At 43.0% G+C, this 63,040-nt stretch overlaps 1 protein-coding gene and 1 long non-coding RNA gene across 2 annotated transcripts; one reads left to right on the forward strand and one right to left on the reverse strand.

The window, feature by feature from the left end:
- Positions 1-34,363: 34,363 nt before the first annotated feature.
- On the reverse strand, positions 34,364-37,030 carry LOC133928638 (uncharacterized). Its single transcript, XR_009911464.1, has 3 exons — positions 36,664-37,030; positions 34,825-34,925; positions 34,364-34,729 (listed from the first exon to the last, which is right to left on the reverse strand). It is a non-coding gene; the product is annotated as an uncharacterized LOC133928638 (long non-coding RNA).
- A 5,292-nt stretch (positions 37,031-42,322) lies between these two features.
- On the forward strand, positions 42,323-45,972 carry LOC133928639 (auxin-responsive protein IAA17-like). Its single transcript, XM_062375057.1, has 5 exons — positions 42,323-42,799; positions 43,530-43,762; positions 44,380-44,479; positions 44,614-44,675; positions 45,575-45,972. The coding sequence occupies exons 1-5, from the start codon at positions 42,483-42,485 to the stop codon at positions 45,610-45,612; spliced, it is 750 nt and encodes a 249-aa protein (XP_062231041.1). The 5' UTR covers positions 42,323-42,482; the 3' UTR covers positions 45,613-45,972.
- Positions 45,973-63,040: the final 17,068 nt, after the last annotated feature.

Raw genomic sequence — 63,040 nt, forward strand, 5'->3', positions numbered from 1 at the left:
AATATCTCTGATGACGACGAGGAGTTCGAATGGGATCTCCTGTGAAGGGAGAGTGAGCTGGTGTCTGTGGGCCCGGGATGACGTACTTGGTGATGCCATGATATATCCATGTCACGGCTGAACTTAGTCACCTTGTACTCTTTCTCGCCTTGTTTTGCTCCATAGGGATCTATCTTCTTTGTGGCAATTTCTATACGGTTGTTTTAGTTTGCATCCCCTAGATGTATTGGTTGTTTTTTTAATAATGTAACATGGATCTTCGGGAATGGTTGTGTCTCCTTCCGTATTGCAATGCGAGAGGACCTTCTGAACGGGTGGCCGCGTGCGTGCTTGCCTTCATGCCTGCAAACCGTACTTTCTCATCCCTAGTTACAGCGTACTCCTCGGGCCTGGGGCTGGTAGGGCCTCCTTTCTAATTTGTTCCAGATTTCTGACTCGGCGAAGTCCCTCTGGAACCTTTGGAGATGAACTTCGGAGGTGGTCCTTGACCCTTCGGGTTCTTTAGTGACTGTCCGGATTGACAGCGATGATGTGCCAGAGGCGCAGCCGAAGGTTAGATGAGAGAGGCGGTCCACGACCCCCTCCGCCCTTAGCCGCTGCCTGGCTTTGGAGGTATTCTATCCGGAGCCTAGCGAGGGCACATCGGAGGTGAAGCGAAAGGCTAGGCGGAAGAGAGGGTCCGCGACCCCCTCAGCCCTTAACTGCCGCCCAACTCCAGAGGTATTCCGTTTGGAGCCTGGTGGCGGCGCATCGGAGGTGAAGCCGAAGGCCAGGTAGAAGAGGCGGTCCGTGACCCCCTCGGCCCTTAGCCGCTGGCCGGCTCCGGGGGTATTTCATCCGGAACCTGGCGACGGTGTGTCGGAGGTGAAGCCGAAGGCCAGGCGAAAGAGGTGGTCTACGACCCCCTCAGCCCTTAGCCGCTGCCCAGCTCCAGAGGTATTCCGTCCGGAGCCTGGCAACGGCACATCAAAGGTGAAGTCGAAGGCCAGGCAGAAGAGGTGGTCCGCGACCCCCTCGGCCCTTAGCCGCTGCCCGGCTCTGGGGGTATTACATCTGGAGCCTAGCGACGGCGCACCAGAGGTGAAGCTGAAGGCCAGGCGGAAGAGAGGGTCCGCGACCCCCTCGACCCTTACCCGCTACCCGGCTCCGGAGGTATTTCGTCCGAAGCCTGGAGATGACGCGTCGGAGGTGAAGCCGAAGGCTAGGAGGAAGAGAGGGTATGTGACCCCCTTGGCCCTTAGCCGATGCCCGGCTCCGGAGGTATTCTGTCCGGCGCCTGGCGACTGCGCGTCGTAGGTGAAGCCGAAGGCCAGGCGAAAGAGGCGGTCTGGGACCCCCTCGGCCCTTAGCCGCTGCCCGGCTCTAGGGGTATTCCGTTAGGAGCCTGACGATGGCGCGTCCGAGGTGAGGCCAAAGGCCATGCGGAAGAGAGGGTCTGCGACCCCCTTGGCCCTTAGCCGCTACTTGGCTCTGGAGGTATTCCGTCCGGAGCCTGGTGACGGCGCGTCGGAGGTGAAGCTGAAGGCCAGGTGGGGGAGAGGGTCCGCGACCCCCTTGGCGCTTAGTCGCAACCCTGCTTCGGAGGTACTCCATCCGGAGTCTGGCGATGGTGCGTCAGAGGCAAAGCCAAAGGCCAGGCAGAAGAGAGGGTCCGCGACCCCCTCGGCCCTTAGCCGTTTCCCAGCTCCAAAGGTATTTCGTCCAGAGCCTGGCGACGACGCGTCAGAGGTGAAGTCGAAGGCAAGGCAGGAGAGAGGGTCTGTAACCCCCTCGGCCCTTAGCCACTGCCTGGCTCCGGAGGTATTCCGTTCGGAGCCTCACGATGGCGCGTCGAAGGCGAAACCAAAGGCTAGGCGGGAGAGGCGGTCCACGACACCCTGGGCCCTTAGCCACTGCGCGGCTCAAAAGGTATTTCATCCGGAGCTAGGCAACAGCGCGTCAAAGGTGAAGCCGAAGGCTAGCGGGAGAGAGGGTACGTGACCCCCTTTGCCCTTAGCCGCTACCCGGCTCCGGAGGTATTCCGTCTGGAGCCTGGCGATGGTGCATCGGAGGTGAAGCCAAAGGCTAGGTGGGAGAGAGGATCCGCGACCCCCTCGGCCCTTAGCTGCTGCCTAGCTCCGGAGGTATTTCGTCCGGAGCCTGGCGACGACGCGTCGGAGGCGAAGTTGAAGGCCAAGCGGAAGAGGGGGTCCGCGACCCCCTCGGCCCTTAGCCGCTGCTCGGCTCTGGAGGTATTTTGTCCGGAGCCTGGCGACGGCGCATCGGAGGTGAAGTCGAAGGCCAAGAGGAAGAGGCAGTCCGTGACCCCCTCAGCCCTTAGCCGCTACCCAGCTCTGGGGGTATCCTGTCCGGAGCCTGGCAACGATGCGTCAAAGGTGAAGTCAAAGGCCAGGCGGGAGAGAGAGTTCGCGACCCCCTCTGCCCTTAGCCGCTGCCCGGCTCCAGAGGTATTCCATCCGGAGCCTGACGACTGCGTGTCGGAGGTGAAGCCGAAGGCCAGGAGGAAGAGAGGGTTCGTGACCCCCTCGGCCCTTAACTGCTGCCCGGCTACGGAGGTATTCCGTCCAGAGCTTGGCGTCGGCGCGTCGGAGGTGAAGCCAAAGGCCGGGCAGGAGAGAGGGTCCGCGACCCCCTCGGCTCTTAGCTGCTACCTGGCTCTAGAGGTATTCCGTCCGGAACCTGGCGATGGCGCGTCAGAGGCGAAGCCAAAGGCCAGGCGGAAGAGAGGGTCCGCGACCCTGTTGGTCCTTAGCCGCTGCCCGGCTCCTGAGGTATTCCATCTGGAGCCTGGCGATGGTGCGTCGGAGGTGAAGCTGAAGGCCAAGCAGGAGAGAGGGTCTGCGACCCCTTTGGCCCTTAGCCGCCGCCCAGCTCCGGAGGTATTCCGTTCGGAGCCTCACGACAGCGCGTCGGAGGCGAAACTAAAGGACAGGTGGGAGAGGCGGTCTGCAACCCCCTCAGCCCTTAGCCGCTGCGTGGCTCCGAAGGTATTCCATCCAGAGCCTAGCGACGGTGCGTCAGAGGTGAAGCCAAAGGCTAGGCGGGAGAGAAGGTCCGCGACCCCCTCGGCCCTTAGCCGCTGCTCGACTTCGAAGGTATTCCGTCCAGAGCCTGGCGACGACGCGTCGGAGGCGAAGCTGAAGGCCAGGCAGGAGAGAGGATCCGTGACCCTCGGCCCTTAGTCACTGCCCAGCCCCGGAGGTATTCCGTCTGGAGCCTGGTGACGACGGATCGACGGCGAAACCGAATGCCAGGCGGAAGAGGCAGTCCGCGACCCCCTCGGCCCTTAGCCGCTACTCGTCTTTGCGGTCTTTGCAATGGATAGTCGGGGGTTCCAGCTTTTATTAAATGTTAGTATAACCCTTATAAAATAACATGTAAAAGGTGTTTTCAAAGGAGATGGTACGGTAATGTTGTTACCTTTTACCATACGTGTTTGAGTCACGTGATCATACCTTCCCCTGTAGGGAGGGGGATCTTTGTACCTCTTCATGGTGCGGAGGTTTTGTAAGGCTCTCCATGGTGCGGAGGTTTTGTAAGGCTCTCCGTTGTGCGGAGGTTTGGAAAAGCTCTCCGTTTTTACAAGAGGTTTGTTAAAGCTCTCCATTTTTACCAGAGGTTTGGTGAAGTTCTCCGTTCTTGCTGGAGATTTGGTAAAGCTCTCCGTTTTTACTGGAGGTTTTGGTAAAGTTGTCCGTTCTTACCGAAGGTTTGGTAAAGCTCTCCGTTCTTACCCAGGGGGTGGCTCGAAGGGATCCGCAGCCTCCGGGGGTCAGGCCTCCTGCTGAGAGTCCGAAACCCAAAGGCTCCGGAGGGGCTTGCTGTAGCTTCGAGTTTCGGGAAGGCTACATATGTACCGGAGAGGTGGCCCGAAGGGGCCCACAGCCTCCGGAAGTTGGGCCTCCTGTTCACATCAAAGCTGAGAACATCAAGCAACAGAAGAATGACATCTCAAGCAATAAACATGTTTCTTTTTCTATTTTTAATTCTTTTGATTCTCTTCATTTAGCTAGAGTAGCCAATTCTTACAAAATAAATGTGGGATCTGAGTAGGCTGAGATAGTACATAATATTTCTACTTTACAAGCAGAAGAAGTGGCTAGAGCAACTCTGGAAGTTGCCTGAGTCAGAGTAGAGGAATCTAAAAAATAACTGGTAAATGTTGATGACTCAACTGTTACAAAGAGTGAAGTTGTTTTAGATGACATGTCAAAGGGTTCTGAACCCCATTAGGAAGAAGATGTAGAGGAATTTTCCTCTCCTGATTCAAAATCATGTAGAGTCATGAAGAGTAGAAAGGCTGTGCACAAGAAAATGGTGGGGGTTAGGAAAAATGGTAAATCATAATAGTGGGTTTTTGGAATATTAGAGGCTTGGGGGACAAGGGGAGGAAGAGACAACTGAAAGATTTTTTTTCTCTTTAATAGAGTAGATATTATTTGTCTTAAGAAACCATTAAAGCTAACTTCACTATTAGAGATTTAAGAGTTAGTTAATGATCATCATTTCTCTTGGAGTTTGACTATAGCCCAGGGTCATTCTGTAGAACTCTGGTTGGTGTTAGACAGGGTGAGTTGGATGCCCTTGAAATGGACACTAGAGAATTTTTCTCTAGTGTCATTGTAACCAGTAGAATAAATAAATCACAATGGAAAGTTGTTAATGTTTATGGTCATATGCAATATGAGAGGAAATCTCACTTTTTATAGGAACTATACAATAAAATCATCAATTCTGACCATACTTTGTTGGTGGGTGGAGACTTTAACTTCATTAGATATGCTCATGAGAAATCCTCAGACAATATTACTTTTTCTTGGATGGACATGTTTAACAGCCTTATAGATTATGCTGCTCTTAGAGAAATGTATAGAGGTGGGAGTAGATTTACTTCGACTAATAAACAGAGTAATCCCGTTAGATGTAACATTGACGGAGTTTTTACTACAGATGGATGGGACCAGTTGCACCCTTTAGCTACTTGCAATGCTTTGACTAGAGTGGGATCAGATCATAGCCCTATCTTGGTGGATTCTAGGGACGATAAGAAAGGATAAACATCATATTGTTAGGTTTGAGAGTGCATGGTTGACACAGGAAGGTTTTAAGGAACAAATTATACAGAAGATTCCATATAGAGTGAGTTAAATGTCCGAGATTATTGGAAGTTGGTGAAAAACACTTTGAGAAAATTTTGTAGAGGTAACTTGAGGAAACAAAAAGAAGAGTTGCTCAGACAGATCAAAGATATTGATATGAAAGTTAATGCAAAGGACTTAAGTTCAGATGATTGGAATAAGAGATACCAATTAGAGGAAGAGTTAGATAAGATCTATCAATATGAAGAAATTTTATGGCAAGAAAGATGTGGGGAAAAGTGGGTTCTCAAAGGAGATGCTAATACTGGGTACTTTCATGGGGTGGCTAATGGTGGAAAGAAGAAATGTACAATTTTTTCGCTAGAAGATAGTGACAAAGAACTGACAGATCTTTAGAAGCTGAAGGAACATATAGAGAATTATTTTAAAAGCTTATTTGGCAGAGAAGAGAGGGGTGGCTTAACTTTATGGGAGGACATCTGGAGTGAAACTGGTGCACTGACAGATGAGGAGGAAGCTTCTCTCATACAACCTTTTACAAGTGAGGAAATTAGTAAAGCTTTGAAGGAAATGAAAACGAACACTACTCCTGGCCCTGATGGCTTCTTGGTCTCTTTTTACAAAGAATTATGGGAACCCTTGAGACCTCTATTTCTCGAAATATTTGAGCTCTTTGATGGAGTTGATCTTAACTTGAGCAAGCTTAACTATGGTTTAATCACTCTCATACCAAAACTCAATGAAGCAAATAATATTAATCCGTTTCGATCAATTTGCTTGTTGGGTGTGGATTACAAATTATTCACCAAAGCTATGACAAATAGCCTGACTCCTTTTGCTGATAAGTTGATCAGCATAGCTCAAACAGCTTTCATACATGGGAGACATATTCTATATGGAGTGGTGATTTTACATGAAATTCTACACGAACTTAGAGTGAAGAAACAGACTGAAGTGATCTTAAAATTATACGTTGAAAAGGGTTATGATAAAGTTCAGTGGAGTTTTTTAGAGGAGATCTTGAGAAGAAATTTTTTTCCTAAGAAATAGATTAGTTGGGTTAAACGGGCTATGGAAGGGGGTAGAGTGGGGATAAATATTAATGGCTCTTATGGTGATTTTTTTAGAACTTATAAGGGACTCAGACAGGGTGATCCTTTATCACCACTTTTGTTTAATTTGATTGGGGATACTTTAGATGCTTTACTCTGCAAAGAGAGAAGGATGGATCAAGGGCCTTGTCCCACATCTAATCCCTGGAGGAATCACTCACCTACAATATGCTAATGACACTATCATCTTCTTGGAGCTAGATGATCAATCCATTACATACACAAATTCATCCTTTACTGTTTTGAGAGTATGTCAGGATTGAAGATTAATTACCAAAAAAGTGATGTCATTGTTTTGGGAGCTTCTAAGATGGAACAAAACAGGGTAGCCAACATGTTCAATTGCAAAATGGGGTCTCTCCCATTAAGTATTTGGGGATTCTTGTTAGTGATAGTAAGCTATATACAAGAGATCTAATGTTTGTTGGTCACAAAGTGGAGAAGAAAATGGGTTCATGGCAGTGTACTCACTTATCTATTGCAGGAAAATCAATCTTGATAGAGGCCAGTTTGTTGCGTTCAATCCCTACTTATACATGGGGCTATACCTTTTATCGGAAGTTGTTCATCAAAAAATGGAATATGCAAGGTCTAATTTTTACTGGCATGAACAAGGTAACAAGAAAAAGTATCATATAATCAAATGGGAGACCTTAGCTAGGCCAAAGGAGTTTGATGGTCTAGGTTTCACAGAAACTAGAGTGATAAATGTCTTTTGTTATCCAAGTGGATTATAAAATTAGACAGAGGGGATATTGATCCTTGCTATGATTTACTTCAAAGAAAATACATTGGTGATGGAGGCTTTTATCTTAGTACAAGTGTTGGTGGGTCTCAATTCTGGAATGGTCTCCATTCCATCAAGGACTATGCTACTTTGGGCTTGGTGTATGTGTTGGGAGATGGGGAAAAAATTCGGTTATGGTTATATGTTTGGCTTGATCAATGCCCTCTGAAGATTAGATTTGAGCAAATCTACAAATTCTGCTGTAAATAGCAAGCAGCAGTTCACCAAGTTCTAGGGGGTAAAGATATCAATTTAACTTCTAGAAGATCTTTTGGATCACCAATGTTCCAGACACTGTTAAATGGGCTTTTGTAATAACAGCAATTTTTTCAACCTCTTCTTTGTATAGACACATCAATTTCTCTGGTGTTAGAGATACTAGAATCATGGAAATTTGGGATGCTAAAATACCTCTAAAAATCATAACCTTTTCTTGGTCCTTACATAAAAATAGAATCCCTTATGTTGATCAGTTAATTAAGAAGAAATGGAAAGGGAGTGAATAGTGTAAGTTGTGTGGTTTGAAAGAAATTACTGATCATATCATGTTTCTATGCCCTATAGCTAAATTTTCCTGGTGTGTGATTAGAGATGCTTTTCACTGGTGTCATGTTCCAAATTCTTTGAAAGATTTGTAGAGATGATTCTTATCCCAAATAGAGACAACAATATGATGATCATTTTAATGGGTGCTTTGTGTTGGTCCCTCTAGTTAACTAGAAACGATTACATTTTTCATGAAAATTTTGCTTTTCTCCTTATGCTGTTGTTTACAGGATGATCTCTTTCTTACGGCGATGGAAGCTACTTAGCACAACCAGGATATGAGAGGCAGTGGAGATGATGGCGCACAAGATCAAGGAAGCAATAGATGCTCACCAATCACATTTGTACAAGACTCCCTGCTGGGATTGGTTGATTTTGGGGTTCAAAGATGTTTGTTTATCGATTAGGTACCTATAGAGGCTTGGTGTCTAGAGAACGGTTGGTTTTTAGATAGACATGGTAATGGGGTTTAGATGTAAACACTCTTGTTTTGCCTAGTTGAAACTTTGACATGTTTTTGTAAGCTGGTAACCACAGCAAAATACTTTAGGTTGATTTCTATAAAAAAGCATGGCCAAGCCTTTGGTCTAATATTGGCTAAGTTTCTCTGGAAGTTTAATAGGTCATGAGTTCTATGAAAATATAGTCAAAGGTTTGGTCAAATGGGCTTTAATCTTTTGGAGGAACTGAAGCTTTTTGCCAGTTCTATTAATTCTAAGCTAGAGCTCGAACTAACCTTCTTGTTTAAACATGTGTCCATCGTGAACAATGAATTGAAAGAGATTTCTTATTAATAGATGCCCTCACCGACATTTCGCTGCTGTCTGCTGAATAGGATTAGACATGCTGCAAAGGCAGCTCTTTTCCTTTCAAACAGAGCAAAAGCTATTATTGAGTCCTTGCATTGCTGTGGCTGAGTGCAAATATTTATATTGAATTTTCTGTAAGATCGTTTTCCAGCGATCGTGACTGCACATCATATTATTTCACATTTGTATATTTTAGTAACAGTCAGATGCTATTCCATCATCTTATAATGGTATCGCGGCATTGTCCATTGCTTCTATCAAGCGTTGAATCGAAAAAGAATCCTACGTGTAAGATCAAGGTTAAAAGAGAGATATATAGTGGGTCTTATAATGCTGGGCAAGTTTGTTATCCGCCGGTGAACGAAAGACATAAATAGGAACATGTGATCTATCACTGAGGTTTTTCACTTGGCTGCTTTGTCAATGAACTCTGGTACATATATATACCGCTGAATTAGTGAACATGCCATTTATGCTTGTTCGTGCCTCTATGATTAAGTGGTAATATTTTCCATAATGATTATCCGTGAAAGAAAACCATCCTTATCCCAGTGATGGGTAGAGCATTGTACTTTCTAGCACCCTGTGTTTCATCCTAATTGAGATGTGTTTTCGCTCATGTATGCATATGCAAGTTGAATCATAGCAGGAAAAGCTCGTACCAGTACTTCAGATCTGGACCCCTGTCTTAGTGGGTGACGGCTGGCAATGCCGACTTTGGGACCAGAAGGGCATCGGTAAGCAGCCATCGTCAGGACGATGAAGTAACGTTGTCCATGACGATCCATGATGAGTTTTGGACAACTTTGCTATTTTTACATAATTATGATAGTGATTAGTAGTTAAAATATTATACTGGTGATCATATTGATATTTAAAATGACACTTTTTTAGGGGAGGGAGTATCATATTTGCCCCTAATCTTGCATGTTTTATAAGTGATTTTTTATATTAGTTGCTCAGTTTACTTTTGATTAATTGTCAAGTGCATAAGATTTGAGTTTTATTGTAAAGTCTACAGGATAGCAGGTAACTACGCAAATCCAAGAGCTAAACAGAAATATCTAGTCAAGAGGAAGGAATTCCAACTCGAATTGCCTCAATCCGCATCTCCGCCACAAAGAATGGTGTCTGATTGGTGAGAGCGATGGTATAACCCCTTCATAACACGGAAGAGATAGATTTTCTTCTATACATGACACGCGTCTTCCTCTTTTTTCATCTATGTTATGTCAGACTGTTGGATTGAAAAGAAACAGTACAAAAAAGATCTTTTTTGGATCTTTTTGTGAAGGTCTCACATAATTTCTTTTCTCATAACACTGCCTTATCAGATTGATTGACTCCTATCAAGGGTGTGAGGGGATACGTATTCTATCAACATATCGGATCTACGGAGGGAAGAGAGCTACCACCATAGTTTGCACTCACTGCCACCGCAATTTTGATCCGCAATATATGAGATCCACCGCAATTTTGATCATATTGCACAATCATTCATCCATTTTGGAGTCATAGTTTGCATCCACCCTGCTCGTATTTGTACATAATTTAGTTGAGAACATTGTCAACCTTTTGCAATGAATTTCTTTTTAACTTTAGAAGTTCTATTTATCTTTCTTCCTTATTTTGTGTTGTTAATGTTCATTGTGATGCGCAACTAATCGTTTAACTTCTGTAGGAATCAACTAGCGTTTAATACTAAGTCTGTGTTTGATTCAGTTTCTACTGACTTTTGCTACTTAACAATGGAAAGCTAAATCAAACAATCCACTTCTAGAAATAGCTTCGAGAAGTAAAAGTTAACAAAAGTTGTTATTATTACTAGAAGCCAGAAACTGATCCGGAGGAACTTTTATAGCTTCTGAAAAATATTCTAATTAGTAGCCACAGCCCAATCAAATAAGCTCTAAGGCTTAAATAGCCGCAAGTCAATAGCTTGCTACAAGGCGTAGGCGGCGACAGTGGCCAGTGACAAAACTATATTACAAAAAATATGTCATCACTGTCAATTTTTAACCGACAGTGACTAAGCGTTAATGCTACCGGTTTTAAAACCGATAATAATAGAGTTATCATCGTCGGTTTGTGTTACGATCTGACAGTAATAGTCAGTCCTAAATCTGATATTTTTTGGATCAATTTTTTTAAAAAAATATTTATTTTTGGCCCCAACTAGCCTATCAGATTACATATAGTCGCAACTCGCAAGTCACACAAGTTACAAGTTTTTTCGTACGAATTATGCATGTGTGTGGTTCGTGGTACTCGAACCTAGGATATTTCACCTTGCGCGTATCCTTCTTACAATCTCACATATCACTAATTGCTGAGATCAATGTGATATCTTTTCCTTTTGACCCTTCTTATTAAAATTTGTGATGATTATTTGGACATTAAAATTACTTAAAATAAAAAATTATCAACAGAAAGTTATAGATATTATCGAGAGCTACAACTTTTATATAAAGTTTGTCTCCACTGATGATTATTTGGGCATCAAAATGACTTTGTGTACTGCTTAGTAAAACAACCATAACGTTTGCATACAGAATCCGATTTCGACGTTCGACATCTACTTTTGAATCTATCGAGAAAGTGCATCTGAAAAAATACCTATGTTTACATTGGTACCTTTCTTTACCTAAAAAAAAAGCTCAGAAGATCATCGATAGTACCTCTGAAGTATTTAGTCGAAAGTTTACCTTCTCCAATTTGCCTAACTTTTTTTAGACATAGTGTTATATCTAAAAGTCAGTGCTACGTAGATATTTCATCAATCCGAGTTACCAAACTCAGGATAAAAATCTTTCAAATTGCAGTTTTCATCTTTGTGGCCTATGTGTGGCTTTTTTAATCATGTCTACTAGTGTTATACCAGATAAGTCAGTTTACTTTATGCACTAGTGGTTGTTTTTTCTGACTTTTTCTGTACAAAACTTTTGTCAATTATTTAGGAATTTATATTGTTTTAAATAAAAAAATTATCAACTATAAAGTTGTAGATCTCGTCGAGAGCTACAATTTTTATCTATAGTTTCTCTTCATTCGACTCCGTATGGAAAAGCTATGAATTTCTGAAGATAGACTACATTTTATTATTACTACTGGTTAATATAACGAATATGTGGTTTATAACTAGAACCGACAGTGATAATCAAATATCACTACTGATTTTTGCTAGATGGCTATTGCTACCAGTTTTTTTAATAAAAACTAGTAACTATATTTTATTACTACCAGTTATTTTTAAATTAATAGTAAAAGGAACGGCACCAATGATTTTTTTTTCCTATACTAGTGCTATGATCGAACGTTATCAGTAACACAAGAAGCCGCATCGGCTTGGCGAAGAAATCTCACAGGGGAGTAACGGCATAGCCAAAGTTCCTAAGGTGCTGGCATAGCCTATATCAAATGCAGGTGTATTAGAAGTAGCAAATCCTTATTGAGGGAAATAGCATGTATTGCTCTGTTTGTTACCTGATGTTCTTGACTTCTTGCTTTGGGGTCTTTGAGTCATAACTTTTTTCAATAGAGCATGTTTAAGTCAGAACTTGATCGTTGCTTTTGAAACATATATCAATATATACAGTAAAATTATACTTTTACTAAATAATAATCAGAGAGAAATATAGTGTGTTACAATTTTTATATAGCCAATATCGATAGTTTAATAAAGGCTAAAAGTTTGATGGCCTGGATTTTTTTTCCGAGAACGATGACCCATGGAGAGGTCCATTCACGAGATCCCAGAAATAAGAGTGCATGGTAGAATGGTCTCATATTGTTTGTCTATGTGGGTGTAGTATGGTCTCATATTCGTGTATTTTCCATGTAAACGATCGTGTGGCCAACAAATAAGTCATCGTAATATTTTGGCCGGCTGTGAATTCCTTTTGTTTCCGTTTGAAAGGCCACACTACTACAAAACTTCTCATTACTGCTAATTTAAAAACTACATTATTGTTGGTTTTCTAATCGATAGTGATTAAGCGGCAGTGATAATCATGGATTATCACCGCCGGTTTAAAAACAAGTGCTGATACTCACTATCACTATTGGTTCATGACTCCAACTGATAGTAATAGTTTGTATCGCTGTCAGTTTTTTGCTCCAATCTGTCGATTGATATCCTTTATCACTATTGGTTCTAGCTACGAACCGCAGTGATACACAATCTCAGCAAAAAAAAAACTATAATTAATTAAACTTTCTATACTAAACCAGAATCACTATTTTTCATCACACTACTAACGGAACTCTAATTACTATGAGCAGTCTCCACTGTACAACCCAAACGAACAACACGGTTGTGCACACAAAAGAACCCTAAAACTTTTGGGTCGTTGTCATCACAAAAGAACCACTACAGCCGCCGCGTGCCTATGCCTATCACGGCCAATTGGAATCGAACATGACGAAGAAGTAGTCATCAGTGTTGGTGTTGTCATCATCGTTGATGCTGTCGTCATCGTCATCGTCCTCATCCTCCTCCTCCTCCTCCTCCTCCTCGTCTTCGGTTCATCAATGAAGAAGCCCCAAACTTTGTCGATGGAGGGGGACCCCACCGATCTAGAGTCTGAAGATTGCGCCTCATCTGAGCTCACCAATGGCGTCGGAGTTTTATCGTCAGACGAAGCCGCGGGGATGGGTGGTGTGGTCGGAGATAGTGGTGCCGAATGGGGTGGTGGAGTAGCCAGAGGTGGAGATAGTGGTGCCAAAGGGGTTAGTGGAGTGGCAGAGGTGGAGATGGTGGTGGAGTTTCCATCACGGTGGTGGCGTCGAAGGGGAGAGGGTGGGAGAGAGAGAGAGAGAGAGAGAGAGAGAGAGAGAGAGAGAGAGAGAGAGAGAGAGAGAGAGAGAGAGAGAGAGAGCTAGGCTAGAAGCTGAGTGATCGGAGGTCGTGATTTATAAGGTTTTCGAGAAAAGCTAAATAGGTGAAAGTGCATCTAGGTCCCTAAATGGGTTTTGGTGATAATAACAAATAATTAAAGAGCTAGTGAGGGTTATGAAGTATGGACAGGTGTGATTCCATCAAGTGAAAATTCGACGTATGGTGACCCCTAAAGGAAAAAGGAAAGCGACACATGGATCTTATAGTTTTAAATTCTTTTATCATTTTGAAATTGAGTTTAGGATGTCGTACTATTAAGGGGATACGGAAATTACTTGTTTGCGTAGAAACAATGCACAAGAGAACTAACAAACCCATGAGAGACATCGAACACAAGTCTTGCGCCCTTGTTAGCCCTAATTCTTTTGAACTGAGAAAATATGGAGGGTCCGCATAACTGTGCGGAGGGTCCGCACTTTAGCTATTTTGGGTTAACTGCGGATGGTCCGCGCTTTTTGTGGTCACTTTTCAGGAGTAACGGCTAGTTTTTTAGAGTGGAGTATTTATACTCCACACCTTTTCAATCCAACTGGAACCAGGCATTCATTTTCGACCTAACCTAAGACAAGAAGCTCTAGTTCATTCAAAGCTCCTCTCTCCAATCCCCCTTGTAATTCTTGGTGAAATCTTTGGTAGGATTGAGTGAGAGAAAGGAGTAGTTTTAGTGAGATACAAATCCATCCTTTGAGCACTCATTTTCTTCATCAAGTCGGTGATTTCGTGTTTGTTACTCTTGGTGGTTCGTCCACCTAGATGGCTAGGCATTGTCCATCGAGCTCCCAATCTTATGGTGAGCCCCGGGAAGTTTGTATTACCCCTGCAATTGAATAAGTAACCCTAGCTTGATTTTTGTGGTTGCTTGGATGAGGAAAGGGTTGAAAGAGATCCAGCTCTTTGTAAGCTCCTCAATGGAGACATAGACACTTCTTAGTAGAGTGGCCGAACTTCGGTGTATAAATCCTTGTGTCTCATTTGTCAATTTATTGGGATTTATTCTAGGCCCTAGTTTCCATTGATTTTTAGGGTTTTAATCTGGTCTATCTCTTTGTAAGGTTTGAGCCGCAAGTACTTGGATATATAGGTTGAAAAACAACCTATGGTGCTTGGTAATTTGTGGATTTTATAGTCGTTATCTTTGCATAGGAATCATTTTAAGTTTTCTCCAGAAAGTCCGGAGTGTTGCAAAATTCTGTGGAACCTCCGCATATCTACAGAGGTTCCAGACAAATCTGCTGAGAGTCTATTTTTTTAATCCGTTGCATTTATATTGTTAAATTTTTCAGATTTTACCTATTCACCCCCCCCCCCCTCTAGGCGACATTTCAATTGGGCGGAGCATGGAACCTATACCAGCAGTGGGCTATCACTACTGGTTTGTAACTCCAACTGACAGTGATAGACACTATCACTGCTGGTAATTAATGGTCATTTATGTGCTAGTATCGTTACCGGTTCGTAACAAGCACCGACAGTAATAGCGATTAGCACTGTAATTAACGGTTCTCATTTTTATCTGCTAGTTTATCACGTCCGGTTGTGCTTATGAACTGACAATGATGGTTTATCACATTCGGTTATAATCGAACCGACAGTGACAATAAACAATGAATACTATTATCCCAAGTTAATTGGTAGTGTCATAGGGTTGATTAATACACAATAAATACTATTATCTCAAATTAATTGGTCGGTTATAGAATAACTGTCAATTAGTGGGTGTAATTATAGTGAAAATGGTTCTTGGAGGGCCGCCCTTTCCCCCTATAAAGGTATGGATACATCAAGTTGCAATAAGTGATAAATCCATGAAATACAACTCCATTCCTTTTTCTTTACTTTTCCATATGGTGAGTTGTGTTGTGTTGTTGTGCTGTTGGATCTCATAGCCCTTTCTCCTTGACATGCACTGAGGTGGAGGGTAAGCAGTATCTCCGAGCCATTGTCATCATGAAGCCTTCACGAGAGGCATCAATAAGGTTTGTGAGTAGAGCAAGGATCTACGCAACCGCTGCTTCACTGCTTCATCTTTGATCTGCACTGCTTCTGCAATGATCAACATTGCTGTGAGTCTGCACTGTGTTGAACCTACGTGGCTTCAACCGTCAATGGAGCATTGATCTATAAGTTCGTAGATGGATGATAGAAGCATCTCAGGTACCATTTACATGATGCCTAGATTAATTGGTTAATTACATTCGTGCTAGCTATATGCATGCAATGAATTTGCTACATCCATACATGTCTTAGGTTGCATCGTTGATTGTTAATGAAATATGCCTCATACTGAAATATAGTATTAGAATAATGTGCATATTTCTAACACTTATTAGTGTATAGTAGTACTTGATGATGAGTAGCAGTTGTTCCGTACACCCTGCACATACTCTGCACCACTATATTATTGGAGATAGGTCTTAAAGGTAATCATATAGATAATTATATTACTTTTATGCTTATGCATTTTTAAATAATAGGTTATTCTATTTTATAAATAATTATTATTTATATTGATAAACGAGTATGTGACTCGTTCATAAAGTGATTTGTTTATATTATGATGTTATTCTAAATGATAACTGGTCTTATATCATAGTGATGATTAAAGGACCAATACATGTATTGATTGTTAATTATATTTCACGTATCAAAGATATAAAGATATCAAATCAATAATGTGGACATATATTAGGGAATATAGTGTTGAATTTACCCACCTCAAGATACTACTAGAATGTTATGTGATGTGACATTAGTTGTGGTCTCGGATGGTGTACCTGCAGGATCCTTAGACCCAAAATCGGTATTGATCCCTAGAATTTGTACTAGCATACTTAGCGGCTAACAAATACTACTCCATAACTGAGTAGTTATAAAAGTAGTTTTCAGGTATACCATGAAACATGTTGTGGAGTGTGAACGATTAAGATGGAATTTTTCTCTCCTAAATAATAGGAGAGATATCTCTAGGGCTCCTCGATGCAGTTGGATTAAGAAAGTACACATCCACACCAATGTGATTAAAGAGTTAATTACAAGTTAGTAATCCACTACAAGATCGAATGAATAGTTGAACTATCATAAGGATGTCATACATATTGCCTTGAGCTTGATTGATATCATGAGGTAAAAAGATTGGTGCATGTGTATATCAAGGTTCAGCTGATATGACCTTTGTGTGTTCGGAATTCAATATGTATTGCTAAGTACCGCTATTGACTTGTAGTGTGAAAAGGGTTGCAACCGTTTACACATGAGCTTAACGGGTCACACACTTAACTGGTTAGAACAATAATTTGTATCGGATCCATACATGGGCTATACAGATAATGATTTGTGAGGGACTAAAGTCCTAATAGGCTTCCAACATGGTAGCCTATTAGCAGGCTCTATATAAGTGGAGGTGTAGGGATTTGGGTGAATCGATCATCCCACCTCAAAACCCTGATCGGACCTCTACCCGACCTCCCCACGAAAACCTAGCCGAGCATGCGGTGTTAGCACACCGGCTGTCGACGGTTAATCCCTGACAATGATTTCGGGGTGTATCGGACGACAGATGCATGATCTACGTTCTGGGTGTGCCTACAGAATGTGCGTGTGTGTATGTTGCTCAAAAACACCAGAGATATCCAGGTTCAAGCCCCCTATACGGTAATACCCCTACATCCTATGTATTCTTCTCCAGGAGTCTGTTCTCCTTTTCAAAAGATATCCCCCCTTTATATTTCAGAGGGGTAGGAGTCTTACATGTGGGCCCAACAAAAAGACTCATGTCTGCCAAGATGATCAATATAGGATATCATTACAGGATACGCATGCGTTGTGCCTGGCCTGGAGCACTGTGATGCCCATCCCATCCATCAGCCGCCTCCCCACTTGTTGCGCCCGGGTTGTCCAACTTGTCCTATCCCACCACCGATTTCCCACGCGTGCCTGCCACGCCCCCTGTTGCATCTGTGAGCCTGTCCCGCAACAATTAATGTTGTGAGACGGGACACGGTAACCCTGTGCCGGCCATGCTGCCTCGGTCGCAATGAACTACCTGGGGAAGGAAAAGTGGCATGAGTAGCGGCATTAAATGAGGTTTGACTGGCCAGATGAGTACCTGCCCCACGACCAGCAAGGGCTGGTCATGGGAAATCCCCCGAAGGTCGGGGTTGTGGTCGTGCTAGCGTCAACTGGTCGTGTGGTGGGCTCGGGCCAGAGAAATAAAGCTGATACTGGCAAAACTGGCCGTTGAGGGACATCCCGACAGGGGACCCCTATATTCTTTACATCGACAGTAGCTCCCGAGCTCCATCACGGATATGGTGATCTGAGGTGTTCTTCATAAGGACATAGTCGGACCTGGTCGTACCACTTTGGCCCAGGGTGAACAAGAGTTTTGCCTAGGGAGTGGTCGGCAACACGGTTCACCGTCGTGGCTGGCTCAGGAAACCACATCCCGAGAGGAGGTTAAACGTGCATAGAGAGATATCATGGGATAGAGAGAAAGGAGGGCATGCAAGAGGGAGAGAATCGTTGGAGAGAGAAACCTTGATGTCCATTGGACTTCGAGGGAATTCGGTTCCCCAAATGGCCCTCAGAATTTCAAGGTGGTGGGAATGACTCGATCGGCTTCAATCAAAGGATAGAAGCCCCCAGAAACCCCTTCACACTCCAAGCCCTTGCGCCAAAGCCCATAGCCTCTGACCTCCTCCCATCTCTCTTGCCAAAACCACCATCGTACTCCCATGGCGTTGCGCCCCGAAAAGGAGACTAAGTTCACCAAGTCCAAGTGCACCGCCGTGAAGCTGAAGCAGATCGTGATTTTTGCCTCGTTCTTCCTGGCGGATCTCGTCCCCTCCTTCTCCGAGTTCTTCACCACCGTCACCTCATTCTACGACATCTACCACCTCCATATAACCCCAACTCCATCATCATGTTGAGCATATTCGCTCACATATGCGAAAATTTCATTGGGATCGAGCCATGCCTAGATCTCTTCCAGTTTTTCTACACGGTCGGGCCACCGGGCTGAAACCTGGCCAACCACTAGGATCTATGGCTTTCGTCTTCATGATGGCATCACGAGCTCCTATCTGGAGATGAATCTCAAATCATCATGGTCGGGCTGGAGGGAAGAGTGGTTCTACCTCACAACCGATGACTCCTTGGACAACCTCTGGGTATCGGATGCGCTGGTGCATGTTGCGAAGAGCTAGGGAAACTCTCCCACGTCAACCACAGAACTGTTGTCCCTTGCCGGCCGGGTTAAGATGCTCATGGAAGGTGGCGATTTCATTAAACACCGGTTATGTCCTCTACGGCGGAGAGCACACCCAGCATACCTGTACACCGGGAATGATGATGACACCCAGGAGAGCTCCGCAGGTAACATCACAGTCGTCCCCCTGTCACTAGGTGTTGGTCGAGCGGTATCTTATTCCTTTTAATCAGATCTTCCCGATGAGTTCATCGACTTGTGGGCAGGTTGCTGATGGTGGCAGCCGCTAGGAAGAGTGGCCCTCCGTGTGTCCCCTTATGTGAGCTCCCCCCGTCGAAGAGGGCTCGGGTTAGACTGGTATGTTTAGCGTCTTTCTATATTTTCCTACTCTAAGCCTTTTCCTTGTTCTGGGTCTTATGGTTTGAGCTATTTTCAGCATCTTCTCAAGGTAGATGTCCTGCGATCAAAAGTTGATGAGGTCATTGAGGTCTTCCAGGAGATTGAACGCGGGGGCCGTCAGCCCTCCCCGTCACCCGCTGCTGCCCCGAACACCCACCGACCTAGTCGCGACACCAACCTATTAGGTCAGGGAGGCGGCCAGTCTACTCAGGGTTAATCATTGACAATGATTCCGGAGTGTATCGGACAACGAGTGTGTGATCTGTGTTTTGGGTGTGCCTACGGAATGTGCGTGTGTGTATGTTGCTCAAGAACATCAGAGATATCCAGGTTTAGGCCCCCGTAGGGTAATAGCCCTACATCATGTGTATTCTTCTCTAGGAGTCCATTCTCCTTTTCAAAAGATACCCCCTTTATATTCCAGAGGGATAGTAGTCTTACATGTGGGCCTAACAATAAGACCCATGCCTGTCTAGATGATCAATATAGGCTATCATTACAGGATATAAATGTGTTGTGCCTGTCCTGGAGTACTGTGATGCCCGTCCCATCCATCGGCCGTATCCCCGCTTGTCGCTCCCGGGTAATTCGGCCTATCCTGTCCTACCACCGGTTTCCCATATGCGCCTACCACACCCCCTGTTGCGTCTGGGAGCCCGTTCCGCAATAATTAATGCTGTGGGATGAGACACGGTAACCCTGCGCTGGCCATGCCGCCTCAGCCGTAGTGAACCGCCTAGGGAAAGAAAAACGGTATGAGTAGCGGCATTAAATGAGTTTTTGACTGGCGAGATGAGTACCTGCACCGCGATCAGCAATGGCTCATGCTAGAGAAAGAAAGCTGATACTGCCAAAACTGACCGTTACGGACCATCCCGGCGAGGAACTCCTATATTCTTTACATCGACATTGGTGCATGACGTTCCATCCCTGGACGCGTAGATACCGTAGACGTGTAGATACTCTGATCGCCAATGACGACGAGAGGTTGCTGCTGGGATGATCGTCTCCTTTCATGCTAGTACTTGATCGCACGAGGAGACATTCAGTTCGTGACAAGATCGACCATTTCTTCTACACCGACGCACGTGTCATTGGGTTAGTATGCTCTAACTCTTTTTCTACTGCTTTATGTGTCTAGTGGTAGTAATCCATAGCCCTCTACTAATATGATTTTCTGGTTCCATATGGTAGAAATTTTTTAATTTACATTATCGTAGCCTAGCCGTTCCCAAGACTTTGTACGTACACCGGTACGTGGTAGACACTAGAGACAGCAAGCAGCCAGGCAGGGGCAGGAGTAAAAGCGATGGGCTACTGTAACCGTGGGCTTGGGGGCGTGTCGCCATCCATCGGCGGATCCCAATGTCGGGGCCGTGTCGCTAGGGCGCCCTATACCCCACGCTTTAACGCCCCTCCGATCCTCCAATCGCGCTCGCCCGGTGGTAGACCGGCTGCTGCTACTACGCATCACCATCACCTCAACGCCGGCCGCGTGCGTGCTCACGAGTGGCACGCGTGCACGCTCGCACGCACGTCCTGACTTAGTGACTAGTGAGTGACTCCTGACATGGACTCGATCGAGTACTCTACGTAGGTACTACAGTACATGTGTCCCTGCTTTGTCTGTCTCCTTTTTTTCTCTTCATTGTCTTTTTTTCTCACTGATCAAGCCGACACGTTCAAAGACCGAACACAGGCAGCTCAGTGAAGATGCAAACCGGCCGAATATTCTGCAGTTCTAGACTTCCTCTTTTTTGTTTTCTTTTCCTTTTTGGCACGCACAACTGCAGTTCTTGACTGAACAACCTTCTCTCTTCGTTTCCAGCGAATCCTTCCATGCACGCAACATATTCTGGCCCTGGATCTTATGGCTTGCACCTGATGCACTAGCTGCCGTGCGTAGACCACCTAAAGAAAATATATATTGTGCATGTCGTCCCAAGTAATAGCATGGCATGCGCGCGCAGCAGAGAGATCGTCCCAAGTAATATTATTGTTGTAATTCACAAGTTATTTTACTAGAGAAAATAATAAGATGAGCATTTCTTCCTTTTTGCAACTTAGTAATGTTATTTCTTAGATGATAATGAACCTAATAATGTTATGTGAAACCATTTGCAGAACATGGTGCAACGCTACAAGCTACTAAGTGCAGTTGAGAACGTAGCTACCTAGGGTTTCGTTCTTGGCTTTATATAGTTTACTCGGCAGGCAGACACGCACGCGTGGGTATAGGAACCCAGCCGTGGAGTATATAGCTGGGCAAAAGTACTCGTTTTCATACAGCTAATACTAGTACTTTAACACAAACATTCTTAGGACCTATTTGTTCTAGGTTGTTTTTGGTTTTGCTTCTGTCAGAATTTTAAAAGCTAGAAACTCAAATAAATTGGTTTACTGAAAAGTGATTTCTGAAAAAAATCAGAAACCTGTTTTCGGTGAAATAAACTAGAAACTAAGAAACTAGCTGAGAGTAGTTTTTTTAGAAGTAGTATGCTGAGAAGCTAAAAAATTATTATAAAATCTAAAGGCAGATTTTCAGAAAACCAAAAACACAAATTTTCAGTAAAATCAGAAACAAAAGTGTAAACAAACAGACTCTTGCTCAGTCGCTGACACCTTAATGCTAGCTAGAATCCCGAATCCGTGCAATCAAGCTTACAACATTTGACCAGTACGTACTCGACGGAAGTATCTTGTGGCATGCATGGTCCATTTATCACCAAAACTACTTCTATATAATAACATTGTCAATATATTTTTTACTATATATTTTTAAATATAGTATTGGAAATCGTGTCAACATCCTGAAATAACATGTAAAACAAACCGCACTGAATAGGAAGTAAGTGCATGGCTTGATGGCAAAAGAAAAAAGATTAAACTCTTAAAACATGTCAAAAAGCCAAAAAAAAAATCTGAAAATGTCAGAAACTTCTAAAACAAAATTAAAATGACACACGGCCAAAGTACTAAAGAAATCCACGCTTTAAAGAAAATGAGCACCGAGTGGGAGGACGTCCCCTGGGATTTCACTAAGAGGATGCCAAGCTTCGAACCTGGGTGAGCTCAGTGAAATCGTGCTCGACTGGCCATTAGCACGGTGAGAGGTTTGGCAAAAATTGAACACCGAGGGGGAGGATGTCCCCCTATGATTTCATTAAGAGGATGCCACACCTTGAATCCGGGCCGACTCAGTGAGACCGTACTTGACTGACCGTTAGTACCGTAAGAGACTTGGTAAAAATTCCGCACTTTCATCCCTACAGTGTCCGCTTATATCATTATCCTCTCACTTTTTAGAACTGATGCCTACATTACGAATAAAAGCACTGTATTTTGCATGGAAGCCTGCAGATTGTTAGACTTGGTTTATTCGTTAACAATTTTGTTTCTGTTACATTTGTATCGAGGCAATAAGGCACTACCAGAGAACAACATCAAGATGAGATTATTCATTTCTGTTACATTTGTATCTATCCTAATTTGAACTTTGAAGAAAATAAGGCACTACCAGAGAATAACATCAAGGTGGGATAACTCTCTAAAGAAACAATTGCAGGGTCGAACATGTTACCATGGCCATGTCCACAGCCAAAACGAAGCGTGCAGTCTTAATATATGCGTGCTCGCGAAGAACCCCAAATGTCTTTTCTAATGATTTCAATATGTTTACCGTTGATTAACATGTTGTCTACAGTGACATTGTATTCATTCTTATATTGTTACAGCAGGTCGCTGCAAAACTGAACATTGATCGAACATTGATCTGCCACCTTCCCCCCTCCGCCATGCTCCACCTACTTCCTCACCCGCCTCTAGGCACAAATAAGTTGCGCATCTCGCTGCACAGTGTCGGCCACGAAGAAGCGTGACTCGCCATTCTTCTCTCAAATTGTGAGGTAGCACTTGGGAGATCCTGATTCGGTGGAGCGGACCTTGATCCGAGAAGGGATGAACTCATTTTCTTCCTCCCTCCGCTCAGAGAGCACGACTGATGTTATGGTGCTGAGATCACATAGGCTGTCCGTGCTAAGCACTCCTACCACCACCGAGCTCGACAAGGCCATCCGCTGGTGCTACTGAGGTAGTCAAGGCCCTCCTTGCTGGACACAATGGAGAGCTAGAAGGCAGGATGCATGAAGGCACCGCGAGCGGCAGTGGGGAGGCTCTTCAAGAAAGAAGGAGCTCATCAAGTGACATGACGAGGTTGGCCTCGAACATGAGCTCATCAAGTGACATGACGAGGTTGGCCTCAAACATGCCTAATTATAGTGTGGGAGGCTCGATCACGGTGGCCATGGCAAGTCTGCAGCGTCCAAGATTGTTACCATGCAGAGCACCCATTCAGGCAATGAAGGATGAGAGGAGGAAGAAGTTGGTAACATGGGGCCACAAGGGCAAAATGGTCTTTTTACACATATGTCATCCGAAATCTGGTACAAAAGTGGCCTTGAAGGGATAAGCTAGTTTTCAGTGACATATCCGAGATTAGGTGTAATACCCCCAATAATCATGACAAATAAGGCGTTGACCATGAGAGGAGTGTAAAAAATTGACTTTTAGATCTATTGCTCGGATGGACGATTGGAGATCACATATGTATAGATCTGGTTGAGATAATTTTGTTTGACTATCTAGATGTCCCATTTAGACACCTAGTAAATTTATAGCGAGACCAATAAATCTAGACTGTTGGATGGAAAATAAAATAAAATAAATAAATCGCTATGTATCGGGATGGGATTGGTCACCACCCCAACTCCATCAAGAATCACTCGCATGATGCCACCCCTGCCATGTGCCCCTAACCCCAGCCGCCGCCCCCTGTGCCACCTCCGTTGTCACCAGCCGCCATCACAAGTGCGCCACCAGCCGATGAAAGCCCAAGGGAGCAGATGCAAGGTCTATGCAGGAAGAGAAGAAGAAGAAGAAATGGAGAGAGTAAGGATAAAGAAGAAGAAGGGGAAATATTGGAATTTTGTGTTTTCATCGAATTCCTCATCAATTTGAATTGCTCGCTGCAAAGGTGATCTATAATTAGTCTCTAGATGCTTGTAGATGAGTGAGGATGGTAGACTTCATTGACGGAATGCGTGATTGGTTGATTCGTTTGCGTGCAGTAGCTTAATGTGAAATATGAGATTAATTGTCGCCAAATTTGTCCAAAAGATTAAACGAAAATTTTAGGTATTGTCAATGCCTTTCCAATGGCGTTGGACTCATTCACTTTGGTTAGGCGGTTTAGGAGTAATTGATAAAATGGTGTTGTTGTCCAAAAAGCTTCACTTCATGCAATTTTCTGTTCATCAATCTTCTACCTAGTTCAAGGAAGTTCTTGCCCAATGTCATACAAGTAAAGTGGTAGATAATTTTCCATAACCTTCAATAATGCCTTGTGTTAGGAATTTTTGGGCATAGGAGTGTGTGCCTTTTGCTTTTATGTTTTGGTGCTTATTATGTGCTTATACATGTGGTGCCCATTTGGGACGCAGCTAGTTCCTGCCTTCATCGTCGATGAAGACAAGTGAATGTAGTGATTGTGCTACGCTTTAACTAGTTATTTAGTTAGCTCCTTCCTTTTAATTGCAACACTTTCAAATAATCTAATAGACTGAATGTGAGTATGTTACCTTTCTGAAGATTATATGACGCTTGAATCATGAGTGAAGGAAAAGGGATATGTTATTTTCCAGTTGTTCATATTCTTCGTATGCAATTTCATGATATGTGTTGGAAGTTATGCTTTTCTTTTATGCATGAAGCATGTCACATGCATCTCATGCATTGGAAGTTATCTGTCACACGGCATTTGTGACCGTACCGATACAACACCAAGAAAGAATATGGTGCACACCCTTACGTTATCCAAGAAGGAGTAAGGTTAAGGAAGAGCATGACATGTGCATACATATGTACTCATATGGTCGTATTTAATTTAATTGCATCGATGTTTCTTTTCTTCATATTGCAAGGAAGTATTTAGTGTCGTGTTGGATGACAATTGTTATGATGAATCAAAGCTAGCAGGTGATGATGAGCATACGGAATGGGTAGCAACATGTCTTTTGCACATTCACCTCCATCTTTTGATTAGCTATGATGTGATGTCAGCTTGCCAATCTTTAATCGTTTTTGTTGTACGAGTGTAACATCATGGTGATTATATATGTGGAGGATGGGCATATCCTTCTTAGCTAATATGCTTGATACACTGATAGTATGAAGTTTCTTATTTATATATCTATTTGTGATGATATGCCAGTTAAACCTTAAAATATAGAGAATGTGCTGCTAAAATTTTCTTGTTCAGCAAGCTTATAGGTAAGTTTTGTAGCACTACAGGCTTATGGTGGTCTACAGGGTGTTACAGTGGCAACTTTTCAATGGCATATAAAAAATTGACCCTTCTTTTTAACACAACTATATATAAATAAAAGTTTACAACTGAAAATCATATGAATTATCATGTAATTAGAACAAAATATTTTTTATATAATAGTTCAACATTATAAAAATAAGAATGAAAAACATATAAATTTTAAACAGAAATAGCATTCATGTATTTTTGGAATATTTTAATTTTCGTTGATATAGTAGTTCAACATTATAAAAATAAGAATTTTAAAAACACAAAGTTCAATATTTTGAATCTTATACTTCAAATTTTGATTCTTATTTTCAAGATTTGAGTTTATGTTTCATATTCGAATGTTGAAATTTTATTTTTGAATATATTTTTCATTTTTCTTTGCTAATTCAATGCCACGTCATCGTTCACGTGATTGCCTTGGCAAAACCCACTTAGAGAACTACCAAAAGGATTATTTAGATAATATTGAATAGTTCAAGGGGGTTCAATACCTGATTTTATACTTAAGTGAGTTATCTAGATGAACCCTATGGCTTCAGTAGGTAAGTATAGGTATATAATAAAACAAAAAAGTTGATATTTGACCTGATGAGCAATGTTGGCCTGATCTTCCGATAGGTAGCGATAAGTCGGTGGATGGAGAACTCGACGTTGATGATCCAAAGACTTCGACCCGAACAGATCGTCTCTCTTACAATCACTACACACAGCTCCGATGGTTATCAACCGTGTCGCGCAGTTGACCTCGCCAAGAAGGCTCAATCCCTGCAAGTGTACCGAGAACACAAGCAAGAACGTAGAAGATGCAATCTAAAATATTGCGAATAGAATTCAAGCACTCGAAGTTGGGGTTCCACAAACACTTGCGGCGGCCTAGTCGGTCCGGAACAAGAGCAAAAATCTCACAATCTGTGTGTAGATCAATATCTAAGCAAAACCCAACCATAATTAGGGCGGCGGCTACTGTATATAAAAGACTAGGGTCAGCCAAGGACCCCTGGATGCGTACCTAATGGACTCCAACACGTTACACGGCCCAACGGCCCAAAAGATGGTGGCGCAGCACCCTAACAAATTCTGGGAGTCCACTTGTTTCGACGATTCCTGTTGACTTAGAAAGAATTTGGAATGGGACCAGTCCCGTTGGAAAGCTATCTCCTTAGCTTTCCAACCATGTGTAGAACGTCGAAAACGGAGTCCGTATGCGTCCTGGGCGACGATTTTAGTGCGGGCTGTTCCTGGACTCCGAAACGGACTCGAACTTGATTGGACCTCCACCTTGGCTTGGGCGCCCTTGCTGTTCTTCTCCCGTGTTCCTAAGTAACAATACATCATAATTATTCAGTAGCATCCCATCCTTATCAAAATATAAAGGAACACTAAGGAACGAGCTCACCTCATGATTTAGTTGACGTGCACGAGCTCGTGTCAATGGACCTATTGTTGGAGGAATACTCGGTGTGTGTGTATCCGAAAGAGTGATGTCCTCATCATGACCCCTCAACTATAACTATATTACTAAAGGAAAAATTACAAAACCCCACTTGCATGTCAAGGGGTTTTCGTAAATCCATGTTTTTTATGTTTTTAAAATTCCCTTTAACTATGTTGATCATCTACGTGGTACTTGCATAGATCTCCTATGTGGCACACTAGCTCCACCGTATCTTCCGTGCTTGCACCTTTGCAGATTCCTATTGTCACACATAACCTTGAACCCTTCATATCCATACATACTAACATTTGAAGAGGAAGAATCACATGACATGTTATGGGTTCAATGCACTACCATGGGGACATGGAAGATCCATGCAAGTGCCACATAGATGGTCAATGCAGCTAGTAGGGAATCTAAAAGTAAATAAAACTTGTAAGGTTTGAGATTGTAATAAATGACTTGCATATGGGTTTATGAAACACCATAATTTATAAGTGAGTTTTTTACAATTTTCTACCACCTAAGTTTTCACCAACAATTTGGAGGTGATAAGCCCAATTCATTTCTTCCTACATGCCTCGCCACCCATTTCCCCCTCTGTATCCCTATCTCGGGCCTGCAACATAGCAGCGCTATCGACGTACTCCTACATCACGATGCTGCGCCGGGGGATTTTCTTATTGCAGCGGAAAGATTTGCCTCGGATGCAAATGAATCTTGATACTAGTTAATCATAGCACAACTGCAACAACTACTAAAAAACAACATAAATACTGAATAGTAGCAAAAGAACATGTACATGCTTTGCGTCGATCCGTTTTAGGGATGGGTGTGGAGAAATCCATAAACCTATTTTAATTTAATTTAAAATGACTAATTAATTAAATTATACTAACATGGATCTACAGCTATACATCGATGCTCCACGACTATCCTAGTTCTTAGTTGAGATGCGCGAGGAGGGGTTCAATAGGGGAACTGCGTACAAAAATTAAAAGCAGAGCATTAATTCAGGGTATATAGTTCGAGAGAGTTTTTATTGTGCTTGCAGATAATGTGAACTATTCCTCGGTTAAAATATACCCTCCACGATCAAAGGTACAAACTCTAAAGTACTTAACTACTAGCTAAGTGCTTATACGTTATAACAAAAATATAAATATTGGATATGGTAACTGTTAGGAAAATATCTTAGCCCATAGACATTACTAAAAGATTGCCACCAGAAGCTTCTCTAGGCTCTAGATCCAAAGAAGGAGGCCTGGCTTCCAGAGGCCATAGGCCCCACTGGCTATTGTCCCTTAAGACAGGAGAAGAAGCCATCCTCCGGGGGAGGTTGAAGGTCATCTATGTGGACCCCCGATGCCCCGGTCTCACTGGCCTTCCGAAGCCCTAGTCTCCTGGAGCCACAGCCTTTTGTAGCCCTAGCCTCCCGGAGCCCCGGTCTTCGAGAGCCACAGCCTCCCGTAGCCGCAGCGTCCCAAAGCCTCAGACTCCTGGAGCCTGGGTAGGCTCTCCGGAGCCCACAGGAAGGGGCCACCAGACCTTAGAAAAAGATCAACTAGAGCGGGCCCACCAGTCGTCCTCCACCTGTAAAGAGGTGACATACATTTAATGTGGCGCAAGTGGAGGCCATCCTGACATCTTGGCAGTGCGGTGTCGCAACAGGCGACTCAAATAATATCACTCCTTTAGGGCCACTTGCATTGTATCACCATATAGATAATATCTTTTAAGTTAGGGGCAAAGGTATCCCACCTAGACCCGTGTTGTGTGATTCAACCGGCTCTAGGACCATGACGTATTGCAATATTTGTATCGCTGTAAGGGCATACCCGTATATCTATACCTTGGATAGCCCTATAAATACAGACTCTTGACCATCAGGCCAAGGGACAAATCCTTTTTACCATCAACATATTTGGTGTTCCTCCCTCTCTTCTTCTTCTCCAAGCTTGAGCCATTCTTGTGAGCGAGCACTCGCCACACTTGTTTGTGCAAGATATCTTCTTGCACCAATAGTGCGCCGTCTGTGAGGATCTGAACAAAGAAGTACAATGGGAGGTAGGATGCCACCAAGGACCACCAAGGCACTGGCGCAAGCAATTGCTTCCGACGGTGACATCCCTAGCACCTCCGTCGAGCCAATGTCCTCTGAGAGCTTGGTCCCCGGGCAACCTCCTCGCCCCCTGGGTGGAAGGAAGTTCTGGGGGCCACAAGCTTCGATACATGCAGATCACGCCGACACCGGGGGTGCCGACCACAGGCTCTGACACTACCAGAAGAATATCATTGCATCTTGCACAAGGCCAGACGTGGCCACAGTATCGATCACTGACGGACCCTCATAACCTCCTGGGAGGAATACCTCAGGAGGAGGACGGAACGCCTGGCAGGAGGAAAAGCTGGCAATAGGCAACCAAGTGGTTGTGAGGTTGCAGTGGGCCATCGGGCAAGATGCCAGTTCTTATCAAGCCCCACTCGACCCGCAGGGTCACCTCTGGCTCCACTACCAATGGTGCAATTCCCTAGTGACGGGGACTGAGATGCATAAGCAGCCCCACTAGGGCCTCCAAAGGGGTGGGACCTCCACTGGCCTCCCGAAACGGGTTCGACATTTGAGAGGTTGGCTATACCAAAGGAGTATCAGGCTCCAACAATGGGACTCAAGATACTTCAGACTCTCGTGTAGCCTGGACCTTTTAGCTGACAACCTCGGCCAGGGAAGCCAACCCTTTCAGCGCCTTTAGGCTGCGAAGGCAACCTGGCCCTGGCCTTATGGCAGAGGCTCCATTTTTGCAAAGGTACACCCGTCTACTGCCACCTAGTAATAGCTTATCTAGCTAGTTTATATTTATATAGAAAAGTTGGCATACCTAGGAAATAGCTAGCCTAGCTATTAGGAAGTCTCTGCAACAGATAACTAATAGGCAGCAGCAGGGTACTATAAAACCTAGGTCGTGCCTCTACCCAACAATAGGTAGCTTTACTTAATCTCTATTACTATTCAACGGTAAATTATGAAACTTAGCTTAAAAGTTGTACCCTTTCCCAAAAATACCATCCAGCATGCGGTAGGCAAGACCCCACCGGCAGGTCGATGGTGTACACCTCGATGTCGTAGGTACAAAAAACTTAAGTGTAAGGTTATATCTCGGCCCGGCAGTAGGTAGTAGAACTTAAGCCATGCCTTAGTCCGGCATGTGCTAAAGAATAGTCATTCGACCTAGTCACGACTTATACTGCCAATTAGCTAGTTGCCGACAAACGGTAAAGTATCAGACCTAGTTTAGGTTACACCTCTATTCAAACAGTAGATGGTAGAATTTAAAATATATCTCTAGACCTGAAGGCATTGCTACATGTTGGAGTGGTTTGGATCCCACCAGCATATTTTTATGCCGAGATGACATGGCCCCTCCGCATTGCTACATGCCCGGAGAGGAGCAGAACCCTTACGGCATTGCTACATGCCGAAATGGTGTGGACCCCCTTTGGTATATTTTTATGCTGGGGTGACATGGCCTCTCCGACATTGCTATATGCCCGAAAATAAGCAAACAACTTCCGGTATTGCTACATGCCGGAGTGGTGTGGACCCTCTCAGACATATCTTTATGCCAGGGTGACACAGTCTCTCTAGCATTGCTGCATGCCCAGAGAGGAACGTACCCTTTCCGTCATTGCTATATGCCAGAATGGTGTGGATCCCCTCCAGTGTATTTTTACGTCGGGGTGACACTGTCTCTTCGGCATTGCTGCATGCCCAGAGAAGAGCGGGCCCCTTCTGGCATTTCTACATTCCTGAGTGGTGTGGACCCCCTCCATCATATTTTTATACCAGGGTGACACAGCCTCTCCGGCATTGCTACATGCCCAGCGAGGCGTGGTCCCCTTCTAGCGTTACTACATGCCAGAGTGGTGTGGACCACCTCCAGTATATTTTTATGCCGGGGTGACACGGTCTCTCTAGCATTGCTACATGCCCGAAGAGGAGCGGATCCCTTCCGGCATTGCTACATGCCGGAGTGGTGTGGACCCCCTCTTGTATATTTTTATGTTGGGCTTCGGTAAACTGAAGTGGGACTCTGGATGAACTTTCCTCCGGAGACTCGCCATGGCTAGAGGCCTAGGGGGTCGCAGATCACCTCCCTCTACCCCATTGTCGGCTTCACCTCTGGCAAGCGCCGCGGGACTCTCAGCTGCCTTGCCTCTGGAGCCTCGTCGCGGATAAAGGCCAAGTAGATCACGGACCACCTCCCTCGGCCCCATCATCAGCTCCACCTCCGGCAAACACCATGGGACTCCGAGTGGCTTTGCCTCCGGAGCCTCGCCGTGGCTAGAGGGCCAGAGGGTCGTGAACCGCCTCTCTCGACCAGATTTCGGGTGACCTTACCTCGGAGCCTCACCATGACCAGAGGCCCATGGGGTCACGGACCGTCTCTCTCGGCCCCATCGTTGGATTCACCTCCGACAACCGCTACGGAACTCTGGATAGCCTTGTCTCTAAAGCCTCACCGCGGCTAAAGGCCAAGGGGGTCGTGAACCCCTCCCTCGGCCCCATAGTCGGCTTCACCTTTGGCAACCGCCGCAGGACTCCGGGTGGCCTTGCCTCTGGAGCCTCGCTGTTGCTAAAGGTCAATGGGGTCATGAACTACCTCCCTTAACCCGATCGTTGGCTTCACCTTCGGCAACCGCAATGGGATTTCGGGTGGTCTTGCCTCCGGAGCCCCACCACGGCTAAAGGCCAAGGGGGTCATGAACCGCCTCCCTTGGCCCGATTGTTGACTCTACCTCCGGCAACCGTCGTGGGATTCCCGGTGGCCTTGCCTCCGGAGCCTCGCCATGACTAAAGGCTAAGAGGGTCGCCACGACTAAAGGCTAAGGATTCGGGGTGGCCTTGCCTCCGAAGTCTTACCACGACCAGATGCCCAGCAGGTCGCAGACCACCTCCCTCGGCCCCATCGTCAACTTCACCTCTGACAACCATCGTAGGATTCCAGATGGCCTTGCCTCCGAAGCCTCGTCACGGCTAAAGGTCAAGGGGGTCGCAAACCACATCCCTCGGCCCCATCATTGGGTGCACCGCAGGCTACCACCGTGGGACTTCAGGTGGCCTTGCCTTTGGAGCCCCGTCGCACCGAAAGACCAAGGGGGTCGTGACCGCCTCCCTCGGCCCGATCGTTGACTCCACCTCCGACAACTGCCACAGGATTCTGGGTGACCTTGCCTCTAGAGCATCACCATAGCTAAAGGCCAATGGGGTCGCGGACCGTCTCCCTCGGCTCCATCCTCAGCTGCACCACCGACAGCCAACGTGGAACTCTGGGTGGCCTTGTCTCCAGAGCCTCGCTGCTGCTAAAGGTGGTCGCAATGCTTGCCAGCATTCTTCAATCCTTTGTAAGGTTATGGGGCTCGAGACTAACTTCGCTAAGACATCGGTTACTCCTATCCAATGTGATGACATTGATTTGCCTATGATCCTCTCAGATCGATCGGTGGTCCTCTCCAAGTTTCTGATCACTTACCTCGGGTTGCCGCTTACTACTGGTCAACAAAAAGCATTCATCCTTCAACCGATGGTGGATAAGGTTATTAGAAAGATGTCTTCTTGGAAGGGGAAGAACCTGGCGCCCTTGGGCTGCTTGGCCCTTGTGAAAGCTGTGATGATCTCCCAACCCATTCACTTTGTGTTGGCCATCAAAACCCCTATCTCAATATTGCGGCAAGTCGACAAAGCCAGGAGGTAATTCCTTTGGACGGGTTGCAAACCAATTACGGACAGCAAATGCAAGGTGAGCTAGAGAAGGGTTTGTAGGCCAAAAAGGCTTGGTGGCCTCGGTGTCCTCCATCTCGATTTCTTCAGTCGTGCACTCAGGCAACGATGGCTCTGGCAAGAGTGGGCAGCGACCCAGAAAGCCTAGGTTAGTACGCAGACCTTGTGCGACAACACGGATCCTGTGCCACATCAATCTACATTGGGTGTGGCGAGAAAATCTCCTTCTGGCATCCATCTTGGGCTAAGGGGCTCAGGCTAAAAGACTGAGCATCACTATTTTTGCTATCTCCAGAGCTAAGCAATGCTCCCTTCAGGAGGCGATTCTTCAAAGAACATGGATTACTGAAATGGTCACCCTTCAGCACACTTCACAGGACCATATTACGCAATTCATATGGCTTTGGAGCGTCACTAGAGAGGTAAACCTTGAGCTAGGCGTCTCTGATTCCATAACATGGAAATACTCCAACCAGGGGACCTACTCTGCTAGGTCAGCAAACGCCATGATATTCAAGGGATCCATATCTTCAAACTTCACCTAGTTGATCTAGAAGGTGTGGGTGTCGCCCAAGTGCAAATTCTTTGCTTGGTTGTCCGTCCAAAATAAGCTCTAGAATGCGGATCGCCTCACACGTAGGGGATGGCCCTGCAACCCCGTTTGCAGCTTTGAAAGCACTCTAATGAAACTTGACTCCACCTCGTCACGAAGTGCTCCTTCACTAACAAAGTTTGGCAAAGCCTAGGATGAAAACTAAAGCAGTCATGCATCCTCCCTAAACACATAGCCCAGAGCTCCTCGATTCTCTATTGGTGGACTTCTCTAGCTCTCGTTATCCCTTCATCAAGGAAAGCAATAAAATCGCTCATCATGCTAGTCACATGGGAAAGTTGGAAATAACAAAATAGAAGCACCTTGGACCAAAGGGAGAAGCCGCTTTCCAAAATTGTGAAACACATCTCCGACAAGACCGAGATTTGAGCCTTCGCGAGGGCGCACCATTTAGGGTGCTTTCTGACGCGAGATTAGGCCTTTTTTGCTTTATTTTGGTGGTTATTTTGGGCTTGGGTGCTTCCCCGGCTGCATGTACTTGTACTTCTAGTCCATCAGGATCTTTCTCTTTTAATATATAACAGGTAGTTCTCCTATCGGTTAGGTTTAAACAAAGGTTTGTGGAACACTACTAGATTCTAGAATTTTCCAAGGGTTTAAAACCGCCACCAAAATGACAAAACCCACTCAGTAAATGATCCGTGTCAGCCAACCGTCAATCAAAAACCACTCAAACTGATAAGCATTTTTGTGATGGCATTTCCTGGCGGCTACCATAACAAAAATTAGAGTATCGTCAGGTTTACACAGGAATTTTGTCGGTAGTCAGCCTACGGTAGAATACATTTCATTAGCAGTTCCGTGCATTTTCCCGATGGTTCAAAGCTAGCCCGTAATACATATTTCTGTGTTGGTTTAGTGGTACTACCAGGAAAATCCTTTTTCCCCCAACAAATATCAACCCCAAGGAAATGAGTTTAACCGACAGGAAAAGGTTGCAAACAACATTGTTCCAGCTGCATCACCCAAAATTAGGACCTAAATTCTCCCAAAAACGCTTCAGCTCCAATTTCTCCCTAAAAAACGTTTTTATAGTGAATCAGAATCACTTTGTGTTTGACTAATTTGATAAATTCTGATTCTTGAGAAAGGATGGCTGTTGTAAATAAAAAAGAAGTAATTCAAAAACAAAACAACCCTAATTTTGTCTGTTTCTCCCTTGCAATGTAAAAAAAAAAACATTTTTCCCATTTCAAATTCAAGCCACTTACCAAAAGCACCGTTTGATAGAAATTCCACCAATTTTGGCTAGAATCTAAAACGTTCCTCGCATCCAAACGGGGCCTTAATTGCACCATTTGCACATGCATATCAAAATAAAACACACATTCATCACACAATTTGCACCATTCACACATGCATACACCATTCTCACAATTATAGTACAACAATGCATCTCAACATTAGTAAGTTCATTGCATCTCACAAGCCCCGATGTCATGCCATCTCGACTAAGCTGCTGCTAAAATAGTGAAATGGCATTGCTGAATGAGAAGCCATGCTTCCGGGATACAAGAGTCAAATTCATCCTCCTGATGAGCTCGTTGGTGGTGTTCTCACTGTTTCTGGCATCACCAACCTCCATGCAGTGGTTCCTCTTCTTCAGGCCACCAAGCAGCACCTTCAGCTTGAAAGGCTAGTGAATGTTGTTGGCTTCCTTGAATTGCGGCGCTACAGTCATGATCCCCAATGGACAGTACAGAAACAGTTAGGATTCACATTGAAATGATAAATATGTCATCACAATCAAGTTCTAGATGGCAAACCTTTACAATGACATTATTGTTGCTCAAAGGAATCCTTCGCTTGTTGAGTTTCCTTCAAACCCTTCTGTAGATCAGTTCCAACACTCTTCAGATTTGGATGCCTGAAGATATCAAGAATTATTGATCAGAATTATATCATGTGCACAACAAAATAACTTGAATCAACCAAAATCACTTGTACAGCTAGTTCAATTTTTCTCAACATTTGCTTAGGACAAAGCAAATAAATCTTAGTTGCGCATACTTTACCGAACAAATCATGATAGCACAAGGATGTAGAGACCATACCAATATTGTATTACTGATACTATATAAGGATGGCAATCCTGCTCGTGGGTTCAGGTACATGTGGGTATCACGCCCGATGGGCCCAGGTGTGAGTATGTTTTTACCCAGGGGCATGGTGGGTTTAGTACCGACGGGAGGGTCAGAGGTGGGTCTGTAATTCCGCCGGCGGGTACCCACATGTAGACTCGAATTAGAAGTAAACGCATGCTACGGCCCAATTTTGCATTCCTAGTCTAATAGACCAACATCCCTAACCCACATAAACTGTGAAAGCCCTAAGTCATTTAGGTCCAACTTCACTCTCCAATTGCCTATCCATTCCTGTAATCTTGTGGCAGCCACCGCATCCACCAGGTGCAACCGCACGAGGATGAGTCGGCTTGCAGCGAAGGCATAACCGCACGAGGCCGAGGGGCGAGGTGGTTACTAGCGAGGCCGTGACCAAGCAAGGCCGAGGCAGCTTGTGGCTACCGGTGCGAGCAAACGGCGAGACAGCAACCCAGGGCGTGGGGATGAGGCCTGTGAGGTGAGGCCTCGAACAATGTGGCCGACAACCAACCAAGACATGTGACGCCAGTTTCTCTTCTCAAGTCTCCACTGTTCTGTTCCTTCTCTGTTAGCTACTGACGTGCCAATCTATGTCTAGGAAGAGGGGATGCCATCATGCTGATCTGTGACTAGCTTAGCTATTGATTGGTGATGAATTAGTGATTGTAGCTAATGAGTAGTGATAGGAGGGATCATCACAAACATCTCAATCATTATATGTGCATACTGATTTTGTAATTCATTTCTAATCTATCACTACTCATTAGCTACAAATCTACAATCACTAATTCATCACCAATCAATAGCTAAGATAGTCACAGATCAAAAGGGATTTTTTTCTGCATGGAAAAAACCTTCTGGCAATGCACTTACTTTGATTTAATAAAAAATGGCGCACAAAGCAGAAAAGAGACTGCAGAAATAGACAGATCATACATGTGCATAAGTGTTGTCAACTTCTCATTCCTGGTGCCTGCAGAACTATTAGGGCATATATTTGCCTCGTTGTTTTTACCCAAAACATCAATTCTTCACTAATTTCACATGATAATCCCAAAACCAAACAGCAATAATTTATAACAGGGCCTAAACCAGAATTGTTTGACACAATAATTGGGAGATCAATTGTGCTTGCATGTAGTTTTTGTAGAGCGTGCAGGGGAACACCCCCACTGATTTCCATTAATATAAACCAGCTACAAGTTCTAGATTCAATCTTGGTATAGTAAAGAGAGAACAATATGGTTAATGGCTATACAGTAGTGCATACCTTATCCAAATTTGGACCCAGCTAGTACCATCAGAAGTAGATCCATTGTTAAACATACGCACTAGTTGAGCAAAAACACACAAAAGTACTAGTTCAATCGAGATGCATAGTTCCACCGATACTTGGTGAACACAAATCACGGGTATGTAACCCACGAATGTTACCAAAGCAAACCTCTAAATTCTGAAATAATCCACTGTGAAGTGGCAAAAAATGGGAAGTCCAAATCTTACCACAAGAGTATCGGAGATGGGGGCAGACGGAGATGTGCGCATCTCGTCGTAGAGGGAGGCAGACGGGCTATGCGTTGGACGAGAGGCTCAGTGGTTGGGGTGGAGGCGAGCCGCGTTGAAGGTCACCGATGTATGGAGCGGTGCGTCCTCGGCCCTCGAATCCGATCTTTCTTGCTGCACAGACGAATGGATGCTCGACTCTTCAGATACGGGCGGACGTATGATAGGGGCGGAGGAGATGGTGGCGCGGCGGGGATTTGGAGCGGAAGGTGGAGGCGGGGGTTGGGGGCGGGCGAGTGCGCGGACGGACGGAGGGTGGACCGGTGGGTGAGGGCGTGAGGCGACCGGGTCGCCCAGAGAAGAACGAAAGCTTGGGTTCCCGTCGTTTTTTTATTTTTTTTATTTTGGAGAGGGGGCTCGCGGCCTCGCGGCTCGTGGGGTGAGGTGACTTACTCCACCGTGAGACGTTGGATCTCAGACGGACGGACATGATTCTATGCTACGATGTGGGCTGGCGCTTGCGGGAAATTGTGTGGTCGTGTCTCCGCTCGTGGAGACGAGCGAGGCTCACGTGGGTAATTAATTTTCATGGGAATGCGGACTCCAAGTCTAACAAAAATCATAGTTTCTATATGCATATTAACGGTTTGAGTAGGGAGATTAGTATGCTGATTAGTTATTGCTATCGGAGACTAAGTTTATCTCCAGTAACTACTTAAATTTTTATTCTAAAAACATTATTACAGTATCCGCTATCATTATTACAGTATCTCTTATTTTTTCATCTCTAACGGCTACCTATTTCCTACCTTCTACTATTTTTCCCTCCTCCGAACCCACTCACAGCCCTGTAGCACCGGTAGGGATCTATAAATTTCAGTGCTACTGTACTTTTGTGGGTACTGTAGTAATGGATACCTCTACTCCACTGCTGGAGCTGATCTAAAACTCTTATATGAATACTTCATAAATCTCTTTAATTAAGGGTCTATTTAAGTATCATTGAACTGTACATGCCCCTTAGGGACACCACCACTAAAATTATATATTTTTTCTTGGCGGTTTGCATTTGCGAAAAAAAAATTCTAGAATCTGGTAGTGAACCAGTGGGGCTGAATTGGATTTTTATTTTTGACCCTGTCTTTTTAGCTCCAGCATGAATTTGGAAAGTGAAAATTCAGTTGTTTCTAAAGCTCAAATAGAGGATTGCTTCATATTTTAGACTGAAAAAAGAAAAAGACAATTCGTCCAACTCCTCATTGAACCCTCTTGTCCCCAACTTGTCTATGATTCTCCTCCATCGTCGAACACTCCCCATCACAACCGAGCACTCCCCTCCGTCGCTAAATGCCCCCTGCCAATATCGAGCATTTTCATGCCACCACATATGCCTTCTCTTTCTCCTCCCCTATCGCACATGGTCATTCTAAGCTTCTGTTTGCCTTGCCACCTCACCATTGGCCTCCTCCACGAACAGTCACAATTAGACTTCATGCACACGTTGTCGGACCTCCATTCTGACTGATCCACATGTCGCATGTGCTCGGTATCTCGCTAGGGTTCTATGGTTCAATTTCATTTGTATTTCCTCCATATGCACTTTTGATTCAAGCTTTTTAGACATAGATGATTCCTAAGTGCTACGGTTCACGAGATTTTCATTGCAATGTTAGATGTTTCTATTGTGTACTATTGGTAGGTGTTTCTCCATAAGATAAAGTTCTTTGTTGTGATCGAGCAACAATTAGGCAATTTTTGCATTAGAACGATGCGCAGGATTAGCCTCCGACTTGCGACATGTGAAGGTGGAGGAGGACTAGCCATGCTCATATGTTGCACGCTCTTGATCCGACGTGAAGACTAATTGGTTCAGTAGTAGCTGGTCTCTAATATGGTAGGCTAGGTTGTGTAGTTCTGTAGTAGTTGGTTCGTATTTTTAGCAGTAATTGATTTATGGGAAAATCTAAAATTAGATAAAAATAGACAATATGTTATTGTATTTACAATTTTAACATTCGTATTCGGCACATCATTTACCGAAAACAGAATTTCGGTACACCGTATGTCGGAAAACCGCGAACCCGGTCATATTCGGCACACAGTGTGCCGAATATGGGCTTTGCACGCCATCGGAGACCACACGGTAGGCAAAGTCCATATTCGACGCACCATGTGCCGAATATAACACTGTAGCCTATATCAGCACACTACAATGCCGTATTCGGCACACAGTGTGCTGAATATGGGTTTTCAATCCATTTTCGGTAAATGATGCGTCGAATACTAATGCTAAATTTGTAATACGATAATATATTATCTATTTCGATAAATACATATATATATATATATATATATATATTATCTAATTTTGGATTTTTACCCTGATTCAGTGGTTCAGTAGTAGCAGCAGCTTAGTAGTTGGTTCAATAATTGATTAATAGCTTAGTGAAGGACTGAAGGTCCCATACCCAAAGCTTGGTGTGATGTGCAGGCTAGCTGTGCCATGACCCATTTAGTTTAGCTTCTCATACACGACACTGTTGTGACAAAAAGGAAGAGAAGGTTATGACTGTGTTGTTGTTCTTTTTTTTCTGAGGAGTGTTATTGCTGTTTGTAAAGCTATATTTCAGATTAATGCTATTCTAATTTCGCATCATGTAGACCCCTTTTTATTTTAAAAAATGGTACAAGAAATTGTTGTCAGTTTAACATCAACCTTGGTACCTTTCATTGCTAAATTCGGGGTTACATTGAATTTTTTTTTTATGTTGAGTTGACCTTTCTTTGTTGTCAGAATAAAGCTCATATATGTCAAGTTGGATTTCAAGTGTGCTGCTTTCTGAAATCTAAGATTTCCGATGCTGGCTGAATGAATGATGCTTCTCTTCGTGCAACAACTTTGACCAATTTTAGTGACGCACAGGTATTCCATGTTTATACTGAATTGTAACAGAATTTTCTGGCTTTGTTTCTAGTAATGCATCATGCATATCTCACATTTCAAATTGCCTTGTTTGTTTCAGTTGGAAACCCATGCATAGAGTCAATTATAGAGTGTAGACAGCTACAGGCGATGGATCTGACACCCAATAATGGTTACTCTTTTTCAACTCCTACTGTGGTTATGATTTATTACCTCCAAACTTTGAGTAGACATGCTTCTACTACCACCTTGTACAACTATACGTTTTTTTGCTGCTTTTGTTGCTTATATTCTTGTGATAATGTGACCACCTTGTTCCATTATTCTCGTTCTTCTTCACCCATTATTTTGAGTAAATTCTGTTGATTCTACCATCATGTAAGCTCGAATTCGGTAAAATAAAGTAGATAATATTCACAGCTTTGAAATTCATTATGATACGTCTTCACTTGCATACAAAATACTATTTATTTTGTGCTGATTTATAATTATTGTGTTTACCCAGGGAAAGGCTTGCTATTGTAACTGAAAAGAGGCTTGAATGCAGTTTTATTCAATGGAAGGTGGAGAACTTAAGGAGTGCTCTTGGATGTTTTTGCAATACTAAAGATGGCATTAGCGGTGATAAAGTTATGAGGTCAGCTGAAGAGCAATTAGATGAGAAATTAGTGTTGCATCATCCGCAAGCAAGCAGAACATTACTGGTGTATCTGTGTATGACAGAGATAACAATATTTTGTTTAATTCAGCTCTGGAAGCTCATGTATATATTGCATTGATGGTGTGATTCCGTATTTAATCATCCAAACATCATTTTAATCTGATTCCAGGAAAGAGATTCAATTTGTATCCAAACAAGAAAATTAGAATTGAATCGGATTTTGTCTAATTCAATTCCTTTAGGAATTAGAATTAGAATCTAATTACTAGATTCAAATTCATTTCCTTGGATCCAAACGAGGCCTTAAATAACTTTTTTAGAAAGTTATGCTTTTTTAAGGAAAAAAGGTTGCAAAATATACAGATACGAAAATAAAATTTCCTTTGGAACTTAAAAAAACGAAGACTTCATTTCGGTAACTTATATGTTGAAATGGGCATAATCATACTGACTCTTATTGGTCTTAAGTTATTCTAGAACCGTCTGTATAAAAAGGAAAAGTACAAACGGTTCTAAACTAGAATCATATGTACTGTTAGTATAGATGGTTGTAATTTGTAACTATATGTCGTGTAGTGTCCCGCTTTGTTGCAACTGCTCATTGCTATTTTCTCAGATAATTCTGGTTTAGAGCCATCTGTAATACCTTTTGTACAGACGGCTTTATAAATCCATTTGTATAGGAGCGTCCTACTAAATAGATTTTATAGTAGTATTCTCAACTCTTCTATAAATAAGTATCATGGTAGAATTTAATGCAATTTTTTATCTTTTCTTCCACCTGAATGGATGCTAACGCTCTGATGTATAAATGATACATATGTTATATATGGTGATCACTGGAGGGGCATGACTTCCTCGGTCACAAAATTATTGAAACTATTTAGGGCTTCTTTGGAACGCGAGATTTTTGAAATGCAAGAACAGGAAAAACCGTTGGATTGAAGTGCCTAGTCACTTAGAATCCTGCTGGAATTTCAGAATGTGGGAAAGTCTGAAAAGTAATGTTTAGATGCAACACTGAAAAATTGCAGGAAACCTAAGGCACTGAAAGAAAACCATAAGATTGGACCTTATGGTTAGTTTCCTCCAAAATTCCTTAGGCACATTCGATAGGAATTTTAAAGGATTTGTTGGATAGCATTCCTTTATTCCAAAAACCCTTGTATGAAATTTTCATATAGATATTGAATCCTTCAAAATTCCTACATCATTTCTTCATTCCGAAGGGCCCTTATGTTTGTAATCGTGGAGATTATCTTAAAACTTGAATGGAAAATTGATCATTTGCCACTTCAAATAACCTTACTTTTTTTTTCTTATTTACTTTTGTCTCCTGGCCTCCCTTCTTCTCTCCTTTTTCTTCTTTTTTCTCCTCATCTTGTTCATGCACTATAGATGACCACTATCTTTAGCTGTTGCCTCACGCGGAACACTTCTTTTGCTATTGTCGTCTACTCTCGCACACTACCATTATATATCTAGTAACAGTGAAATGACTCTACAGGTCTAAAGTATACGTAGCCATGGTTGCCATCACGAGGCAGCCGAAAAATGGAAAACCTATCTAGGGGGTGGTTTCATGTCATTTGTCATTTTGTGGGTAGGGGAAGCCAACATGCTGCCAGAGTGGAGCAACCAATGCTGATGGTTGGAACAAAGGAATAGGAAGAGGAGGAAGAAGATATATATCGGTACTGGATGCAAATTTTTTCAAAGGGTTTGTAAATGACATTCTTCGCAGCAACATCCAGAGAAAATTATATTTCATGATGTATAAATATCACTTTGTCCAATGAAATGGAGAGTAGGGCCAAGATGGAATACGTTATTCTCGGAGATAAAATCATAGAACTTGTATCTTTGTAAAATATCGATATAATTTTCCTTCATTATTATTGTAATCAGAAAAAAAAACTTCCATTTTTTCTCGAAGGTAGAATTATAAAACTAGTAGTTTTTTAAATGTCAATAGACATTATCGTCACTATCCCTTTCACCAGAAAAAATCTATTTTTTAGGTTTTCTTTCACTACTACTCTACTGTTTAGTAGTAGTAGTACTAGTACTGTATTACACTAACCAAAGTGGAGGCGTGGAGCAATCCAACTCGACCCAGGGAAGCTTCACCTCAAAACACTCTGCCACTCCCACTCTCTCCCCCAACATAAACAGCCACTCCTCACCTCAGTCCTCACCTCTCCCCACCCTCCGGTTCATGTCCTGCTGCTCCACATGTCGCTCCCACTCGAGCTCGACTACATAGGCCTCTCGCCGCCGCCGGCAGCCGCCGCCGCCGGTGCCACCGAAGACCTGAAGGGCACCGAGCTCCGTCTCGGTCTACCGGGGTCCGAGTCGCCGGATCGCCGCGTCCCGGCCGCCGCCGCCGCTGCGACCATCCTGGACCTGCTCCCAGCCAAGGGCGCCAAGCGCGGCTTCTCCGACGAGGCGCCTCCGCCGCCGCCGGCTGCCGCTGCCGAGAAGGGCAAGAAGGTGCCGGAGGAGGAAGATGACGACAAGAAGGTGGCAGCGGCCCCGCAGCCGGCCGCAAAGTAGGTGGATTGTGGAAGTGGATCTTAGGATTTTGCTGCCTCAAGAATAAAGAGGAAATCTTGGGCTTTGCGAGGGCGTTCTTCTGACGGTTTTCCTTTGTTCTTGGAACTCGGGCTGTTAGTGGTTTGCAAATTGTATTTTTTTTTGTTTCGGAGAATTTTGCAAGTTATTGGGGATTTGGGGGTAATCTTGCTGGGTTTTGGAGTTTCTAGGACATTTTCCGGTTCTGTAACAATTTTTTTCCTTGGGATGTCAATTTCTGTGGAAATTTTGTGTTTTATATGGAAATAAAAGGGTAGAGATTGAGAAAAGACGAGCGGAATTATATGTCATGGGGTTCTCTCTTGGCTTCATAGTTTCAATTTATTCTGCGCCTTCTTTTGGTGAGAATTCGGCGTGTCTTGGGTTGTAGAGGAGGGAAAATAAAGTTGCAGCTTTGTGATGCTCTTTTAAATTTCCACTTTTCCCCAAAATTTCTACTTTACAAAATGCCCCTTTTGTATTTCCTACTTTTCTTGTCTGCTCAAGTTATTCCCATCCTTTGTCTGCTTTTCTTGTTTTGTTTTTGCTGTATTTTCTTCACAACATTTCGATCTGGCATTACCTTGCTCAAATTCTTTTTGTTGCTCTTCAAATTTGTTCCTTTATTCGCACGCTAGTAGAGCACCTCGTGATCTACCTCTTCCTTGCGTGGTTGTAAAATTATTGAGCATCCGGTGTGCTGTGCAGGGCTCAGGTGGTGGGATGGCCACCAATCCGCAGCTACCGCAAGAACACGATGGCGACCAACCAGCTGAAGGGCGGCAAGGAGGATGCTGAGGCCAAGCAGGGCCAGGGGTTCCTCTACGTCAAGGTCAGAATGGATGGCGCGCCGTACCTGAGGAAGGTTGACCTCACGACTTACAAGAATTACAAGGACCTCTCGACTGCACTTGAGAAAATGTTCAGTGGCTTCAGTATTGGTGAGATATCTCGGGCTACTCTCTGCTTTTATGAGGGCGTGTTCAGTATGTAATTTTATTTCATTTTGATGTGGATGGTGTTAGAAGTACATCATGGAAGCATTTGAAAAACATCATACTTGATTCGAAGGCAAAGCAATAACTTCAGCTTACTGTCGTTTTGAGTAGTTTTAGGATTACAAACAATTCAGTGCGCCTTCTTTTGTTTTGTGTATTTTGGTGAATTTTTTATTCCTTGCTAAAAATTACATTTCTGATTGTCTGATTATTGCATCTGTATTAAGTCTTTCTTAGAAAGGTATTATTTCTTGTAAGGCAGAATAAAATTTGGCTCCATTTATTTGTATATTCTAGAATATCTTCTAGTACCAAGTATTGGTCCACAAAGCTACTGATATGAGATTGATATCTCTTCTATATTTCTGAAATTGGGAGATCATATGATCTAGTATGTGTGTATATATATATATATATATATATCGTTGGTGTTAATCAGTTTTGTAGAATGATGAAGTGAGAATAAGGTCCAAGTCTTTTAAGTAGAAACCTTAGTACAAGAAGAGGTTCTTCTGTTCTTTTATTTGGTCTTACAGGTTAGTGGTGTAATGCCATATCAGGCAAGGATGGCTTTTCTGAGGACCGCAAGGACGGTGAATATGTTCTGACTTATGAAGACAAGGATGGAGATTGGATGCTTGTGGGCGACGTGCCATGGGAGTAAGTACACCGATCTTACCAAGCTAGAATAAGGGCAACACAAATGTGAAAAAAAACACTGATCTGATTTTGTGACTCATGTTTCTCGATGGAATATAAATTTAGCATCACATTTTCTTCAACTACAATTGCAGGATGTTCGCTGAATCTTGTCGTAGGCTCAGGATCATGAAAGGTTCAGATGCAATTGGACTTTGTAAGTTCGTACTCCTATTCTGTTTAGTGTAGTGCTTGGCTAATCCCAAATTGTCTTGGGCTAATCTCACAGTCTTAAGGTAGTATTTGGTTGGGTGGAGTGGGATGGTCCTGGATGTGATGATTCAAGTAGGTTATTTGGTTGGTTGAACAGGATGATACATGATTTTGTTAGAGTAGAGCCAGTCTTCCGTTTTTAGTATAGGTGTTTTCATGGTTAAGTAATTTTACCCTATAAAGTGCCTCTTAAATTGCACTAGTAGAATAAGGCATTTTAGTGTAGCACTTACATTTGTCATGATACAATATTAGTTTTCATGAGTTCCTTCCAAAGGCGACATTATAAAACTGAAGTATTCATGGTCCAGCTGTGATAGTTTTCTTGGGTAATCCATATGCAATTTCTTGTACCTAAAATATAGGTTAATAAAATAAGCAGCATGGGATAAAACCAACATGATTGTTGAATTTAACAAGAAAAATATAATTATAGTTGAAATCACGTGAATGTAAATAACTACTACAAAACAGTTAAATAGAAATTTTAAGATTCTCAAAGAAAATTTTAAAATATGCTCCTGCAACAATGAAAGATGGTTAGCTTCCAGATTAGTCCCGCATCAGCATTGCAACCCGGTATGTCATTTTCAGTGTGGAACTGTGGATTGCACATGATGGTTGGGAAATGCATCTGTAGAGTATAATCTAGCCATTAAATTAATTGTTAAATGACAAAATTTGAAATTTTGAGTCATAGTTGGTACTTGTTAGTTATTAAAAGATGCTCTAATTTGATAGCTTCTCCCTTTTTGTTTCTCCCCAGAGTTAAACTTACGTTTGCATTTTTATTTTGACTTACCTTAGTAATTTGTGTCTCTTGCTATCCTTATTTTTTTGCAGCTCCAAGGGCAGCTGATAAGTCCAAGAACCGCAACTAGTATGGTTGCTTCCTACAGTCCAAATCAAGAGGGAAATCCAATGACTGTAGGGCTCTTTCTGAAAACCAAAATGTCTTAACAGTTTTAAGACAAATTCTGCCTTATGGTCTGTACTACGCGGTTTCCTGTTACGCAAGTAAAGAGCTTTGTGTCTCATTATGTTAGCTTTGCAAAATCTTCTACGGAAACTCTATTCAATTATGGTCAAGTCTTTGTACGTGTGTTATTCCTATTCGTGTAAATGGTTTCGTACACTGTGTGCTACTATGATTGAGCACTTCTATCCACTTTGCATAACTGTGCCCATGAACTGTTTGTTCCTATATATAAATGTTCAATGAAGCTTGCAAATGTATTGTCCATCAGTGTTCATGTTGCGTTTCATTCATCTTAATTATTTTTAAGTCTGATGAAGCAGCTTGTTCTGAAACACTGATACTCTACAGTAATTTCTTTAAGTTCCACGTCCGTTCCTTTCATGTCGAAATTATGCTGGTGGGGGCATGCAGTTATGTATCTGCTGAAGCCTGAAGGCCATGATGGTTGTCTATACTCTTACTCCAAAGTGTCATTTAAAAGGCTTTCCATCTGAACCATCATTCAGGTAGCATATAATATTTATCATTTCTAGAGAGATGGCAATGGCTTATTGTCACGTGCAGATCATAGGTGGGTTACCCGAGCCCTGTAGCATCTGAGGCTAATCTTTTTCGTTTAGTTAGTTATTTGGAAAGATTAGATATTATTTAGAGATAATATTAAATTAGATTTGTTAGAGGTTATTTAGAAGGTAAGATTAGATTTGTTATCAATTAGAGATAGAATTTGATTGAGGTTGTTAGAGCCGTGACCCGCCTATATAAAGGGGCAGTCAACACATCTATGGAATTAAGCAAATAAAAATTAATCTAACTCAACCCAATAGTCTAATCATTTTTCTAGCAGCCGATATCGCCCAATTGTCCTCTCGACTGTATTTGTCCCCCTAACGATCCTAGGGTCATAACATCTGGTATTAGAGACTTCGGTCTTGGGCACTAGGGTGGACAAAGATTGAAGAGTAACTTGCGGTCATCATGGAGCAACTTGCTCAACTGACGGCAACATCCATGAACATAGACCATGCCATCACGTCTTTCAAGGAGCAACTCATTAGGATGCGTGAGTGTGGTGAACTAGGAGAAGCAACCAGGAGAAGGAATGTTGTCCCTACCAGTAAAACGTGTTGCAGCATTGCCTCAACATGCTATGGTTGTGGCAAAGGCACTCGTGGCACGATGATGTCATTGCTACTGTTGCACCTTTGTCTAGCACGAACAATGTTGCCTCTTCAAGCGACGCCGGCATGGTAGCTTTGAAGATTGACGTCCTGCGACGGCAGCACTGCTGCATGGAGAAGCTGACGCGTCCACTCTACTTCCGGTGGTCGTGGTGTTGCATCGAGTGATAACATCCACAAAGTGCGATAGGCAGGTTGGGGTGGTGTGCTCCTCCTTGAACCGTGCCACTGTGGTGCTATCCCGATCTGCAGTGGAGCTACTGGTGGGTGCCATGGCGATGCCTAATGTGGCTGCAACACCACCCCACTCTGTTCTGGTAAGTCCAAAGGTTGTAGCGATAGGTATAACATGACTATAGTTTGCTGGTACAATAAATGGGATTACAAGGGCCACTACACTATTGGGGCTGCCATGGTGTTGTGGGGATCACCTCAATGGTCCATGCTGTCATATAAACTGTCGCACCACCAATTCTCGTCAACGTGGGTTTGCCAAAGGTCACCGCCATGGCTACCACTACAACTCAAGAACGAGTTGTGTTCGAAGAGGGAGGAAAAGGAGGGACATGTGCAGCAGTTGCCCTATCCCTTCTTCCTACAGCGGGGGCGACACTTCTTGTCTCGTGGGAGGCGGTATGAGCAATGGTGACATTGGGGGCTACACAAGCAGCAACATCTATGTCCCTTTCTGAATCAAGGGAGGAGGCAGTGCTCCTCTTCTAGGTGGTGGAGCTGCTGTCCCTTCCTTAAGACAGGGTCGAGGCACTGTTCATTTTGGAGGATCAAGCACATACATCGTCGAGGGACCGAGGTGTTGTCTTCGAGCTCTTTCATAAACATGGGGCCTCTTTGGACTTCAGCCATAGCTTTCACCTTAGCTTGAGGATGAGATGTGTCGAAGGAGGGGTGGGGCTGTCATGTGAAAGGCATAGGCCGGTTACTGTTCACATAAACAGTACCTGGTCCTGTAGCACGTGAGGCTCGTATTTATCTTTTAGTTAGTTATTTAGAAAGATTAGATAACATTAGAGATAAGATTATATAAGATTTATTAGGAGTTATTTAGAAGGTAATATTAGATTTGTTATCAATTAAAGATATGATTTGATTTGGATTGTTAGTCGTGACCTGCCTATATAAAGGAGCGACCGGTACATCCTTGGAATTAAGTAAAAAAGAATTAATCTAATTCTTCCACATAGTCTAATCCCTCCTTTAACAGCTGATTTCGCTTGGTTATTCTCTCGACGGTGTTTATTCTCCTAATGATCCTAGGGTCATAACACTTATGATCCCTTAGAATCAGGCTTTCTTTGCCTTGTATATATCTGCCTCCTTAGCAATTATGCTCCACTCTGCTCCTTTTGCGCTACTTTTTTCTCCTACTAGTCTGTTAGTTGCTGTGCATGTGGAGCACTGTCTATTTGTTCCAAGGAACACACAAAAATTCTGATTCTGTTATTGTTTCAACCCAAAAGGCATCTTTCAGTAACCCAAATGAGCCTTCATCGGCATTTGTTTATCTCTTATAGCTTGCAGGTTGTCGCGTCTCAAGTGCTGAATTTATTCGATAATGCTGCGGTGCACATCGGCTGAAAGCGACTGATAGGGCTCACAATTCTTGCAGATTGGCAGCGTCTGGAGCAATTCTGGATCATATGGTTTGGTTGTCTTACATTTGATCCTTTTGTTATGATATCCTGTTCTTTTCTAACCCTAAACTTGTCTATATAACTAATACAGCAGCATCCAGTACCTAGTAGGCCTCTGGATTCCTTTGTTCCCTCCCTGGTGGGGTCCTGCCATGCCACCGTGTCGGTATTGTTATCCTAAACATTTTCTTGATCCTTTTTCTTAACCGATAAAGCCGCACATTATGGTGTAGTTTAATGGCTTGCCCTTCTTTTATGCTCCTGTCTGCGGCGGTTTGTTCATTTCGCATGTTTCGTTGTCTCCAGATTACTGCTGCAGTGGTGCAGACTTGACTACTGCACTGCTTTCACTTTCATCTTTCTGGGAACATGGCTATGCGTATTTTTATCGCCTAATTACCGTGGTTACTAACTTTTTCTTGTGTTGGGGTACCCTGTTCGTTGATATAAACTTAGTCAAAATGTCTACACAAGTTCTGTCTCAAAAAAAAAAAAAAAAAAAATTATGTCTGCGCAAGTTCAATCTTGTAGGTCTATATCATTTCTTTTCTGTGATACTGCTCTCATGCACATTGCATATCAAGGAAAGTGAGGGCCTTTTTTCAAATGCATCCTCTGTGAATGAAATCAACATTCTGTTCTGCTGACTGACGGCATGAATTTTTTTTTTACCAGGCCGTTTGCGGTTTTAGGGTTCCTCCCTGTATTTCCTAAAACTGCTCGCAACAATTTCGCAAAATGGCATTTATCCAAATATCCCCTACAAAATGCCATATGGTTGAGCAGGCCTGAAACTTTTGAGACTGTCTGGTCCTGTTATTCAGCGGCAACGCAAAAATTCTGTAGCCAATGCTGAGACCCACAATGAAGCTGCCTGCCTGCTTATGTGGCAGCTGCAAATGGACAGCATTGATCTTTGTCTCTTCTACCACATGTAAATCATCTGTTTGTTACCATGGAGAAACAAGTTGATGAATTTTGATTGGTGTGGTTATGGATGTTAGAAAACCTTGTCTCCCTTGAAATATTAGCCTGCAGAATCATTTTATTGAAGCAAATGTTCCAAATCCATTAAAAATGAACTTCCTCAATTATATGATACCTCAATTTTGTGCAACTTCATAAACTCGTCGTTTTTCTTTTTGCAGTCCAAAGAAAGGGGAAGGGAAATACGTGAAGAAAAAGGGAGTGCAAATTATTATCGTGGGCCCCTCCGGTGTCTTAGGACATCATGATGGAGAATGGATGCAACGCACCGCACCCCCGCAGACCAGAGGCCCCACTCGGTCCCCACGCGAAAGGGACCCCACATGATTAGAGCGCTACACGGCACGCTACTCATCTTAGGTTCATTCACTGACGGTGGGCCAACATAGGACGCGGGGCCAGCTCATCAGTGTTGGTGCACGAGTCCGCCGTCAAGGAAGGCGAAGCCGGAGTGAGGGAATGGGGCCCACGGTGAAGTTGAGCGTGGCTGCAGGTGGGGAGACACACCCCACACCCATCCCTAAGTCTGCGGGGCCCACCGCTTATAAATAATGCGCCGCGTGAAGTCCTGGGACACGCGCTTCTTCTCCTACCCTCCTCCTCGCAATCCCCATGACGGGTGGGCCCTGATATCCGGGGGACCACATGTCATTGGAGACAGTAATTTTTCCGAGGGGAAAGCGAGTGGGCGGAGCCAACATGCCTGGCTGTGCGGATGGCGACGCGGTCGGGGAGCAGCGGCAGTGCGGGTGATGGCAACCGGGGAACTCCCCCGGAATTGGAGCTCTCGCTGTCACTGGGCCCCACCCTGTCCCGCCTCGCAGCGCCTGACCATGAACGAGTTTGTAGAACAACCCCAAGTGAGTCTCCATCAGCTGGCCATCGCTACATCTAGCGATTCGGCCGGAAAATCGGCTCTCCATCCTACTCTCTATCTTCTAATTCTCCGATCGGCTTGCTACTTCCGTCAACAGCAAAACATGCTCGCCATCCGGTTCGCTAAGAAAGGAGACGATGACGAGAGGATCCGCTGTAAATAGTACTCGACAATTCTAATTTTTTTTCATCTTTTTATTCAAAACAACAGTCTTCTGTTATTTTAAAAATCCTAATTTTTTTTATATATTTCTAATTCATGCGTAACATTTTTTAATTAGATTCATAAAAAACTAGTATAAAATTTAAACTAATTTTTTAAAAAACTACTTTATAACTTCTAACAATTGTTAGGATCTTAAATAAAATTTTAAAATCTAAGAAGATTTAATAATATTCTTCTTATGTGATGGCTAATTTTTAAAATTATTTTTAGCCCTAGGTTATATGGTGATAAAGTGAGTTTATTTGTAATGCTCTATTTATATGTATTTTTATCGTTTTATGTGATATTTTTCTTTTAATTTAATTTGAATTAAAAAAATTTAAATATATACAAAATTTAGCCGTTAGACATATAATCATTGCAAATATTTTTATTTATAGAATACTACTAAAATATAGGTAAATGAAATTTAAAAGTCGGTTAGAACGTGTAAAAAAAATAGACAGAATTTTTTAAAGAGGTTTTCTATATAAAGATGTAAGAAATAAAATTTAGAGAATTAGTTGGAAATGCTCTTATGAGCTCGCTCCCTCCCCGTTGGAGCGTCTGGCTTACTTCAGGCCATTATCACGAGAATCTGGACAAATGTTTCGGAGGAAACAGTTTAATTTCTTCAAAAGTAAGCAAATTCATCGCAGTTTCCAATGGTGCCTTGAAGTAGCCTTTAGGCATGTCTTGAAATATATTATATAATATGGCGCATCCAACCAACTATAGTTACAAGTCTAAATCTCCTTAGACTATCCTAAACATTTTCCCTTCATTTCGTTCCCTTCTCGATTCCCTTTCCCGTTCCTATTCCCTTTATTTCCTCTCATCTCCAACAGCTTCCCTTCGAGGGAAATCGCGAAGGGAATGGAGAGAGAATCCCGTTCTGAAGGGAATGACCCTGAAAATCCCGTCGTGAAGGGAACCGTGAAGGGAAACCTTTGGGAGCGCTGAAGGGAACGGGAATCCCTTCACGACGGGAGTCTGCCCGTGAAGGGACTCCCTTGGGCTTGATCTTACTACGGAAATGCATTTTACTGTCAGTTTTAAAACCACTTTTACTATTGATTTTAAATTGATAGTGGGTAATGGACAGCGAAAGGATTATCACTACTGGTTGAAGGCTTCAGCCGATAGTGATAGCTGATTATCACTCTCGACTGAAAGCTTCAGCCGTCAGTGATTGTTCATCCCTGAATCAATATTTTTTGCCCAGAAAAAGTGATTTTTTTGCACACGAGGAACCTTGCATCCGCATCAGCGCAAGTTACGAGATTTTTCACACAAAATACACACATGTGCGGTTTGTGGGACTTGAATTCGAAACCTCTCAGCTCGCACAATTCGTTCTTACTATTTCAACACAGAAGTAATAGTGATAGTAATAACATACGTAATCCACTTCAAATGATTATTGGATAATAATGACTTCAAATGCAAAAATTTTCAACTACAAAGTTATAGATCTAGTCGAGAGATATAATTTTTATATAAAGTTTATTTTCATCCGACTTTGTATGAAAAATTTATGAATTCTTTAAGATAAACTGTCATTCATTACGAACCGGCAATGATAGTCAAGTTTTACTGTCTGTTCATAACATGAATCGATAGTGATATTTGATGAACTATCACTGTCGGTGCCCATGAAGGTGATATACCCCAGAGGCAATCATAAAGATGATTACATCACACGTCTATGTTAATGTACTTTTGAATAATATGTTATTCCAAGAATGACTACCTTTTACATTGATCGACAAATATGTGACTTGTTCATGAAACTCTTTGATTATATCATAATGTTATTCTTAGTTGATCTCTGATCGCATATCATTATGATGATATATAAGACCAGCACATGGATTGATTGATGATCATGTTTCATGGATTATAGGTATAGAGATACCAAGTCAATAGTGTGAATATTTATGTTAGAGAACATGATGTTGGATAGACCCACCTTGAGATACTGCTAGGATTGTTATTTATGATATGCCATCAGTTGTTATCTCAAATAGTGTACCTGCAGGATCCTTAGACCTGAGATCATCATTGATTCCCACAATGTGTAGTGGCATACTTTGAGGCTGCCAAACGCTATTCCATAACTGAGCAATCATAAATGTAGTTTTTGGGTTTGTCATGAAACATGTCGTAGGGTGTGAGCAATCAAGATGGAATTTGCCCCTCCATGATAATGAGAGAGATATCTCTGGGTTCCTTGAGGTAGTTCGATCGAGAAAGTGCATGGCCATACCAATATAATTAAAGAGTTAGTCATGATGAATCCACTACTTGATCGAGTTAATGGTCGAGCTATCATAAGGGTGTCACGTATCTCGCCTTGAGCTTGGTTGGTATCGTGAGATGAATGGATCGGTGCATGTGTATATCAAGGTTCAACCGATATGATATTTTGTGTATACTCGGGAGTCAACATGTCCTGCTAGGATCCACTATTGATTTAGGTTTGGAAAGGGTTTTCGAGTCGTACCCGTTTGTACGTGAAGCTAACGGATCGCACACTTAAAGAGTTGGAGCAAAAAAAGCAAATTGGATTCGTATATGGGTTTTGATTGGATTATGATACATGAGAAGTTAGAGTCCTCAAGGGTTTCCAATGTAGGAGCCCATTAGCGAGCTCTATATAAGGAGAGACGTGGGTAGGGCGTACTAAGGTTGAGCCACTCTGAAACCCTAGCCGCAGCCTTCTACATGATCTCCCAAAACCCTAGCCACATGTGCGGTGCTAACACATCGGCACTCAGCGTTTCTGCCCAGTATGTGTGGATACCGTAGAGGCGCTGCTGCTAATGCGGCGCTGATCTTCTTGGCGAGTTGATCGCGGCGTGTTCGGGACTGGTCACCGGCCATGACAAACTGGTCGATGTATCTGCTCATCTGATCACAGTGCACAACACGAAGACACTCGGATCTGGTCCGACAGTACAACACGACCACTCAAACTGGTCGAGGACGCGACAGACCTGATCGGGAACTGGTCGAGGAACTGGTCGAGGAGCATGACCACCTGCTCGGAGTTGTTCGAGGAGTGTGACCACCTGCGCGTGGTTGGTCACGGATCTGATCGAGAAGCTGCTTGAGGAGTTTGACGCGCACGACATTAGATTGGTCTACTCTAACTCTTCTTTCACTGCACTGCGTGTCGAGAAGTAACGATCTATGATCTCCTACTAGCATGGTTTCCTGGGTGAATACGGTAGAAATTTTTTATTTTAAGCTAGCGTATCCTACCCGTTACCCAACAGTGGTATCAGAGCCATCTTGCGTAGTTTTTGGTCTGGATCGATCATATATATGTGATGTGGTAGTAATAGATTGGATCTATTATTTTAGTGATCGGTTCATGTGATGGATCGGTCGCTGCACGGTTTGGTGTAATTGGGATCGGATGAGGTGCGAGTCGATGGAACCATACGACTAAAAAGATTAGCCCGATCTCCCACTTGGCCGCGCGTGCGACTTTCCCCTACCGGCTGGAATCACTATCGGGGCTGACAACGAGTGCCGCTTAGTGGATGCGAGAACAGCAGATCAAGGTTGTATATGTTGTCGTCGTTTCCAGAAAACCTCACACGATGATCAATATGATTGATTAAATGAATATTGAGGCATTGTGAATGACTCGGAATCGACTTGATATGATCAATCCGATGAGATTTTCATAGATATTTCATAGATACAATCTATGAATTTCTGAGAGGTTTTCAGGGCACTGCCCTGAAACCCGCAGGGGGCTGCTTCCACCTCAACCCCCACCTGCTAACCGGCTAGCGGGATCGCCGTGCTGTCCGATCCTAGGGCGTTTATGGACAACATGTTTTCATCATCCCGTTAGAATTCGATTATGCGCTTAACTTGTTTTTGCAGGGAATGATGTGAATAGTAAGGCCTTTATGAGTATATGTTGCATGCATGTAATTTTCATGGCCTGCGCGTCATGATTAATTGCAGCCGAAGGCTGTCATGTTATTGTATAATGGCCTGTGTGCCGACTTATGATGCTTCTATTTCCCATGTAATTTGTCTAATGGTATTATGTGTAATAGACTAATATATGATCATGGAGACTTGAAGCGTGATGGTCCGGAGGACAGGGACCATGGCGATGGAGATCACCATGTGAAAGGGTCATACTATGTCACAGTGAATATGATTGCCTGTGATGTTTATCTATGTTCCTATCATGTTATTTTATTCATGTTTTCTATGAGATGGATATGTTTACATGATAGAGTATCTTCCCTTAGAAAAATTAAGAATAATTGGTTGCCCTTCCAATAGCTACACCTACTTAGGTTTTGATCATTGTTTCGTAGGTTTACCAAAGCAGGGTGCCATTTTTTATCTTAACTAGTTAGGGTGGATATCGGATATCCACACGTATATTGTTGGTTTACTTAACAAAGCTATCAAAACGGTTCTGGACTTTGGGGCATAATGTTGGGCGACGGGGTATTCGATGCCACCCAACAAATAAGAGTCACATAGGGATGTGATTAGCAAGATATTGCTTACCTATGTCACCTAAGTTTCTAGCAGTGATGCCAAAGCTCACTAGAACCTAGTTGAATATGGATCTTATTCCACTATATGTTGTTAGAGGGAAACAATTTCAAAACATATAGTGGGAGTATCTTTTGTGAAATTATTTGATGAAAGGTTTACATGAACATAGTGCTAAACTTTGCATATTTATTTTTGTTGTAGATCATGGCACCTACTGTTAACGCCAATTCTAGTTTTAATTTACATTCGATTCTTGAAAAAGAAAAGCTATCTGGAACAAACTTTATTGATTAGTATAGAAATCTGAGAATTGTTTTCAAACAAGAGAAAAAGAATTATGTTCTAGAGGTTCCCTATCCTGATGAACTAGCTGATAATGCATCTGTCGCTGATTGAAGGGCTTACGAGAAGCATACTAATGATTCACTCGATGTTAGCTGTCTCATGCTTGCCACTATGTCCTCTGAGCTTCAGAAGCAATATGAGAACGCGAATGCTCACGATATGATTGTGGGACTCCGAGGCATGTTTGAGAACCAAGCTAGGGCTGAGAGGTTCAACACCTCCAAGTCCTTGTTTGTGTGTAGGTTGACAGAAGGCAGTCCAGCTAGTTCTCATGTGATTAAGATGATTGGTTACATTGAGAGCCAAAAAAACTTGGTTTTTCCCTTAGTCCTAAGTTGGCTAGAGATGTGATTCTCCAGTCGCTCCCTGTGAGCTTCGAGCTGTTCATTTTGAATTTTCATATGAATAGCATGGAGAAGAGCATGGCCGAATTGCATGGGATGCTTAAGACTGTTGAGAAAAGTATTAAGAAAGGCTCTAGTCATGTGATGATGGTTCATAAAGATAGCAAGAAGAGAAAGCGCAAGGCTAGAGCTAAAGCATCAGATGAGATCTCGTTCTCAAAGCCTAAACCTTTTGGAAAGTTCAAGGCTGGCCCTGCTGCTTCTGATGCTTGCCATCGTTGCCATATGCTTGGCTATTGGCAGAGGAACTGCAAGCTATACTTAGAAGAACTCAAAAAGAAGAAGGGAAGTAAGACTTCCACTTCAGGTATAAATGTTATTGAAATTAATTTTGCTACGCGTCCTAATGATTCATGTGTATTTGATACCGGATCAATGATTTATACTTGCAAATCGTTGCAGGGACTGAAAATGATTAGAAAGTATGCGAAAGGTGAGATGGATGCTCATGTCGACAATGGTGCAAAAGTTGCTGTGTTGGCCATCGGTGTTTATTCCTTACCACTACCCTCAGGATTAGTTTTAAAATTAAATAATTGTTATTACATTCCTGCCTTGGGCAAAAATATTATCTCTTCTTCATATTTGGAAGAAGATGGATATGATTTCATAATAAAGAACAAGCGTTGTTCGATTTATTTAAATGGTATGCTCTATAGTAATTTTCTATTGGTGAATGGATTATATATTCTAGATCTTGAGGATGTCTTTGTCTATAACATTAATACAAAGAAGCCTCGACATAATGATTTGAATTCCACTTTTATTTGGCATTGTCGCTTAGGTCATATAAACAAGAAACACATGCAGAGGGTCAATAAAGATGGTCTTCTTGATTCATTTGATTTTGAATCATTTGATACATACGAATTTTGTTTACTTGGCAAGATAATTAAGGCGCCTTTCACCCGTCAAGGAGAGAGGTCGAGTGAGTTGTTGGCCCTTGTACACACTGATGCATGTAGACCAATGAGCTCTATCGTTAGAGGTGGTTTTCAGTACTTTATTACTTTTACCGATGACTTTAGTAAATATCGTTACATCTACCTAATGAGGCACAAGTCTGAGTCTTTTGAAAAGTTCAAGGAGTTTCAGAATGAAGCACAAAATCAACTTGGCAAAACAATTAAATTTTTGTGATCTGATCGTGGAGGTGAATATTTGAGCCATGAGTTTGGTGATCATCTAAAGCAATATGGAAATGGTCCACAGTTGACTCCACCAGGGACACCTCAATGGAATGGAGTGTCCGAACGAAGGAACCAAACTTTGTTGGACATGGTCCGGTCCATGATGAGCCAATCTGATCTTCCATTATCCTTCTGGGGATACGCTCTAGAAACTGCTACATTCACTTTAAATAGGGTTCCATCTAAAGCTGTAGAGAAGACACCATATGAGATATGGACCGGAAAGCATCCCGAGTTGTCTTTCCTTAAGATCTGGGGTTGTGAGGCCTATGTAAAATGTTTGACGTTAGATAAGCTCACTTGCAAATCAAATAAATTCTTTTTTGTGGGGTATCCTAGGGAAACCAAAGGATATTACTTTTATAACCGGGAAGAAGGTAAAGTTTTTGTCGCCCGGAATGATGCTTTTCTGGAGAAAGAATTTATCTCAAGGAACATCAGTGGGAGCACGATGCAACTCGAAGAGATTCGGGAACCATCAGAAAGTGTTTCAGCTCCTACTGAACCACAATTGGATGTTGCAGAACATGTTGTAGAGATACCAGCCTCACGACGGTCGGAAAATATCAGTCGCACACTCGAGAGGTTTATGTTCCTAACCGCGAAGCAGCACGATGTATTATTGTTAGACAATGATGAACCTAAGACCTACGATGGTGGGACTTGTGAGATCATGTGATGAAAATTTGGTTTGATTGATGAAATTGGCAAAGTAAAGTGATTTAGCATAATGACATTTGGTTGATATTCATGAGTTGTTAAGATATGATTATGTTAGCGTGTCGGTTTTGCTTGGAGTTTGCGTGGTGTTGCATGAACTGATCTTGAGGTAAGTCTAGAAAGACTTGTGCTCGTACTTGATTGTTGTTTGATTCATGTGCAGGTGTTGCTTGAAGGCGAACATGGTCGATGACGGATCGACGAACTAAGTTCAGAAAGGAATTGAGGTTCGGCGACTAGGTTCAGGAGGAACTGAGGTCGTGATGATCAAGGATGTCATGTGGGATGTTCGAGCTAAGAAAATAATGCATATGGAGACAAGGCTTCACGATGGACGCAGGAGGCGATCTGATCATGAGAGGATATGAAGACTAATTCACGTTCAAGTTTGAGTAGGCACGAGGGAGTCGAGTGGTGGCTGGACTTGAGACAAGAGTTAGTGTCGGAGACGGATTCTGAGTTGGTTACGTATATGCATGTATGCATAGGAGATGTGCATGCATGGTTACGTAACAGTTGTTGGCTAATTAGCTTAATTAGTGGAAGTTGTTTGTCCTTTTGTGATTAGAGGAGGATAGACACCAGATTGAATACGACAATGAGTTGTAGTTTGATTTGGTCACGTTTGTGCGTGTGACTACCCTATAAATAGAGAGGTCTATTGTATTTGATAGTATAGCGTAGAACAGGGCATCACAACGCAACAGAGAAATAGAGAAACTCGAGAGAGAGCTGTTTTAGGATTTCGTGGAAATCTTTGTTGGATGCTTTGGAGATGCATCTTTTAAACTCATCTATGCAATGAAAATCAAGTTTCGTAAGTTGATGAGTTACTGATTCGAAATTTTCTTTCTGTTCTATATTCTGCATGCTCGGTTTTGGTTTTCAATTAATTTCATGTTTCTATGAAGTTTCATCTTGGTTTAATCCATCCAAAACCTTTCTAGAATATCTAGTGTTTGATTTGAGAAAATGTCGAGTGGATTTGGTTTGATCTCAAGTAGCTTTTTGTTAACTCGACTAGATTTTGATCTACTCGATTCTGGTTGACACAGTCTGCTTCGACCAGGAATAATTCTTGACCCACATATACGATTTACTCGATTCTTGTGGGATTAGTTTCATACTTGAATCTAGTTTTTCCTGACCAAAACTGAGAGCAATCCGACCAGTAGATCTTTCTTTACATCGTTTTTACTAGAGCTTGTGGAATCTTTTTTGAGTGGAATATCGAGTTTAAATCGAGTTTTGATTTGGGTGAGTTAATCTTTGAATTTGGTTTCTGCAATCATTCATCCCATCTGATTGGGTATTTTGCGCATATTCGATCAAAGAGGACTGGACTCTGAGACATGGCTTGGAGCTATGAGATCCGAGATAGAATCCATGCACGATAATCAAGTTTGAAACTTGGTTGATCCACCTGATGGTGTCAAAGCAGTTGAATGCAGATGGGTTTTTAAGAAAAAGATAGATATTGATGGAAATGTTCACATCTATAAGGTATGATTGGTGGAAAAAGGTTTTAGGCAGATTCAAAGTGTTGATTATGATGAAACATTTTCTTCAGTCACAATGCTAAATTCTATCCGGATCATCCTAGCAATTTCCGCATATTATGACTATGAGATACGACAGATGGATGTCAAAATAGCTTTCCCTAATGGAAACCTAAGTGAGGATGTGTACATGACACAACCTGAAGGTTTTGTCGATCCGTAAAATGCTAGGAAGATATGAAAGCTGCAAAAGTCCATCTATGGGCTGAAGCAAGTTTCTCGAAGTTAGAATCTTCATTTTGATGAGGTTGTCAAAGGGTTTGTTTTCATCAAGAATGAAGAAGAGCCTTGTGTTTACAAAAAAGGCTAGTGGGAGCGCACTTGTGTTTCTGGTCTTGTATGTAGATGACATATTATTGATCAGGAATGATATTAAGATTCTTCATGCTGTCAAATCTTTGTTGCAAAAGAGTTTTTCAATAAAAGATCTAGGAGAGACAACATACATATTGGGCATCAAGATCTATAGAGATAGGTCGACAAGGCTGATCACATTAAGCCAAAGTATATACATCGACAAGGTATTGAAAATGTTCAATATGCAGGATTCCAAAAAGGGTTTCTTACCGATGTCACATGGCATCACTCTCAGCAAGAGTCAATGTCCTTCGACCACTAATGAGCTTGAGAAAATGAGTGCGATCCCGTTTGCTTTTTCTATCGGATCCATCATGTATGCCATGCTTTGTATATGCCCAGATGTCTCCTATGCTCTAAGTGTTACGAGTAGATACCAATCAAATCTGGGTGAAGCTCACTGGGTAACAGTAAAGAATATCCTCAAGTACTTGAGAAGAACTACGGATATGTTCCTAGTCTATGGAGATGAGGAGGAGCTCGTTGTAAGTTACACCGATGCTAGCTTCTAAACCGACAAGGACAATTCGAGATTGCAATTTGGTTTTGTGTTTTGCCGCAATGGAGGAGTAGTGAGTTAGAAGAGTTTCAATCAAGAAACTGTGGCCGATTCCACAATAGAGGCTGAGTATATCGTAGCTTTTGAAGCTGCAAAGGAAGCTTTTTGGATCAAAAAGTTTGTTTCTGAGTTAGGTCTGGTGCCTAGTGCTTCTAGTCTAATGGATCTCTATTGTGATAATAGTGGAGCCATTTTGTAAGCCAAAGAACCTAAGTCGCATCAGAATTAAAAGCACATACTGCGGCGCTATCACCTTATTCGAGAGATTTTAGATTGGGGTGACGTGAAGATATGTAAGGTGCACACGTATTTGAATATTTTTGATCCGTTGACAAAGCCACTCCCACAGCCAAAGCATGAGGCACACATGAGAGCTATGTGTATTAGATACTTACATGATTGACTCTAGTGCAAGTGGGAGATTGAAGGTGATATGCCCCAGAGGCAATTATAAAGATAATTATATTACAAGTCTATGTTAATGTACTTTTGAATAATATGTTATTCCAAGAATGACTACCTTTTACATTGATCAGCAAGTATGTGACTTGTTCATGAAACTCTCTGTTTATATCATGATGTTATTCTTAGTCGATCCCTGGTCGCATATTATTGCGATGATACATAAGACCATCATATGTATTAATTGATGATCACATTTCATGGATCATATGTATAGAGATACCAAGTCAATAATGTGGACATTTATGTTAGAGAACATGATTTTAGATAGACCCACCTTGAGATACTGCTGGGATTGTTATTTATGATGTGCCATCAGTTGTTATCTCAAATGGTGTACCTGGAGGATCCTTAGACCTAAGATCGCCATTGATTCCCAAAATGTGTAGTGACATACGTTGAGGCTGCCAAACGCTATTCCGTAACTGGGTAGTCATCAAGGTAGTTTTCGAGCTTGTCATGAAACATGTCGTGGGGTGTGAGCGATCAAGATGGAATTTACCACTCCTTGATAATGAGAGAGATATCTCTGGGTCCCTCGAGTAGTTGGATCGAGAAAGTACATGGCCATACCAATATGATTAAAGAGTTAGTCAGGATGAATCCACTACTTAATCGAGTGAATGGTCAAGCTATCATAAGGGTGTCACGTATCTCGCCTTGAGCTTGACTGGTATCGTGAGGCGAAGGGATCGGTGCATGTGTATATCAAGGTTCAGCCGATATGATCTTTTGTGTATACTCGGGAGTCAACATGTCCTGCTAGGATCCGCTATTGATTTAGGTTTGGAAAGGGTTTCCAAATTGTAGCCGTTTGTACATGAACCTAACGGATCACACACTTAAAGGGTTGGAGCAAAACAAGTGAATTGGATTTGTATATGGGTTTTGATTGGATTGCGATTCATGATAAGTTAGAGTCCTAATGGGCTTCCAACGTGGGAGCCCATTGGAGAGCTCTATATAAGGAGAGGCGTGGGTAGGACATGCTAAGGTTGAGCCACTCTGAAACCCTAGCCGCAGCCTTCTACACGATCTCCTAAAACCCTAGCCACGTGTGCGGTGCTAGCACATCAACGCTCGACATTTCTGCCTAATACGTGTGGATACCGTAGAGGCGCTGTTGTTATTGCGGCGCTGGTCTTCTCGGCGAGTTGATCGTGACGTGTTCAGAACTGGTCACTGGCCGTGACGAACTGGTCGACATACCTGCTCGTCTGATCGCGGAGCACAACGTGACCACTCGGATTTGGTCGAATAGCACGACACGACCACTCAAAACTGGTCAAGGACACGACAGACCTGATCGGGATCTGGTCGAGGAATTGGTCGAGGAGCACGACCACCTGCTCAAAGTTGGTCGGGGAGCGTAACCACCTGCGTAGGATTGGTTGCGGATCTGAACAAGAAGCTGCTCGAAGAGTTTGACACGCACGTCGTTTGATTGGTCTACTCCAACTCTTCTTCCACTATACTGCGTGTCGAGCGGTAACGATATATAATTTTTTTTAAGCTAGCGTAGCCTGCCATTACCCAACAGCCCTCACCCGACAGTGAAGCAACAACAGGGCATCATTGCCGGCTCAAGACATCGGCCGACTATGATGTCCTTCACCACTGTCGATTTATAAACCACATTAGCTGATTCTTCCCGCGTGACTTATGAACCGACAGTGATGCCTCATCACTGTCGGTCTATTAGGTACCGACAATGATAGACCGACATGTATAATTGATTTTGTAGTAGTGTCTCTCTCCTCAACAAACCACTTAACATATATATTCTTACTCTCTGTTAGTCCATTGTGACAGAATATGCTATATTTTATTGCCCTTATGAAAGGGAGTTCGAAAATAAAAGCCTTATGGACGGACCTCTGACCCTGTCTCCTTTTTTAACCCTTAAACAAAATTTCATTGTCATTATAATTTCTGATTTTTTTATGTCAGCAATAGGTCTTAAGACCGAGAGGAATCTTTTTTTAGTGGAATCTAAGGAGAATAAACAGATAGAGGCCTGATATGGGAAGGGATCAAAGAGGAATAGCTTTTTTATCCAATTATAAAGGGCACTATATATGCTTCTTTATCTGTTATGATGATGTGTACTTTACGACGTTGTTCATCAAGTATAGTTGTCTTGGTGCAAGATATCGTGTATACCCTTGATGTTGGTTGTCATGCTGCTACTGACTCTGTACGGAACTTAACACCATGTTTCTGGCCTTGATCTCATGTGCTACTTTCGATATATGGGTTAACTAAATCACTGCGGCTGATGTATCTTTGGT

The sequence above is a fragment of the Phragmites australis genome, chromosome 9, assembly GCF_958298935.1.
Source record: "Phragmites australis chromosome 9, lpPhrAust1.1, whole genome shotgun sequence".
In the NCBI taxonomy this organism is placed as follows: Eukaryota; Viridiplantae; Streptophyta; class Magnoliopsida; order Poales; family Poaceae; genus Phragmites; species Phragmites australis.

Coding starts and splice junctions, on each gene's coding strand:
- LOC133928639 (XM_062375057.1), top strand. CDS start 42,483: ATGTCGCTCCCACTCGAGCTCGACTACATAGGCCTCTCGCCGCCGCCG. Junction 42,800..43,529: donor GCCCCGCAGCCGGCCGCAAA/GTAGGTGGATTG, acceptor TGTGCTGTGCAG/GGCTCAGGTGGTGGGATGGC. Junction 43,763..44,379: donor GTTCAGTGGCTTCAGTATTG/GTGAGATATCTC, acceptor ATGCCATATCAG/GCAAGGATGGCTTTTCTGAG.